General features: G+C 39.0%; 5 protein-coding genes across 11 annotated transcripts; 4 read left to right on the top strand and 1 right to left on the bottom strand.

Annotated features, from left to right (window-relative positions):
- The first annotated feature begins 7,772 nt into the window (after nt 1–7,772).
- LOC116195200 (cellulose synthase A catalytic subunit 8 [UDP-forming]) lies at nt 7,773–15,908 on the top strand. Of its 2 annotated transcripts, none has more exons than XR_004154598.1 (13): nt 7,773–7,950; nt 8,879–8,958; nt 9,056–9,107; nt 9,219–9,360; nt 9,779–10,045; nt 10,307–10,652; nt 11,043–11,180; nt 11,274–11,399; nt 11,796–12,008; nt 12,151–12,412; nt 12,747–12,946; nt 13,229–13,662; nt 14,012–14,112. XR_004154598.1 is itself a non-coding variant. In XM_031524199.1 (13 exons), exons 1-13 carry the CDS (start codon nt 7,773–7,775, stop codon nt 15,612–15,614), a joined length of 2,946 nt encoding a protein of 981 aa, XP_031380059.1. In that variant the 3' UTR covers nt 15,615–15,908. The 2 variants fall into 2 exon arrangements, 1 of the variants encoding a protein (XP_031380059.1); XM_031524199.1 differs by lacking the exon at nt 13,229–13,662 and adding an exon at nt 15,027–15,908 and having other exon boundaries at nt 14,012–14,365.
- On the top strand, nt 15,891–21,408 carry LOC116195214 (cellulose synthase A catalytic subunit 8 [UDP-forming]-like). Of its 6 annotated transcripts, none has more exons than XM_031524220.1 (14): nt 15,891–16,025; nt 16,266–16,473; nt 16,904–16,983; nt 17,110–17,161; nt 17,253–17,394; nt 17,544–17,810; nt 17,998–18,343; nt 18,415–18,552; nt 18,794–18,919; nt 19,019–19,222; nt 19,340–19,598; nt 19,678–19,877; nt 20,087–20,440; nt 20,671–21,261. In XM_031524220.1, the coding sequence occupies exons 2-14, from the start codon at nt 16,299–16,301 to the stop codon at nt 21,259–21,261; spliced, it is 2,934 nt and encodes a 977-aa protein (XP_031380080.1). In that variant the 5' UTR covers nt 15,891–16,025; nt 16,266–16,298. The 6 variants fall into 6 exon arrangements, with proteins under 6 accessions (XP_031380080.1, XP_031380071.1, XP_031380088.1 ...); XM_031524211.1 differs by having other exon boundaries at nt 15,951–16,091; XM_031524228.1 differs by having other exon boundaries at nt 15,953–16,091; nt 16,177–16,473; nt 20,671–21,408.
- Nucleotides 21,409–26,391: 4,983 nt separating this feature from the next.
- Nucleotides 26,392–30,496, top strand: LOC116187106 (imidazoleglycerol-phosphate dehydratase, chloroplastic-like). The gene is given in 11 exon segments (XM_031515707.1): nt 26,392–26,688; nt 27,070–27,199; nt 27,321–27,366; nt 27,457–27,561; nt 27,564–27,580; nt 28,264–28,368; nt 28,537–28,629; nt 29,253–29,327; nt 29,510–29,572; nt 29,680–29,789; nt 29,946–30,496. Coding segments are annotated over 10 exon segments (717 nt in total). The 5' UTR covers nt 26,392–26,688; nt 27,070–27,124; the 3' UTR covers nt 29,974–30,496.
- A 6,076-nt stretch (nt 30,497–36,572) lies between these two features.
- On the top strand, nt 36,573–37,975 carry LOC116209787 (SAP-like protein BP-73). Its single transcript, XM_031543482.1, has 3 exons — nt 36,573–36,861; nt 36,984–37,363; nt 37,455–37,975. The coding sequence occupies exons 1-3, from the start codon at nt 36,695–36,697 to the stop codon at nt 37,805–37,807; spliced, it is 900 nt and encodes a 299-aa protein (XP_031399342.1). The 5' UTR covers nt 36,573–36,694; the 3' UTR covers nt 37,808–37,975.
- A 2,112-nt stretch (nt 37,976–40,087) lies between these two features.
- LOC116209795 lies at nt 40,088–43,073 on the bottom strand. The gene is made up of 3 exons (XM_031543496.1): nt 42,731–43,073; nt 41,971–42,611; nt 40,088–40,670 (listed from the first exon to the last, which is right to left on the bottom strand). The coding sequence occupies exons 2-3, from the start codon at nt 42,537–42,539 to the stop codon at nt 40,451–40,453; spliced, it is 789 nt and encodes a 262-aa protein (XP_031399356.1). The 5' UTR covers nt 42,540–42,611; nt 42,731–43,073; the 3' UTR covers nt 40,088–40,450.
- Between the last annotated feature and the right edge of the window lie 28,078 nt (nt 43,074–71,151).

Raw genomic sequence — 71,151 nt, forward strand, 5'->3', positions numbered from 1 at the left:
CGGAGCGGAATATTGGCCCAATGCAAACCGATCGGGATCCATTTACTTTATTCAGTTGTACTTTGTAATTATTCGAGTGTACATTGCGAGGATCTTATTTGTACATCTATTCATTCATTTGTAAGGATCCCCGATCGGCAAGCAAGAAGTTTGAGTGTCGAACCGGTCAAGTTGGTCTATTAATACCTAGAGACGAGTAAGCCCGAATACTCGCGGTTTCGATGCACGCAGGGAGTTGACCGCCGTGGTTTGACGAACTGTAAACGTTATGATAATGAACCGATTCCTCGACGCACAAGCCTACTCATCTTTCGGGTTCTTGGCCCAACTTGATCAATTCATTGACTTTACGGTGTTAAAACAGGCGAGTCAAGTGCAACCCTAAATCACGTGGTAAATAAACAAAACGGCAAGCCTAGCAAACTAGAGTACCCAAAGGGCATGCGGGATATAGGCCCGCAAGTAATAGAACCCCCGAATTCGGAATTTCCGTTTCCGTATGACCATTGCCTTAGCATTTAGGTGTATCCCTTACCCCTAGACCTGGGCGACTCAACGGCTCTCGACCTATGGGTCGTAAACAGTAAGTGGCGACTCCTTCTCACGCGCGTCCGTCGTGCGTCCCCGGAAAGGTCAACACTTCCAAGCCGCGTTGCTTAGGCGCGCGCATGCGTGCCCCGACGAGATGAAATTTGGGTGCGCACAGTCATCGTTGAGCCAAAGATGGACATTGCGTGGCTCATTGTACTGACCGTTGATACCTCAACCGTGGGTCATTGTTAAGCCAAAGACGGACGTTGCATGGCTCATTGTACTGACCCTTTGATAGTTGATACCTCAACCATTGGTCATTGTTAAGCCAAAGACGGACGGTGCGTGGCTCATTGTACTGACCTTCGATCTCTTTACAAATCATGGGTCATCGTAGAGTCAAAGACGGACAATGCGTGGCTCATTGTTCTGACCCTTGATGCCTTCAACACTTTTCGAATTGAGCCCAGACATTGCGTGGCTCTATTCATTTTGAAAGTGAACCCATGCACTACGTGGTTCCCTTCACCCCCTTTCAAGTCGAGCCTAGACACCACACGACTCTTTTCATTTTTGAAGTGAGTCTAAATACTCCATGGCTCTCTTCGTTTTATCTTTGGAATTGAACCTAGGGATTGCATGGTTCATTGCACCGACCTTTGATCACCGTAAACTTGAAATGAGCATAATTCTCTCCACTCATCACATCTTCACTCGGACGAAATGCTAACACATTTTCACTCATTTCCCTAGGGAGTCACGAGCCAAGGATGCACTAGGAGGAACGTGAAGGAAGCTACATCCCGGGCCAATGTAGTCTCTTTTCGATCTTTGAGTCATCACTCTACGAGCATAGATTCAAAGAGGGATAGTTGTAGCCACCCCATTTTGGCCCGGGGGATGAAGAGGAAGTCACACAATCTGAAAGGAGGGGCAAGGGTAAAATGGTCAAAGTTGACCGTAAGGTCAACCCGGGGCCTATCGGGAGCCAAAGCAGAAAAGAACTCAAAAGCATAGAAATAGATCAAAGTGATATAAATAGAGCAAAAAAGGAGGAAAATTGACGAAAATTGACCCAATCAAACTTCGTCAATCAAGGTCACATAAGGGTCAACAATCAAACTTGGTCAAAATCGAAGTCAAACTTGGCCATTGGAAGACCCGATCATAGATTACAATTGACTGGTACAAGACTTATGGCATACACTGTTTCGACAATCGAAAACAAATCGAACTCGGTCAAGGGCGATCAAAGAGTCAAATAGAGAAGTCAAATCAGTTAAAGTCAAAATCGGTTAATTGTTAATCAAATGTCAACCTTATTGAGGCTAATCGGATGATTCACTCATCAGAATTCGGATTGACTTGAAATTTTTATGGTAGATAGGGCACATTGAGAGATCCACTTTGGTATTTTGCGATGCCCGTAACTTGTCTTGGATCCTAAGATACGACTTTTCACTCTGTACTTCGAGAATCGATGAAATTAGCGGCTTAACGAAAACAATTTGGGCCAAAACAATTTGGGAGTGGAGTCAAGACTTCATGAACTTGAAAAGACCCGATCCATCCCACGATGCTACAGTTGCCATTACTTCTTTCCTGCTACTTTGCAAGATCGAAACCCTAATCCAAACTCTCCTCTCCCAAAGAGTCTATCTATCGACATAAATGGTCAGAGAGCTATAATCAGATTACTGTATGTGAGAGAGAGAGAGAGTGAAAGAGAGGGGGAGGGGAGAGAGAGATTCGTAGAGATGATGGAGAGTGGGCAGAGAGACGAAGAATAAAGGGACCAAAGGAAAAAGAGACTTGTCTTCGTATTTTTAACGAGCGGGAGATTCATTTTCTCAAAATTTTAAATTGACGCCTAAATTCTGCCTATGACAAGGCAATTAATGTGTCGACCCCTGGATAATGTTTTTGCCGATGCACTTTTAAGTCGGGAAATGTTGATCTTTGTCGACCCAAAATTTTTTGTCAAGTGAACTTTCTTCTTCCCAACACACGTGGGGACATAGTTATACCCCTATGCTGGCTTACCTCTGTGTACTTCAGAACACCCCCTAGCCAGATGCACTTCCGGTGCATTACCATAGACTGAGTTTTTCTTGACACATATAATTTTGAAAGACATTTTTGGTGACCCTTAACCGACACATATTTGACGTGTCGGCACCAAAAGGGTTGGGAGAAACCATTTTTCTTGTACTGTTCAAACAAAATGATTGGCAATTATGGACGAAAATTAGGGACGACACAGTTTCGTTCTAAAGTTCGGATGGATTTGGGACGGATATCTCGTCTAGAGTGGGAATACCTGTCACCGACCACAACCACATCTATTGAGATTGTCAGCCTTTGAATCCTTTGATGACCTCGACTTACAGGTGTTGGGTGGCAAACATACCACCGGGCACCACCTCGAAGAATGAGGTTTCCGACGACCTCAAAGACCGCTTGCCAATCCTGGCCCACTCCTCTCTCGTTCTTTCACTTTCTCTTTACGTTCTTTGTTTGTTATTTTTGATTTTTTATTTATTAGAAACTAAAAAAAAAATGTTTGAGTAAGCCGGTGACAGAAAAGATAACAGTATGATATATTTGGCACCAAAATGAAACTTCGTTCTTTTTTGAGTAATAAGTAAAATCTAGAAACATATTTGAGATAATCGAAAACAATAGACTTTTTTACATAATTTTCTGTGTACCCTGATAACAGGAAGCCAATGAGCTCGGACTAATCCAATTCGAGTCGGGTTGACCCACTAAGGAATAAAGCTCTCTCAGTATGGATTTTTTTTATTTACAAAACTCGAATCTGAGACCTTATTTAAGGGGAATATGCGTCGAACCTCTTGGGCCAGCTCATATTAGCCTTCTTTTTTAAAATATTTTAATATGAGTATAGTTTACTCAATATACAAAACGAGAAGAACCGAAAAAGAAAAGAGAAATTAATCAAATATAGTGATTTCACATGTGATAGATGGTGCATCAAAATTTTGAGTTGTCCAATAATGATCTGAATTCAACAGCTGAGTAACTTTCCTTTTTAATTAATAAGTCAAAGATAGTGACATAGATTTTGCAATGGAACAAATAAAATTCAAAAGAAAAAAAAAGTACTGCATTAGTTTCTTTCGGTAGTGGGACTCCATTATTTTCTGTTAATGCATCTTTGTATATATGGTGGGCATTTTGTGATCTGGACAACTCTATTCTAGAAAGTATAACTCATGCCAATCATCGTATGAGATTAGGATGTTATGTTCAAATGTCTTTGAGCTGTGAGCGCAAAGACATCATAATTTCAGTGATATGCGAGTCATATTCATTTTTCTAACAATGTTGTAATTACTCTCCACATGCTTGTGTGATCGTTTCACATTTCTAGGTGAATTGGATCCTCGTCTCAACTGTTCAAGTGTGGCACATGCTATAGTGTTCATTGTTTTCAAATATTTACCGATATTATAGGCAATGTCGCGAGCATTTTGTATGTAATATTACCAACCATCTATGTTGATATCATTATATGTGCGTGAGCAATATGTATAATTAGATTGAAATTTAATGATACAAGAAATGAATTAGAAAAATACTCATTGCATCGTAATTCTTAATTTTTTACGCAAAGCTAATAGCTTGAAAACTTTAAAGAATTGAAAATTCAAAAAGGACGGGGAAACTAGATAGTGGTAAATTTTTGGCACAAATGCCATGGTTTTCTCTCTCTTGGATGAAAATATCAAAGGCATAAAATTATTTACACAACACCGCCCTTGATCATTAGCGCACTTACAATTTTACATAATGAAATTACCTCTAATCGTGCGGGTTATACTTCAATTATTATTAAATCTATTCTTCAAAAACCATTTTTCAGCACAAAAGAGAGATAATTAATCGGTCGAAACTATAGATAGGTATACAAAGGATTTCCATGGAGTTACAGGGAAAAAATGCTCATTTCAGTTGCTTTTTTTTTTCCACAGCGCAGTGGAGTTGAAACGTATAAAGTAAATGAATCTGTTTTTTTAACTAACATCATTTGGTTCAAGTGATTCAATACTTGTTCCCCTTAAATAAAGTATTAGATTTGAAACTTATGAATAGAAAAAATCTATGTTGGAAGAGCTTTATCTCTTACTAAGACGACTCAGCTGGAATTGAATTAGTTAAGGTTCAATGGGTTTCCGAATATCAACATGTACACAAAAAAAAGATAAATATTCTTTTCGCTACAAGAGATGTCATGGGTCTAGTACAATGAATTAGAAATTTTAATAAATAATAAAAGGGTACGGATAGTCCTCACAACGAGTATAGAGTCTAGAACTTCTTGGTTACAATGTGCCACTGGGGTGCACCCTCTTTAATAAGTAAACAAATGTTTGCTAACTTCCATAATAGTAGAGAAATATATAAATTGTATAATGAATAATAAAAGGAAAATAAATACTATCTCTTCAAAAAATACTATCGCTTCAAAATAATTCAATGATTCAATTATATATGTAATAAATTTCATTTTTTTCCTCTCCTCTATTATAAGGAGTAAGTTTAGGGCAAAAGATCAGCCTTCTAGTCCCGACAAAGTAAGAGAAGATCAGTCATTGTCATATTTCACAAGCGTCAGTAGGGAAAAGGAAATCGAAAACTTCCTATCTTCCAACTATCTTGGCCATTATGCATGGTATAATCTGCAAGATATATTGAAGTCTGTCATGTAAATTGTAAAGTATGTGGGTGGCACTTCGACCTAACTCAATCTGAATTAATGAGGACTTATTGAGGTTATGCATCTTAAGTGGTGCATCCCAGAAAAAAAAAAGTATCCACTGTCTATCTTCTATATTTTTCTAGAGATATTCTAACATTTTGTTCTTGTTTGGATGATAAAAGTTTATTTCTCTGAGCTCGTCAGGATCCCAAATGCCATGGGGCTTTTCAAGGTTAAGTCTACAGATAGGAGTTCATCTCATTTGTAAGTCTTCTGTATCTCTGAGGGTTTTTCTTAAAATGGTGAACATCGCTATACCATGGGAACCGTAGCAATTTTTTACTATACAATTTTTAGAGTGATGATATATGTGTCTTGGTGTTTTTATTTTTGACGTTCTCTATTGAGTTGAAGTGTCTACATATATACCCTTTTTCATATTTAGCGTCTCATATCATTTCCCGTATTAAGTGGCGTCAAAGCATGGTTCAGGTGCTACTCGTGGGCGGCTCGGGCAGCCTATGGAGGATGAACTGGAATAAGATGCATGCAGTTTCGAGATAGGAAAGAAGTTACTGAAAGAATGATAGGCTTCAACCACGCGTTGAGCTAGCTTTAGGAATTAAGCTTACTATGGACACGAACATGGAGCCAAATCTTTCCTCATCCAGAAGACACTGATCATTCATCGTCATGTCATTATGGTTCAAATATTAAATCAAGTAACCGACATGATTTCTACCATGATGTTGATCCTCACATCTTGACATAAATTTCCATCTTCAAATCCTGCAATGGCACGTGCAACAGTTCTACCAATATCGGCTTGAGGGGTGGTTTGCTTGTCTAGTGACGAGGTGGCCGATTCCTCTCTTCCCACGGAAGATCTTGATGAAAATACTTGTTCCTTGGGCTATCTACTCGCGAGGATCTGCTGGTTCATGCCAAACATATCACATGGAAGATATCTCAAAGTATGAAGTTCATCCGATATTTGACACATATCTGGAAGACAAGCAGGATGATGAGGCAAGAATATTTTTTGATAATCATGGGAAACTACCATAGCTGGATATGAAATGCGGCATTAGTAGACATTAAGGTTATGTTTGGTTTGCTGAAATAAGAATTCAGCTGTACGTAATTGTAAGGCCACGTTTCATACAAAGGAACGGAATAAAATAAAATGGAATGAACTTAACTTTCCATTCTCTTACACTCCATTTTTTTACTTTGTTGCATTTTTGAGAGCTTGAATGGTGTGAGATGATATATCTTTTTTTTCTTTTTATGGTTACCAGATAAGTCCGTAAACGTAGTACAATGAAATAGATGATATATTTTCTTTTAACTCGAAAGAATGAACATTCACTCAACAGAAAGATTAAGAAGATGATAGTGTAATTTTTAATGTTCAGAATTTTGTTTTTGCATGCAAGTATAACATGGGTCAGAGGTCTAACATTTTAATATATTCTATCATGGATTTATTATTAACAAAAAAAATTATATTTTCTCACCCGATACATTACATTTCTTTTTATTACATCCATTTCATTCCTTTGCATTAAATGTGACTTATTTATTTATTTATTTTTATATTACAAGAGATGTCCATAGATCTAGTACAAATATGACCTAATTACTTTGTTCGTTTTTCATGTGCAGTCATAATCGTTATTACAGTTGGGCTTGACATTTGTAACAGAGAAGGAATTGAAATTCTCCAACACCACCCTCACTCTCATATGTAATTCCAATCACTTTATTTATTTATTTATTTATTCATTCATTTGCAGTCGTAATTGTGATGGTGGATGGCTTGATATTGAGTTTCGAATCTGCAGCCTTTATAAGATTACAGTTCATAGTTGACCACTTGCATTAATCCTCAGGGATTATATACTTCCTGGATGCTCAAGGAAAATGGGAATAAAACATGCGTAGCTTTGCTTCCTTTCCAGAAGTAAGTTGGCCTTCATTTTAAGAGAGTGGTGATCATGGGTATCTTAATGCACTGTCTATAAAAGTATAAGGGTCAGAATAATACAACCAAAAGATGGAGGGGCAAATTGAAATTAAAGGAAATTAAACTGGAAGGCATTAGCTGGGTTGGTGAGTGAGTCTGAGTCACAGCCTGAGACGTTCTCAGCCCAACCGAAGCCTTTCTTTCCTTCTTCTTCCCGCAAAAACTCTCTCTCTCTCTCTGTCTCAGAGAAGAACCCTTCTGAATCAATCTTCAGACATTGCTTCTCTTGTTCTCCCTGACCAGCATCTCTGAGCTTAACGATGACACCAACATCCCACCCTCCGCAACCGCCCAACCACCGCCGTCCCCTTCCGCCCCCACCCTTCTGTCAGTTTCCGCCATTACAAAGGCTCCTTCCCCTTGACTGGCTCCCTCACTACCCGTCTCATATAGAGACCGCAAACCCACCTCACTGTTGGGTCCAAAGTCTCCGGGTGAGTGGGAAAGGAGAGAACTTTGAATCGGAGTCTCCGGTGATTGGGAGAGATGATGCAGTCTGGGGTGCCCATTTGCAATACCTGCGGGGAGCATGTGGGTTTTGGCGAGAATGGGGAGGTGTTTGTCGCCTGCCATGAGTGTAATTTCCCGATGTGCAAGGCTTGTATGGACTTCGAGCTCAAAGAGGGCAGGAAAGTCTGCCTCCGGTGTGGTTCTCCCTATGATGGTAAATGTTCTCTGTCGTTGTTCCTCTGTCTCTTGTTTGGTTAGTTGTGTCGGAAATTCTGTTTGCTTGCTGTTCATGATCTTGATACCTGTTCAATGCCAAGGATAATTTTGGTTTGAAGAAATGGAAGCGCTTCGAAACAAGATATCTGTCATAGCAAATTTCCATTCTTTTGTACTAAATGCAAGCCATGTGATATTGTGCACTCATTGTATAAATTTAAGCTTCCAGATAAGTTGGCAAGAGTTGATGCATTGTGTCGGATTCTCATTTTGAGTGATGGCGGCTACTTTTCCTCTCGTTATCTTGATTTTAATATGTTTGGAACTTGCGCATTATTTTAGCAGACACATGAATGTTGTGTCAAACTATAACTATAAATTACCAAGCTTAAGATTCTAGATTGGCGAGCGGTCTTTCAAATTTAGCGATTTTAATTTTTGTTGGTGTAGGTAAATGATGTTTTATACGACTTCATTCTACTAGTCTGACCATGCAGAGAAACTATATATGGTGAGAATAATGGAAACATGCTTGATATTTGGTGCAGCACTTTTAAGGGGTCTTAGTTATAATGATGTTGGTTGTTGGGTTAGCTTGAAGAATTTATTTTCTTTAAGATTCCTATGTTTATAAGACTAATTGTCAGTTTATATTGCCCCTTTCTCTTTCCTTTTCTTAGAGTCAGTGGAGTAAATGGCATGTCCATTTGAGGCTTTGCCTTACCCTAATTTCTGTTTTTTCTTTTAAAGATTAACTTGCATATTTGTATCCATTTCTTTTTAGGTTAAATGAATCCTTTTATAATTTTTTGAGATTTGACCAGCTAAGAGTCCTGTTGAATAGATTTTAGCAAAATGAGTGAGAATGATTCAAAATACGGGATATTTTGGTCTTATTCAAAACCTATATTGTGTTTGTTCCTCAGAGAGTTCGGTCGTTGATGTTGACACCAAGGCATCTGAGGCTAGATCTGCAATGGCATCTCACATGGAAGCTCCTCAGCAGGTATGCCCATCTATTTGTCTGTTTCCTCTTAATGAGCCATTTGTTAAGTACTGCTTATATATAATGACCAACTCGTGCTTGAATATGATTTTCATAGGATGTTGGCATCCATGCAAGGCATATCAGCTGCGTTTCTACCATTGATAGTGGTATGCAAAACAGGGATGATAAAATTTTGTTGACCAGACTTATTTAAATCTTTTTTTCATTTTTATTTGGTTATATGTATCTGAATTATGTCCTCTCGCTTTTTCTCAAAGAATACAATGATGAACATGGAAATCCAATTTGGAAGAATCGTGTGGAGAACTGGAAAGATAAAAAGAACAAGAAGAAAAAGCCGCCGGCTAAGGCTAAGGTTGAAACTCAGATTCCGCCAGAGCAACAGATGGAAGAGAAGCAGTAAGTTCAAAACAATTTTAAGTTGCTGAATACAGAAAAAGATATATAAATCAAAAGTCTGTGCCATGTTATTTTTCTGGTTGTATATTCTCGAAATAATAACATCATATGCGCTATGCCCTGTAGATTTTTTGTGGCATATTTCATTTTGGTCTTTGGAAACTGAGACAGCTTTTCCTGTTTCTCAATATTCTTTATAAATGGGAAAATAATCGAAAAATAAAATTTTGGATTACCATTTGACAGGGAAAAAACTTTTGTCATATAGATTTAACTGACTTATTTTTTTAAAAATTTTCCAATTGAAAAATGGAAAACCAGAAAATTTACCCAAGCTTTTCAGAATCAAATAACAGATCATGACATGCCTACATAGGATATGCTGAACGTCCCATTTTTCTTTCACTGTTCTTGGCAGATCTGCTGAAGCTGCAGAGGCTCTTTCAACTGTCATCCCAGTTCCAAAAAACAAGTTAGCACCATACAGAACTGTCATTATCATGCGGTTGATTATTTTGGTCCTTTTCTTCCACTATCGAGTGACGAATCCTGTTGATAGTGCCTATGGATTATGGCTTACTTCTATCATATGCGAAATTTGGTTTGCATTTTCATGGGTTTTGGATCAGTTCCCTAAGTGGTCTCCTATCAATCGAACCACTTATATCGACAGACTATCAGCAAGGTAAATATGCAGAACTGCAGAACTTGTATTTATATTTTGGTTAAAGTTGGCAAATCTAATAACTAACACCTCTACGCATTTTTGGACCTATTATATGAGGATATAGTAAATTAGGCTCATAATATACCTTGATCACTGTTATCTTTGGGTTGATTTGAGAAAATCCAATCTACTAATATGAAATGTAAATACTACCAGCATGCATGTCTCTTTCGAATGCTGCTGTTCCTGAGGAAGTAAAGCAACCATTTCTTCTAACAGGTATGAGAGAGAGGGGGAACCTTCGGAGCTTGCAGCTGTGGATTTTTTCGTGAGTACAGTCGATCCACTGAAAGAGCCACCATTAATCACGGCCAATACTGTTCTTTCGATTCTTGCGGTGGACTATCCTGTGGATAAAGTATCCTGTTATGTGTCTGATGATGGTGCTGCAATGCTTACTTTCGAATCTCTTGCTGAAACGGCCGATTTCGCAAGGAAATGGGTCCCTTTCTGCAAAAAATTCTCAATTGAGCCCCGAGCACCTGAGTTCTACTTCTCTCAGAGGATTGACTATCTGAAGGATAAGATTCAGCCTTCATTCGTGAAGGAACGGAGAGCAATGAAAGTGAGCATGCATTCTGACTTGCATCCAGATTTCACCTTTTTCTATTCTTCTGTTGCCAAAGATTTCACTTTTCTAACCCAGTGACTAGCAGATTTAGACACTTGAAAAGTACCTGATTTCTACAAGAAAACTTGTTTCTGAGAATGCTATGGACTGTTCCGCAATTTTCCGAGTAGTTATTGTTCCATTTATTTTTTTGAACTTAAAAGGTAAAAGGTTGTCGGTAAATAGATGAATGGTATAGTTTTCCACAACATAAGTATACAATTGTTTTGCTGAAATGGTGAATTTATTGGATAACATTGATATTTAGGGTTTATGGGGACTGGTAAATACTTGTGCAAATTGCTTGTTTGTGCATAACTCACTTATACATTAATTTGGCAACAGAGAGACTACGAAGAGTTCAAAGTGCGAATTAATGCTTTGGTGGCAAAAGCTCAAAAGACACCAGAAGAAGGTTGGACTATGCAGGATGGAACACCATGGCCTGGGAATAATACTCGTGATCATCCTGGGATGATCCAGGTGATGCTTGCTGTCGACTAAATAGATCTGTTTCTCAAATTTGACAAGTGGTTAGTGTGCTGAAGTTGCATATTTTGCCTTTGTCTTCCTCAGGTTTTCCTTGGAAGCACTGGAGCCCACGATATTGAGGGGAATGAACTTCCTCGACTTGTATATGTCTCCAGAGAAAAAAGGCCTGGGTACCAGCACCACAAGAAAGCTGGTGCTGAAAATGCTCTGGTATTGATCATTGTTCTTGAGACAACCATTTGGTTTTGGATAATGGGAAATAAAAATCTCATTTTTCTGAAATTTTCTCTTCTTGTAACACAAAGAACATTAAGGAGAAAATATCTATTGGATAGCAACTTCAGGAGGAGCAATGGATCATCCATGGAGTGCAATCCGACATGCATTACCCTTGATTGATCTCGTTTTTTTTTTGGGGAATGGGGTGGGGGGGTTGGGGAATGCGTACCCTTAATCTCATTGTTTTCAGGGTAAACAGAAAAATGGAATGATTTCCCCGGCTCACCAAAACCAAACAGAGATATACTGTCTGATGATAGAATACCGATACTCTTTTCTGGTAATTAATGACAAAATTACTCATACATGAATAATGCATTAATACAGGTGAGAGTCTCTGCAGTCCTGACAAATGCCCCCTACATCCTCAACCTTGATTGTGATCATTATGTTAACAATAGCAAGGCAATTCGTGAAGCTATGTGTTTCCTAATGGACCCAGTAGTGGGACGAGATGTGTGCTATGTGCAGTTCCCTCAGAGGTTTGATGGCATTGATCGCAGTGATCGATATGCCAACCGGAACACAGTTTTCTTCGATGTAAGTATTCAGGATTCGTAAAGGCCTGTTCTTTTCAAGACAGATCAAGTCAAATAGAACTATAGAGACAAATCTTGCCTTGCAAGAAATATCATATCATATCATATGTCGTATTGATTGGACACTTGCAATATCTATCCAGGTTAACATGAAAGGATTGGACGGAATTCAAGGGCCAGTTTATGTGGGTACTGGATGCATCTTTAATAGGCAAGCACTTTATGGGTATGGGCCCCCTTCAATGCCATCTTTACCAAAGGATTCCTCATCAAGCTCATGGTTCGGATGCTGTTCTTGTTGCTGCCCTACCAAGAAGAAGCCGGCGAAGGATCTAACAGAGGTTTACCGAGATGCCAAACGGGAAGATCTTAACTCCGCAATCTTCAACCTCCATGAAATTGAGAGTGAGTATATAAAAAATTGAAATCAACCTGTTGGCTTACCTGCAAGTTGTTTAGTCGCCCATCTTTTATAAAATTGTAAATTGGAGATGGGCCACTTTATGCATATCAAGCACAGTTTAATGCTTCTCACATGCAAGCCGAGCTTGATATATGCAGACATATAATTCAGAACAATGAGTGGACTTTAATCAGGGACACCGGCACTCAGTAAGAATGTAAAGTACCATGTCAGTTGACCAATTTTGTGAAGGAATAAGTTTACAGGTTGGTCCACTAATCAGTTGTAGTTTAGTAGCTTTCTTATCATATTGTTGTCTTTCTGATTCTGCTACAGATTATGATGAATATGAGAGGTCAATGCTCATCTCCCAGATGAGCTTCGAGAAGACATTTGGCATGTCTTCCGTATTTATTGAGTCAACACTGATGGAGAATGGAGGAGTTCCTGATTCTGCCAATCCATCTATGCTGATTAAGGAAGCGATTCATGTAATTAGTTGTGGATATGAAGAGAAGACTGCATGGGGTAAAGAGGTAAATTCCTGTGGTCTTGCACTTTGCTACTTATATCCCCAATAATGCTAAAAACTTGAATCTTTTATTAGTGAAATTTTATAGGCCAGAATCTTTGCTGGTAAAAAATCTTATAAAGTGACTCAGGACCCCGTTGCTGATAACTTATATGGTTGTTGATCAAAGTTTAGTTTCTTCCATTCCGTTTGCCCAGTTACCATTAAGGTTAAGGTCTAAGGAAAATCAGTCGCATGATTTGTTATTTTTTTTTTTGGATAAATGATGAAACTTCATTGATAACAGATGAATTTACATCAGAAACCAATACCATTTTCCTCTATACGGAGTAAAATAAAAAATACCCAAGAGCTACTCCCAAGTCAACTAGTTGCAGTATCAAAATGGTGAAACATATGCCTCGCAATGATAGAGTGTGCAATTTTGCATGAGAATCGAGGGAGAACAGACAACTTTGCTTTCACATCCGAGAAGATCCTTCGTATTATAATTGTTGGAGGCGAGACTTGATTCCGGTAGAGCCTGGCGTTCCTCTCCCTCCAGATGCAGTAAATGTAGTGAGTCCAGAGAAGTTTAAGACAAATAATATCCAGCTTCTTTCCACGGAGAGAGGAGACCCAGCAAAGTTCCGTATTCCAGTCGACATTGTGTTTGTTCATTCCAACACGGTCTAATAAACTTCTCCAAATCCCTTGGGTGATAGGGCATTCAAAAAAGAGGTGATTTCGGGTCTCCAATTCCAAACTACAGAATTCGCATTCGGGTGCAGTAATCGAGATTCTCCAACTCATAAGCCTATCTTTTGTACTCAATCTATTATGAATACAAAGCCAGCTAATGAAAGAGGATCGAGCTAATGATTTGTTATTGAAGTATATGTCTTGTTTCGAATCTTGCTAGCCACCTAGTCCTGTTGATTTGTTTTGTCTATTTCCATCACTTGCGATTTTAAGTTTTGAGCTTTATGTAGGTCAGTCCTTTAACAGTTTTGATCATGTTGGATTATTAAAAGGTAATGCTTTTCTATGCTGTTTTCATGATTCCTAACCCTGTAAATTCTCTGTTCAGATTGGTTGGATCTATGGGTCGGTGACTGAGGACATCTTAACAGGCTTCAAGATGCATTGCCGAGGGTGGAGATCAATCTATTGCATGCCTTTGAGGCCCGCTTTCAAGGGGTCTGCACCCATCAACTTGTCTGATAGATTGCATCAGGTTCTTCGGTGGGCTCTTGGGTCCGTGGAAATTTTCCTAAGTAGGCACTGTCCACTTTGGTACGGATTTGGTGGGGGGCGCCTTAAGTGGCTCCAGAGGTTGGCATACATTAACACCATTGTTTACCCCTTCACATCCCTGCCTCTCGTTGCCTACTGCACCATTCCTGCAATCTGCCTTCTCACTGGAAAATTTATAATTCCAACGGTAATAAATCTCTCCTTCTTTTGACCAATTTTATAGACATGGGTTAGAACCAGACAGATGCATTCAAAATATAAAGGAGAATAAATTAGAAATTATTGAATTTATATGATTATAATATTTGAAGAATTAGTAACTAACTAAGTATCTCTAAGTCAGCGTCTTTCTAATTTGCACTACATTTATACGGTTAAAGTTAACTTTGTATAGCAATAAATATTCATAGCCCCATTTGCTTCATGTTGTTTGTTTTTACTGTTTGGAAAATACTATTAAATGCAATTTGGTATATGTAAGAACCTACTTTTATATCTTCCATTTTCATTTCCTCGAAATTAATGGACAAGGCGGAAAATATATTTTGTGCTTTGATTTCTAAAGGAAAAAAAAAAAAAAACTTTTTGCATTAACATTCAGCATCTTCGGATTTCGGATTAGTCAATTCTGCTCTTAATTCATGCATCAGGGATACTCTTGCCTAGGCTAGTGGTAGAAGGATTGCTTCAAATAGTGGGACTTGCGCTAGTCTCGTAGACTGCTTGACATAATTGTAATAGATTCTGTCACTCCACGAATATTATCCCTGCATCTATCTACTTTGAGTCTTCTTGTAGAAACATAAATTTGAAATCACCTTCACATTATTGTTGCTCCATCTTTCCAGCTCTCAAACCTCGCGAGCATTTTATTTCTTGGGCTCTTTCTCTCCATCATCGTCACTAGTGTCCTCGAGCTACGATGGAGCGGTGTCAGCATTGAAGACTGGTGGCGAAATGAGCAGTTCTGGGTCATCGGAGGAGTGTCTGCTCACCTATTTGCAGTGTTCCAGGGCTTCCTGAAGATGCTTGCCGGCGTTGACACTAACTTCACTGTCACTGCCAAGGCTGCGGATGATGCAGAATTTGGTGAGCTATATGTGATCAAGTGGACAACCGTCTTAATCCCTCCTACGACCCTTCTCATTGTGAATCTTGTGGGAGTGGTTGCTGGATTCTCAGACGCGTTAAATAAAGGGTACGACGCTTGGGGTCCACTCTTTGGGAAGGTGTTCTTTGCTTTCTGGGTCATCCTCCACCTCTACCCCTTCTTGAAAGGTCTCATGGGAAGGCAGAACAGGACACCTACAATCGTTGTTCTTTGGTCAGTGTTACTTGCCTCTGTTTTCTCCCTTGTTTGGGTAAAGATCGACCCATTCGTGAGCAATGCTGAGAGTGGGGCAGCAACTCAGGGATGCATCTCTATAGATTGTTGAATGGAAAAGGCTTTGGCTTCTTCTTGTTACGTTTTGATGAGGCAAGTGGCGATGAAGTTTTGCGTACTTGTATTGGGGTGTTAGTGTTGCATTGTTCAGTACATGAACTGAAACTCTGTTAAGAGCAACTTATTAGCGTAGGAAATGGATATCTCATAAATTGAAGCAAATGATGTGTTTAGTTCTTATCGTTCATTTCTTGATTGCTGTATTTAATTAGCTTTGGTACGAATATCACATGTATGCACTAACAGTGTTATCATCGGTTCTTAAGTAGATCTGATGGACCCTATAGATCTGAGCACTTTTATTGTTCTTTGGAGGAAAGGATATAAAGGAAGAAAGCGATATTCATGTATAATATAAGAAGGCCGTGAATCAGATGCCAGAGTTGGGAAGTCGTAGTCGAAGGTGTACCCTTCCAACCCCCTTCTCTTCATCTTGCTGCAAAAATCGAACATCTTCTTTTTCGGAAAGGTACCAAGGACACACACTGTCACTGCTATAAAAATGACACCAGAATCTCACCCTCTCAACCACCTCAAATTTTTTAACTCTCCAGGGACCCACCACACACCCCACATACCATGGGACTACCTCTCTACATAAACCAGTATGAGCCCCCTATTTATTTACAAACATTTTGGGCAGAGATTGTGAGATACAGAAGCCAAGAATTGACAAATGATGGATCCAGTGGGACCTTCCTGCGGTGTCTGTGGTGAACTTGTCGGGCTAAATGATAAAGGAGGCGTGTTTGTGCCTTGTCCTGGGTGCAAATTCCTGATTTGTAATGCTTGCATGGATGCTGAGATTAAGGAAGGTCGGGAAATCTGCTTATGCTGTGGCCACCCCTATGGTTAGTACAAACTTCGACATTTTGCTCTCGGTTTTCTTGTCTTGGTTGTTTTGAGCCTGCTTGATAATGGTAATCTTTGTTGAGTACAGATCAGTTAATACTACTTTTTATTATACCTGTTTTTTCCCTATGTGGACTTCATAAACGGATAAGTTTCTTAAACATAGCTCACTCCAGGAATTATTTGGAACATTGACAAAATTTCATAAAGGAACGAAATTATTATTTAACATGATTGGTGTTCGGTTTAACTTAACCTGAGGAACTGCTAACCACACCGTAGCAGTTTTTCGGTATAAGAAATGGAGTATAATCTCCATATACATGCTGATCCAGAACCAATATCATTCAATTCCTTCCCATGGGATGTCTATAAATTATGTGTAATGATATAGTTTTATCCGAAACAATATCTGTTGATTCTTTTCAGGGAATCCTATGGCCAAAACCGACAACAGAACTCCTGAAAACCTTTCAACGCCGGCACCTTACATGGATAATCCTCGGCAGGTATACTCATTTATCTAAGTTTTTTCTACGGTCCGATAAGTTTATGATACTACCATCCACAGCTCATAACGTCACCAAGCAGTAAGCACGTTCAGCTGTTGACAGTCACAATTTTGCTACTTATAGGATGTCAGAAATGATGCTAGGCATGTAACGAACATGCCTACAGTGGATAACAGTAAGCTTCTGATGCAAAAAACATTTATTGACATCTCTTATTTTAGTTCTTCCATTTTTAACTTAATCGACCTCTTTAATATTTTCTTCAGAAGGCAAAGATGAAACAGAGAAAGCAATTTGGAAGAATCGATTGGAGAGCTGGAAGGATAAGAAGAACCCAAGGAAAACAGCTCCAGATGAGACTAAGACTGAATCTGAAACTCCATTGGAGCAAGAGATGGAAGAGAAGCAGTAAGCAATAGAAACTTGATGCAATTATTTCTTAATCCACAGTAATTTTCTTAATCCACAGTAATTGGTCATATTTATCTTATGGAGACACGTTTACCTAGATAATGGAAGCATGTACAGAAGTGTGATAACTGGAAAACATTTTGCAGATCTGAAGATGCTGCGGAGCTGCTCTCAACGGTTGTTCCATTACCTCCCGGCAAGATCAAACCCTACAGAGTCGTGATGATTCTGCGACTGATTATTTTGATCCCTTTCTTCTATTACCGATTGACGAATCCCGTTGATAATGCCTTTGGTTTGTGGCTCACTTCTGTAATATGTGAGATTTGGTTTGCGCTCTCTTGGATTTTGGATCAGTTTCCTAAGTGGTCTCCGGTTAATCGAACAACTTATATTGACAGGCTACAAACAAGGTAGAGTTCAGCGATATTGGAAATGCTAGATTTTTCATCATTTTTATGAATACTAAAAGCTAGAATATAGAACTGCCAATTTTTCATATGGACAGATGTTTTCTTTTTCTTGTCAAGAAAGAAAGGCCATATTATTAACTCTACATTAATGTGAACACCGTAATGTATAAGCCTTCGCCCATAACAGGTATGAAAGAGAGGGAGAACCATCGGAGCTTGCAGCTGTTGATTTCTTTGTTACTACAGCCGACCCATTCACAGAAGCACCTCTCATTACAGCCAATACCGTTCTTTCGATCCTTGCCGTGGACTATCCCGTGGATAAAGTCTCCTGCTATGTTTCCGATGATGGTGCCTCAATGCTCACGTTTGACTCTCTTGTTGAAACAGCCAACTTTGCTAGGAAGTGGATCCCCTTTTGCAAGAAGTTCTCTGTCGAGCCCCGAGCTCCTGAGTTCTACTTCTCCCATAAGGTGGACTATTTGAAGGACAAGATTCTCCCCTCCACTGTGAAGGAGCGAAGGGCGATGAAGGTGAGCGCTTTAATTCCATAAGTCCTTTACTAGTGATTGTTGATTGGACAATAACTTGAATTTGGTGGCAGAGAGAGTATGATGAATTCAAAGTGCGGATTAATGCTTTGGTGGCTAAAGCTCAGAAAACACCAGCAGAAGGTTGGACTATGAAGGATGGTACTCCCTGGCCAGGCAATAATTCGCGTAATCACACGGGAATGATTCAGGTAATTGCATCTTAGAATCACTAAATCTGCAAATGAACCCCGTTGAACCTGAAACTAACCACTTCATGCTGTTTCTCCAAGTGAACTAGCTCGACTTGATTTAATTGGCAGGCCTTCTTTTCCTTACTAAACTATTATGATGAATAGTCAAAACCATGACATCTCATTAAGGCATGAACCAATAACATCTTGTTAATTGCTTTGGCCTTTTAATGATAGGTGATTTCTTTCCCTGTTTCAGGTTTTCCTTGGGCATAGTGGAGCCCATGATGTTGAGGGAAATGAACTTCCTCGCCTCATTTACGTGGCAAGAGAGAAGAGGCCTGATTACCGAGATCACAAAAAAGCGGGAGCAGAAAATGCCTTGGTACTAATTACTCGTCATTTGTCAAGATTGCAGAAATAACAATTTTCTGCCTGATAAAAGTAAAGCCTAATTATATATAAACATTACATGTTAATGCAGGTAAGAGTGTCAGGTGTCCTCACAAATGCTCCTTACATACTCAACCTTGACTGTGATCACTACGTTAACAACAGCAAGGCAGTTCGTGAGGCAATGTGTTTTCTGATGGACCCACAAATGGGCAAAGATGTATGCTTCGTGCAATTTCCCCAAAGGTTTGTTGGCATTAACCGATATGCCAACCGGAACACAGTATTCTTTGATGTGAGTTCCAGAACTTGCACATAGTTTTCGATGAAATAGAATGTTCCTTTAACGTAGTAGACGTTAGGATGCCATTTTGAGTTGGATGGTATTCTAATTTGGCCTTCCTTTAACCAGGTTAACATGAAAGGATTGGACGGGATTCAAGGACCGGTATATGTGGGCACGGGTTGCGTCTTCAATAGGCAAGCACTTTATGGATATGGCCCCCCTGGCATGCCCCCTTTACCGAATTCTTCCCCCATGTCACTCTTGCGGGCTTTCCTTTGCTCTCGCTTTCGGACCAAGAAGCCCACCAAAGATCTCTCCGAGGTCCTCCGAGATGCAAAACGGGAAGATCTGAATGCTGCCATATTTAATCTACGGGATATCGAGAGTAAGTACGATCAAAGGACATTAAATAAATCCCATTTGAGCTCTTTTATATCTTATGTGAATCTTTTTCTCTCCCGTAGATTATGATGAGAATGAGAGATCAATGCTGATGTCAAAAAAGAGCTTAGAGAAGACCTTTGGATCATCTTCAGTGTTCATTGAGTCAACACTGATGGAAAATGGACGAGTGGCTGAATCTGCGAGCGCATATGCTTTAATCAGGGAAGCAATTCACGTCATCAGCTGCGGTTACGAAGACAAGACCGAGTGGGGTAGAGAGGTGAATTTCTTCTCCTCATGTGACGGGTAGTAACAGAACTGGTATTCTGAAATATCAGCAGGAAGTTACAGGAAAAAAGAAGATATTTTTAAATTTGGGCCATAAGGAAAGAAAAATTGACCACAACTTGAGAAACAATGTATATTATAGATCAATTCAATGGGAGAACTTCAACAATGAACCTCGATTAACACTAAGTTTCTCTACAGATTGGTTGGATCTACGGGTCGGTGACTGAAGATATCTTAACAGGATTCAAAATGCATTGCCGAGGATGGAGGTCAATCTACTATATGCCACCAGGGCCTGCATTTAAAGGATCAACGCCAAACAACTTGTCGGACAGACTGAACCAGGTCTTGAGGTGGGCGCTGGGGTCTGTGGAGATCTTCCTCAGCAAGCATTGTCCTCTGTGGTATGGGTTCAGTGCAGGCCGTCTACAATGGCTCCAGAGAGTGGCGTATGTCAACACCATTGTCTACCCGTTCACCTCAATACCTCTGGTTGCTTACTGCTCAATCCCTGCAATATGTCTTCTCACTGGAAAGTTCATCATTCCTTCGGTAATGCATCTCATCTCCCATTTCACTACTTGAAAAAGAAAAAAAAGAATATAAGGGAACACAACCTGTTTTTCCGAAAGCTATAACCTAGTAGGATGTTACATCGAGATATGTAATATCGGACCTCAATTTAACACCTCCAATGCCTGTAGGATTTGGACATTATTACGAGTCAAAACTAAAAGCCTGACAGTGTTTTATTTCATGACGCCATTCTTTTACTTCGCCAGCTCTCAAACCTTGCAAGCCTGGTTTTTCTTGGCCTCTTCCTCTCCATCATTGTGACAAGCGTGATGGAGATGTGGTGGAGCAGCGTGAACATCGTGGAATGGTGGCACAATGAGCAGTTTTGGGTGATCGGGGGCGTCTCAGCCCACCTCTTTGCAGTTTTCCAAGGACTTGTAAACATGTTGGGGGGCTTCAAAACCGACTTCAGAGTCACCGTCAAGGCCACAGAAGGAACGGAGCTAGGCGATGAGCACTACAGCTTCAAGTGGACCGCTATCTTAATTCCTCCTACAACCCTCCTTGTTGCAAATATCGTCGGCATTGTTGCAGGATTCTCTGACGCGATGAACAAGGGGTACGGAGCATGGGGTGTGCTCTTTGGGAAGGTGTTCTTTGCCGTTTGGGTGATCCTGCATCTCGTTCCGTTCCTCAAGGGCCTCACGGGAAGGCAAGGCAGGATCCCCACTATCATCATTCTGTGGTCGGTTCTTCTAGCTTCGGTTTTCTCGCTTATTTGGGTAAAGTTGGAGACGTTTGTGACCAGCGTTGAGCCTTCAACTATCGCTCCAACTTGCATCTCGATCGATTGCTGATTCTTTTGCCTTGTATTTTATGGTAATTGAAACAAATAATCTCTATTAAGAGCACAATGTGTTGTAGTGTCGAATGTCAGGACGAGTTTATTCATTTCTCTTGTTTGTGATCACCCATAATTATATAAAAGAATAGGGTTAATTTAATCTGCTAGCTAAGGATTATTTGATAAAACAATTTGAGCATAGCAGGGAAATTAGAACGGGTTTGATATAAACTTTTAATTCTCTAATGCCCCGTTTGGTAGACCGAAATGACCGGAATGAAATGATATGGAATGAATCACAGGAGAATTGTCATACATATGTTATGTTTGGTATGTTTTCTATGTTCATAGGAATGAAATTATAATGGAAAGTTAACATACCAAATTTACCACCACATTGACATCTGTGTTTTGTACGCATTCTCGAAGGCGGAGAGCTTCCCTGCAACGCCACACATATCCTCAAAGAAAAGAGATCATCCTCTCAAACTCAGCTCCAGAGCTCGTTTGGGAAGGTAGTGAGAGATTTTATAATCAATTTTCTTTATAATTGTAAGTAGATTTGGTGTTTGGTGAGTATTTTTAAAATCATAATTTGGATCAAAATTGTTGTTGCAAACGTAATTTTTTCAAGTAGGTTAATAGGTGCTTATAAAATATGTTTCTGCTTATTTTGTTTCAAGTATCGATAATTACATTTTTTACGTTCAGCAATTTTCAATTGTTATCCCCCTAATGTTTTTACTTATTCTAAAATAAGTACTTATTTTTCGACAATTATATTTCAGCACTTTTATTTTAGTAACAGTACTCCAAAACCAAGCCTCAATCTCAATTGTCTACAATCACTTCTTTCAATGTCGGTCGTGACTCAACTACGTTGATTGATTCAGCTTGTCGGCAGTAGAGCTCACCAGAACCCACGATCATGCTTGCCTTCTCCTTATGTATTTAGACTCAGTCTCTCAATTGAGGGAGTAGAACCAACAGGATTTCTGCTTGCTCGGTTGGAATCAGAAGATCGGGCTCGAGGCTGAGGTTATGATAATTGAGGAGTAGGTGATCCGACATCACAAGGATGACCAGAGCTTCCGCAATGCCCCAGAGTTCTGCATACCTCAACGCTCTCTCTCAGGAGATTGAGAAAAAGTTTTAGCGGCTTCGTATTATATTATGTACTCTTGTTTTTCGATTTCCTCCTTGGGATTTCTCCAATTCGAAGCCAAGCTAGTCAGAATTAGAGGTGCGCGGGTCCGGTTACTCAGTTTTTATCACAATACCCAGACTCTATCATGTATGGGACAAGTTCCAAGATTTTGGGACTAAACTCTACCTTGTTGGAACTTGGAATCGAAACCTACCCGAAATCTGAATTATACTACAAGTTTCGGATACTTATTGGAACTTGTAATTTTTTTTTTCACTTCAAGTACAATATATGAAATAAATAACTAAAATCGAAAAGATCTCATTCACAATCACGCAAAACAAATAAATGTCGATATAGATTAATAGGATCACATCCATCCACAAACAAAACGATTATGTAGCTCTTCTTAGGATTATATAATAGAAAAAATAAATACGCAACTAAAGATTGTGTAGCTATTTAGAAAAAAAATGATGATATAAGTTTTCCTTAGAATTTTGTAGATACTAAATCACACATAGAGAATTATGTAAATATAAAATAATTTTTTTAAAAAAATATAGGTCCCGAATACTGATTTCGTGAGGTGTATGTTGGAATCGAAACCGAAACTTATTTTCATCAGTTTGTTAAATTATTATTCGGATCTTACCATATTTTCAATTGGAGTCATCTGAACTCTATCCTAAAAATAAATTTCGATCGATTCTGGATATACCCGATATCTATGCATATTCCTATCAGAATTCTTGCCTAGTTGGTGTGGTGAGGTTCAGCGGCGTGGAGAGGATTTCTCCCGAGAAGAGGAGAGAGACGGGGTTAGGTTTAGGTAATTTTTGTAATTGGAGTGAAGAGATGAGGGTAAAATCGGTAATGAAAATTTTTAACTTAAAAAGTTCGGTGGAGGAGTGGCCATTCCCCTGCTAATTGGCTGGAATTGAAATTAGGAAAAGTGGCTGAATGCCCATTCCGAGAGAATGACCACTCCGGCCCAATTTTAAGAATTTGTTTGGTTTTGGAATTTTTTTTTTACTATACTTCACTTATTTTTAATTCAACAATACAATTATTATTTTTCTCTTTTTCTTCAATTTTTTAACCATTTAATTTAATTTTTAATATTAAATTCTCTTAACTATTCATTACTTTTTTTTTTACTTTTTCTCATAATTCAATAACACAATCATTACTTTTTTATTTTCTCCATCCACCTTATTATTATAACTCAATTAAATATATATATATATATACAAAATTGGAATGGAGTTGAGTTAAAACTCAACTCCATTTCTAAACAACCCATAAGTTACCAAACTGCGGAAACATAATTGACCTTTGAATGACGATTCGATTCCAGGCCGATTCCATCGTACCAAACGGGCTGTAGGTGCATTAGAGAATCAGAGTCCCTAATTCGAGAGGTTAAGTTATCCTATTTAATGGAAATGGAATTCAAAGCATCTGCAATGCTCTAAAAAAAAACCGACTTAATTGTTTTGACGTGATAATTAGATCGGGACACTTTTCTTCCCCCATGTAGAGAGAAGAGATACTGTCCCCCAACTCAGATTAGATGGTTGGGGGACAGTTTATGCACGGAGCGCGTCACATGCCAAATAAATATGTAAATAAAATTCTTAAAATAAAAAATCATGTGTAGCCCCCAAAATGGGCCTCCCTATTATGGGAGAAAGGGACAAGTTTTTCTTTAATCAATTTTGGGTGACGTGGCCCCATGTGGGCTCCCGAAATGGGAAATGAAACACTAAATGGACATCCCATTGCAAATGCTCTCAATTTCCCCTTTCCAAACAATTGGAATTTGGTTCCTTCCAATTCCATTTGTAGACCTATTTTTCACCAACCAAACGCCTCCTAAGTGTATTTCCTTTTCTATCAACTATACAAATTTTATTTATTTCATTAAGCTCTTAATTTCTTACGCATTTAGGCTTGGTTTGGAAGTGTTGGTGCTGAAATAAAAATACTGGAGTATAACTACTGAAAAATAAGTGCTGATTTTAGTATAAGTAAAAGTATTGGGAAGGTAACAATTAGAAAGTACTGAAATTAAAATTAATACTTAAAATAAAGAATAAGCTTAAACAGTTTTTATAAGCATCTATTAATCTACTAGAGAAAATTATGTTTTCAACCGCAGAAATTAGCCAAACCATCGTTTTGAAAGAATTCACCAAACACTGGTTCTACTTAAAATTCAATAAAATAAGCATTTACCCAACAGCTACCGCACTCCCAAACGAAACCTTAAACTAGTATCGTGTCCGTGCTTTGCGCGGGTTTGTTTTACATAAATTACTCGTCAATTAGTAAATTATTTTCAAAATTTAGCAATCTGAAGTAACTAACTCCTTAATAATGAAAAGAAATTATTACAATTTGTAATGCAAATGTTTTGAAATGACAATGTCACAACGAAATTTAAAAATTGAAACTAGGAACCAACCTCAAAGTATGAAATAGAGGACTTCAAAGGCACAAAATTCATAAAAAAAATTATATTCTTAATACTATATGTACTTTTAATTTCTTTAAAGACATTGCTAATCATAATAATACATGGCATTAGTAAAATTTGATAATCTTATAGCTATCATTTCATTTGGTGATATTTATTAAACCATTTTGATAAGACTAAAGTAGTAAAAGATTTCAAGGTATTATAAGCAAGAAGCTACCAAGTAATATATAAAACAAATCCGTGCAATGCACCGCATGGATATGTTTCAAATATGATTTAGTTGCTTGCTTGCTTGTAACCTCAAGTTGAAATGTTGGACTAATATAGTCTTATTGAAATGAGTTAATAAGTACCATTAAATAAACGGATAATTGTAAAGTTCTTGTGTTTTCAGAATTTGTATTGTCACGCATTTTTATGAAGTAGTACTGTCTAAGAAAAGGACAAATATATTAGGGGAAATACTACTATGTATCATAACGGTCTCTCATTTTTTTTAATTTTATCCAAACGTTGATTTTTTCCCTGAGATATTCTAACGTTACCATTTTTTGTTTCAAATCTAGCCTAACGATGCTATATTTGAAACCATAGTGATAATAATCCAATATCGACGTTGAGATAAAACTAAGAAAAAGTGTAAATATTGTGATACATAGTGGTAATAACCCAATATATTATCAATATCATGCTGGATTTTGAGCCATTGAAAGTTCTTGATCTTGTACTTTAAGATTTATTTTTTATTTGAAAATTTTCAATCCTACAGTGTAATTTATTGTAATTTCGTAATTCTTTAAACACTATTTTATTTATTATAAAATTTTATATTCCTTTTGTGTCATTAATTTTTTCTTTTTGTATATTTTAAAATTTTGTTATAATTAATAACCCAATATCGACGTTGAGATAAAATTAAGAAAAAATGTAAAGATTGGGATATATAGTGGTAATAACTCAATATATTATCAATATCTTGCTGGATTTTGAGCCATTGAAAGTTTTTGATCTTGTACTTTAAGATTTATTTTTTATTTGAAAATTTTTAATCCTACAATGTAATTTATTGTAATTTCGTAATTCTTTAAATGCTATTTTATTTATTATAAAATTTTATATTCCTTTTGTGTCATTAATTTTTCTTTTTGTATATTTTTAAATTTTGTTGTAATTTGGTATCAAGAAATTGACTCTATTCTTTTAAAATTAAATTGGCAGAGTAAATTCACTCTATTCTTATATATATTTATTTTAAAAAGTTTATCGTAATTTATTTTTGATTTCCTAATTACAATTATGAAAAATTATATCGTGCAACGCGGTACTTCGAGTTTTTTTTACCATATTAAATATATTATGAAATTTTCACCAGTTATATGATATTTTAAAATTTTTACTCACCACAACTCACAATGTTTTTTTCATCAAAAGATGGACCGAAAACTGACACCCCAAACAATTTAATAAAATAAAAAATTAAATTTTTGGACCATTTTCACAAAATAGAACACTTTGTTTGATGTCATTTTCACTTTGTATGAGACGCCGCTCATCACCCCTCTGCCTCTTACTCCTGCTCCGGCCTGCTCCTGCTCTTGCTCCGTCCTGCTCAGTCGCTATTTTTCAGTCTCCCTCTCTTTCTCATCTGGCCAGCGAGCTGCTGCTGCTGCTTCCTTCCCTCCCTGTTGACGTCGTCGAGCCCGATTGCTGCTGCTGCTTCTCTCTTCCACCCAGTGGAAATCGATTTGCCCCTGCTCGACCGGAGCTCTGCTGCCTGCTGCTGCTTTCCTCTCCCAGGTGGCCAGGCTGTCAGTTGCTGCTGTTCTCTCCACTTCACTGATTTCCCTCACTCTCTTTAATGCCGTGTAATTAGTCATTCGGGTTGTTGATTGGCCAGTAGTGTTTGTGGCTGTCGGTCAAGTCGATTATGAATAATAGATCATCTGATTGATTGCTGTTCATTTGCTGATTAGCTGATTGATATGATTGATATCATAGTGTGGCTGTTCAATTGCTGATTAGCTTATTGATATGAATGATATCATAGTGTGGACTGTGGCCGTTCACTTGCTGACTTACTCTCCGAACGCCGCATAATTTTTAATCTGCTGAGCTGATTTGTGTCTTAGTAAGAAGAAAATACGGGGCGATTATTGCGAATTAATCCCTGGGAACTCTATTGTTTTCAGTTCTCGGATTTAGTTATCGTTCGGCCTTTCTTCTCTTCTAAGTGCGGCACAGCAAATGGAGCTCTCAGTTCAATCTCGTGTTGTTGGGATTCCCCCAACCTACGTTCATCCCCCAAAACCCACCGCTAAGGTTTCTCTCAGAGCTCTCCTCCCCAAGGCCCTCTCCCCCAGTTGCTCCATTTACCGCTGCTCCTCTCAGAAAAAAAAGTTCCCACTATCAGAAACTGATCTCATGCTCCTCCTCCATTCAGAGCGACAGGTCCCTGGCGACAGCATCCCCTTCACTGGTCAGCTCCGGTAAGCCGAGAAGTCCTGTTGGGTGCTGACCATTTTGAATTGGATGTGGTGATGATTTTTGGGAGTTTAATGAATCCATATTCTCTGTAGACAGAATCGAAGAGGTGAAGAGGGTGGTAACCAAGGAGATAGACGTGGCCGTGAAGATCCATCTTGACGGCACTGGCATTGCTGATAGCAGCACTGGGATTCCTTTCTGGATCACATGTTAGATGTAAGTCTTAGAACAAGCTTGTAATTGCTTTGCAGCTGTTCATTATTAAGAAACTTAGCTTCTTTTTTTTTTTTTTTCCCCAATCAATACTAATAGTAGAATTACATGTTAAACTTACCTAGTATTGTATCTGACAGCGATTTTTGGTTAGTTTCCTGAAGAAAGTTTATTATTATTTTCTTTTTTCCCCCATCAATACTAATAGTAGAATTACATGTTAAACTTACCAAGTATTGTCTTTGACAGCGATTTTTGGCTAGTTTCCTGAAGAAAGTTTCTTGGTCCGGTTCAGCTTGTGGTTGGAAGGTCAAAATCCTAAATGAAGGCAAAACTTAATTGGGGCAGTTAAATTATCTTCTATTAGTTGTATTTTCATGGCATAGTTGTTTGCTGAGTTTGACTTGTTATCTGTTCTGTCTGACTTACATTGATGACTCACTTAGGATTGTGTTTGACAACGGTTTTTAAGGTTGTGATGGATGCATAGGGTTTTATTTCCTGAAGAACTAATTTTCTTGATTTGGCTTCAGCGCTTCATTGGAAGGTTAATATCGTAGTGGAAGGCAAAAAGTTCAGAGACTGGGGCTATTAGATTTTCTGCTACTTTTCATGGCATGGCCATTTTGTAAGTTCGAGTTGTTATTTCCCTTTGACTTACATTTACGCCTTTATGATCATATCAGCAACTTGCTTCGCATGGGTTGTTGGATGTGCATGTGAGGGCCATTGGCGACATTCACATAGATGATCACCATACAAATGAGAATGTTGCCCTTGCTATTGGAACAGTGAGTATCTTTGTTATCTGAGATATGAATTTTAGCCTCGGTGGGATGGGCTGAATGGTTATGCAAGCCAAATGGGTGTTTTGCTCTTTCCTATTTGTTTGAAATGATTTTGGTGCTTGATATGCTGTATTGTTGGTTGTCTAATATGCCTTTTTGCTTGATTGGCAGGCTTTATTGCAGGCACTTGGAGACAGGAAAGGAATAAACCGTTTCAGTGATTTCTCAGCTCCACTTGATGAAGCCCTTGTACATGTTGCACTGGCATGTTCTAGATCTTTCTGTACATTCAACTGTCCTAGCTTGTTACCTAAGTCATTCTTAGGATATAAGGCTTAAGTTAACAGAAAAAGAAGACAAGGCTTATAAGGAATGATATTTATCTTTATGCAACTGATGAAGATAAGCAAATGAACTGGTCATGCTTAATGGTGCGATCAGTAGTTTACACGAGAGGAGGGTTGGAGGAAAGTATTATGCTGAATATATATAGTAGCTATGGGTTCCCTTGGTTAAGAAGGTTATGGTTTAGACTACAGATATTTATGTCAAGGTGCTGTGGGAAGAGCAACTTTATGGGACTTTTAAAAGAAGTGAACTGTGATATTCTTATTCGTAGTTTTGCATAGAGATTGGTGTTGCTTAAATCATCATTGATGAAAAATAGACTAAGCGCTTGAACTTTTTGCCCTCAACTCTGTTATAGTATTTGGTGACCCGGGAAGAAACCTTCTTTTGCTTTCTCTTGTTTAAACCCATTTGTTTTTGGAAGTTCCAGATAGTTTTCTAATCTATATTACTTACAAAGTGAATATATATATATATATATATATATATATATATATATATATATATGTAGGAGATAATCTTCTGTTGATTTTCTTCAGGATTTGTCAGGGCGGCCGCATTTAAGTTTTGATATACAGATACCCACAGAGAGGGTAGGGACATATGACACTCGGGTATTTTTTCCCATTCATCTTCCTATAAAGAATTTGAGTCTTGAGGCCTCATAAAGTGGTGAAGAGTCCTCTCTAGATTGTATTTCATTCGACATATTTGTGTTGATTATTGAATATCAGATATCACATTGTTTTTGGTAATGAACATTACATATCTCTTACTAGAACTCTTATATTTGTAGTTGGTAGAGCATTTTTTTCAATCCCTAGTCAATACCTCGGGTATGACACTTCATGTAAGACAGGTAAATATTTATTAATTCTGGTTTTTAGCTTAATTTTTCAAAATCGTGGTTCAATCTGGATTCTTCTTGTACTCGGACAACGATAGTTCCACACCCATTAATTGCAGCTAGCTGGAAAAAAATCGCACCATATTATTGAGGCTACTTTTAAGGCTTTTGCTAGGGCTCTTTGGCAAGCCACCGAGTATGATCCAAGGCGTCTTGGGACAGTTCCCAGGTTTGTATCTCTTATCTTTTGCATTAGGATGATTCTAGAGCTCATATTTATAGTGTGTTCAAACGAATTTCTTGGTTGTTGAGCTAAATTCAAACCATCAACTGATCTAAAATTACTAGGCTCTGTCTCAAACACTTCGTGGTTCAATTTGTGCAGCTCGAAAGGGGTTCTATCACGATCTTGATGAGGAATGACTTGTATGAACACCAGAGTTTATGCCATGTTATTCTCCGACAGGCTTCATACATGGTATGTTGTCTCACCATTTACCTAGAGATACATTTTGCATCATCAGAAAGGTGACGCAACCAGAGGAAAACGGCGACTTTTGTTCGATATACATTACTGAGATGAGACTGGCTTTTATGTTCATGTGATTGCTGCATGATGGGGTGCCCTGCTCATGGTGCTATTAACATAAGTCAACAAGATCCTCGTTTAGCAAGTTTTATGGTTTAGCCCTGTATTAGAGTTTCTCCAGGAAGATGCCATCTTCCGTGTAATTTGCTCATGGTACTATTAACATAAGATAAGTCAACAAGATCCTCGTTTAGCAAGTTTTACGGTCTAGCCCTGTATTAGAGTTTCTCCAGCAAGACGCCTCCTGTGTGTAATTTGGGTATGAAGGAACTTCTTGTCCAGTACTTATGGTTCACATGTGCTGGAAATGCCTAATTATGAGAACTTTGTGCTCTGGACTTTTAATTCGTCTGTGTGTTTGCTCCATCAGATGGCTTTCAAGCTGTCTTTGCATATTCTTACTCGGTTTTATATATCACTAATCTTGTCTTTATGTTTGCTCCATCAGATGTCTCTCAAGCTGTCTTTGCATTCTTACTTGGGTTTATATATCACTAGTCTTGTGAGTTGTGAGCTGCGCATTTCACGGCAGTTGCGTCTTTGTATTTTCAGTAAAAATTAAGTAGTGAGACTTGTAAATTCTCCCAAGGAAGAATAACTATAAAGTGGATAAATTGATATCATACATGACATTTAATTAACGAAAGAGAGCATGCTCAGAAGATGAACAAACTGTGAGTGAACTATTCGTTAATCAAGGAAAAAAAACTGTAAATGAACCAATGGTACACTAACAAAAAGATATACATTTTTTTGCTGTATTAAAAAGATTTACAAATGTATATATATATATATATAGTAAGTAATTAAACCCGTGCATCGCACAGATTTTGTGAATAAAATTTTATAATAAGAAATTAAATATGTAAATAATAATTGATATGAACTTATAGTTTATATTAATATGTAAAAAGTTTATTTTTATAATATAAACTTTAATACGGTAGATCTTTTGATATATGATTTTGAATATATATTCAATCTATAAGCAAAGAATCTATTCAATAAATTCATATAAATCATTTCTATTAACAGTTTGATTTCTATGGAAATAATTTTAAAAAATCCTAAAAATCTCAAAATTTTTAGTTTTATTTGATGAAAGAAAAATAATTACAGAATATTCAAAATTTTAGTACATGCTTGTACTTTATATCTTTTCATATTACATAAGTGAGTTTTATGAATTTAAATAATTTTAGATAAGATGATCCAATCCCTTCGATGAAAGAAATACTTAATTAAGTTTTAGTAAGGTTAGCTTACTTCTAAAAATTTATGAATATTTATTTACTAATGAAATAGAAATCATTTTTTAATACTACTTTTAATTTTTTCGTGTCATACAGTACTATTAATCATAATAATAATTATTATACTTTTATTTCTTTATGTATAGCAATTAACCTATGAATTAATAAGCTAATTACTATTCTACTCCTATTTATGACTATGTAATCAAATTCATATATATGACCAGTCTACTCCCCGTGCGTTGCACGAATTTATTTCATTTTTTTTAATTTCGTGTTGTATTTTCCCATTTATCATTCTGAAGCATAATATTAGTTTTTTTTATGTTATTAGTTCAATCAATATTCTAACATGATCATCAAAGTTGTGTATAAAATACGAATATGAAGTTAATAAATTGAAAGCGTTCAATACAGTTTTATTTATACATTTTAATTTTCATATTATGTTATCTTGGTAAAATTTTTAAGATTTCATAATTCTAATCGTTCATTATCACTTACTTTTGGTTAAAAAGATATTGTACTTTTTTAATTAATATTTCATTATTTACAAATTATATTACTTTTATAATTTAAAAAATGGTACATTTCTTTTTTTCGATTGTATTAATTGAAATACATTTATTGCACTCGCAAGTCAATTTTTACTATATGTCTTTAGATATATATAATATATCATTCATAATAATAATTTTTATAATAATTTTTTAAGTTATTAATGTCACGTTACTTAGTAAGAAAGTAGTTTCTATCCTATGTATTGCACGCGTTTATTCAGAAATTACTTAATTACTTTTTTGCTTACAATAAATAAGTATAATTTTTACCTAAAATAGCACATGGTTTAACCGTTTTGTCAAATCTATCCTATGATTTTTTTTATCAAATCTATCCCGACATTATCTTTTCCGTCAACATCTAACGGTCGTACCGACATGGCAAGTGAAGGGATAGTGGGCCACACTTGCCACGTGGTGCCACGTCAGCACGGCCCTTAGATGTCGACGGAAAAAATAACGCCGGGATAGATTTGATATAAAAAGTAAATCATGTGATAGATTTGACAAAATAGTTAAATCATGGGTCATTTTAGGTAAATTCCCCTAAATAAGTTGAAATACTTCACTAATACAATCTTATTAAAATGAATTAACAGATGTCACAAACTAAAAGGATAATTATAAGATTTTCAAACTTTCAAAATTTATACTGCCATGCATTTTTATAAGTAGCACTATTTTCTAGGAAATTAAAAATATGTAATGGTATTAAACGATTAAATCTTTGGGAAAAATTTAGTCATCAAAAGTCCTTTGTTTTGAATTTTGAGGTGAATTTTTCACTTAAAGTTTTTCAATTCAAATTCATTATAATTTTTTAACATTTCTAATTCATGTGAAAATTATTTTGTGAACTCGATTTTACTAATTATTTGTAAGTATATGTCATACTAATTCTTTGCGGTTAATTTTTTCCTTCTGAATTTTTTAAATTCTAGTTTAATTTGGTGTCATCTTTTAAATTTTTTTTCCGGTTGCATCTTTTAATATTTTGATTACGAATGTCATGACTTCCATGAAGCGATTATTGTATATTTCTTCTTTTCTTTTTAGGTACTTTTATTTATTATCATCTTTCATGGTTAATTTTTATTTTAAATCCTTATCTTACCATTGTAATTTAGTTCATTCATTAAAAATCTAATTACCACCTGTCCTTAATTTTAGGAATTGATTCTCATAAAAAGATTTTCCTTGTTAAATTTAGTTCATTTGTTTCTTTTAATTATTAAGGGGTTTAGCTCCTTGTAATGACACATATAACTACATATGTTACACTCAAATACATATAAATATTTGTATTTACACTAGGTTTCTTTAAGTATTTTTTAATTTCTAAAATTGAAAATTAATTTTTCGTATTTTCATTGCATTAACTCAAGAGCATTCATTGCTCCTCAAGTGAATTTTACTTATATATAAATATAGACATAAAATGTTTTCTTTTTTAGGATAAATTTCGACGACACCTCATATAATTTGTAAAATGGCCAGCAATACCCCTCTTTCCAAAATTAGCGACGCAGCACCCCTCATTTCGCTGATTTCTACTTTTTTTTCCTTAAATCGGGTCAGATTTTGTTCCTTAAAAAAATCAAGTAACGAATCGATTTGTGCAGTTGCATGACAAGAGATCCGTGTTGCAAAGTAAATGTTCTATTGGCGTCACATCAGCGAAATGAGGGGTTGGTATGTCGCTATTTTTGAAAGGAATGATGTTGCTGACCATTTCACAAACTATACGGGTGTCGTCGAAATTTACCATTCTTTTTAAGTACTTTATTATTATTTCTTATGGTTGACTTTCATTCCATTTTTTTTTGTTACAATCGTAATTTAGGTGCTTTATTAAAAATCTAATTACCGCCTCTCTTTAATTTTCAGAATTGATTCTCATATAATCTTTTCCTTATTAAATTTAGTTCATTCTTTTCTTTCAATTCTTTTTAATTATTAACGGATTTAGCTGCATGTAAAGCCACATATAATTGCATTTGTTGCACTCAAGTACGTATAAATATTTGTATTTACAATAGGTTTTTTTTATATCTTTAAGTATTTTTTAATTTCTAAAGTCGAAAATTATATTTTCTATTTTCAATTGCATTAACTTAAGGGATTTTGCTACATGTCATGCCACATATGATTTGCCTTTGTTGCCATCTAACTTTTGCCGTTTTTCATCCAATCACTCCTTTTTCGTAGGAAAGAGTTGAATTTTCTTTTCTTTTTTTCCAAGAAAAAAAAGGAGTTGCATTTCTTTTTAACCACCTTGATGATTTTCTTGAGCATTATGAAATGACTACGCCTATAGTTGGCTATATTGAAAAGCACTTCGTTAATTAGCTGGAGTCTACATAAGGGAGGAACTTGAAGATCTAACTTTGAATGAAAAGTAATCCTATTGATGAGAGCTTCATCAGTCCTTAGGATAGCTTTCAACATACCAATTAAAGGGACTCCAAGAACCTGATTGGTAATTTACCTTTCTTGAAACCAGAAATATCCATAAGTGCTTGCTTTTGATAACTTGAAAGGCCAGAAAAATTAAACAATCTTTTTTTCCTTTAATCTGGATTGAATTTCTATCCGAAAACGTTAGAGAACTCCTCCAACACATCAAGAGAACTTGATGAGGCTCTAAAGAACTATTGAAGAAGACATTAACAAAGAAATGATTACAGGTCCCATTCTGTCTGCTGGTGGCGAGTACAAACTCTTTTCCCATTATAATCAGAGGTTCGAGGTTCATGGATAGCATTGGTTTTTTTTTTTTACCTTTTTTTTGCTTTAATTTTACCCAATTTCTCCTCACGGCTCACCTTTTCTTCTCTTCTCTTGTCTACCAAGGAATCAATATTATGCCGGGACTTCTGCTCATTTGGCTGGTCAGCATGGCTCCCCGTTGGCAAGAGAGACGATTGTGATAGAACAGTAGAGAGATGTGGGATTCCGCTCTTGGTCGCATTTCTTCGTCATTCTATAACATTATTATTCTTTTTATATATGAAGACTGAATTGCTTCTCACTTTGCTTCTCTTCGTTATTGATTCATTTAGTGAAGAGAAGCATAGTGATTATTAGGAAGCGAAGCTATTGATTCATTATTTATTAGAACGTGAAATAACTCTGCTATTGATTCGTTTGGTGAAGCGAAGCGCGGACTTTATTCCGCGTATAAATTATTAGGAAAACATAGATGGAAGATGTTGAGCTTCTTACACCTTGACTGATAATGAATTTCACCCAAGCAATAGCAGAATTAAGGATTTAGTATAGGACTCCATGGCAAGAACAAATACAGTGGCAAATCTAGGGCACTTATCAGTTGACAAATGGGTTCTCATTTTATTATTAGAAATAAAAAAAAATTTGATGAATGAAGTGTGACTTAAACAGTTGATCTCAAAGATTCCCTTGTTTAATGGCCGAAGCACTAACCAATTAGGCAACCAAGCCTGTTTGATGTTGTTCGTGCACAATTTAAGGATTTAGTATGCAAAAAAAAAAATAGTGTTTTCAGTTATATATAGTTTTATTAGCTATCATATTTTTCACAATAATATAAGTATTTATTTAATATTTTATTAAATCTGCGATTCAACCCATCGAACCCATGAATCCATGTCTTGACCGGTTCAAGCTCTGGTCCAGTTCTGATAACACAAATCTAGGACCCAGTATTAATGGGTGCAAATAACGGTGCTGTATGAATGTATGGAAAGTTAGGGACAAGCTCACACATTGGATAGGTGTATAAGAAAATTAATGAAATATAATTTATTTTTTGATTAATTACCTAAAAAACACAATTTTTTCATATTTTATTAATTTTAATACGAATTTTTTTATTGTCCTAAAAATGTTCAAATTACTATTAATATCAATTTTAACACGATGTCAATTTTTCATTGATTAAACGGAAATCACTAACGTGTACTATCGATGCCACGTGGATGATGATGATAGGTCGACTGGGAATCCGTAAATTTTTTAAATAAAAAATATTCTAGAAAATGAGAAAAAAATTAAAAATAAATGAAAATGGAACTAAAGGGGTGGTGGGCGTTTGGGGACTTCAATCTCAACCACCATCCCTCCGAATGGGGGTTGGGATTGAGACGTCATCCGCTGGAATTGAGAGAACCCAAAATTATGGGTTCTCCCAATTATATAGCCAAGAATATTCCACCCTCCTGTTCTACAGCAGGGTAGATTGGGGGCCCCTTGACAACTTCCCCCTAGGTGAGCTAGCCGGAGCCTCTCATCTCCACGGTGGAGAGAGAGGGGGTGGGGAGCAGATGGGCTCCGTCGGAGCCCCAATTCCCAAAAAAAAAAAATGGTGCTTTTAATTTTTTTTTTAAATGGCAAGTAAAGTTAAAAACGATGTCGTGTTTGGTCTTTTTATAGCCAACGTGACAATATGTCAAATGAGTAGATAACAGGCCACATCATCTTTTTCCGTTAGGGACCTGCTCAAAACAAGGATCAATTTGTGCTCATGTTTCAAACGGTGGGAGCAAATTGTATATGAAAAATCTTTCAGGGACCAAGTTATAGAGAAAAAATTTTCAGGGACCAAATTGTGAATTATTCTTATAAAAAGTTAAGGAGTGAGGAAAAGGGAAAACAGGTTTGTTTTCGGGTCTAAAACTGGACAGCTCGAAAACCTCATCAATGAGCTTCTGCGAATTGAGCTGAGACCCAATTCTCTCTCTGAGCCATATCCATGAATGACTTCCTCTCCACGCTTCAGTACCCATCACCACTACCACCAGTAGCAGCAGCAATGGATTCTCTCCTACTATCGCATCCTCGCTGCCGTACGGTTCCGAGTTTTCGGTGCATCAAACAAGCAGCCTCTGTGTCTTCGAAACCCTATCTTCCCTCTCAAAGGTGACGACTTTGCTCCAACCCCTCGCAGTAATCTTCGTTTCCGGGAAGCCCCATCTCGCATTTCGTTGTGTTGGCGGTGCAATTCTGCTTTTAAAACTGAGGAGATCAATTTCTTGATGCAGCTTGTTGAATTTGGCAGAGGTTGCTGTGCGTCCCTTAATCTTCGGCTGGAAGAAGCACTCACGGGCTCAGTTCGTAACTTCTTGCATAAACCCCATCAATGGAAGTAAGGGAGGTCGATCTTCTCCTCGGAAGATTTCCGCTTCGGGGAGAACGGCAAAGGGAGCCAAGATTAAGCAACAACAGGAATCATCGAAAGGCAAGCGGGACGACGCTGCTGATCAGGAAGAGATAATCTCTCTGTTCAGAAGAATACAGTCTTCGATTGCAAAGGGAGAGTCGGAGGATCCCAAGAAGAAGAGAAGTTCCAGTTCTCGCGGGGATAAGCCTGCAGCTGAGTCGGTTTTGGAGATTATCCGTAGTTCGAGGAAGCAAACAAGAGGTAATGCCTCCACAGGAAATTTTAATTCAGTTGAAATAATTCTGCCGAGAGTAAAACTTTTATGATGCCCTGAGTTGCCTGTTGTGATCAGACAAGGGTTCGTTGAAGGGAGGGAGTAAGCTGATACCCCGACAAAGAGGACTGCCCAGGAGAGAAAAGGGAGTCGAGGTTGAGGATATTCAGTCGATAGAAAACTTCAGATTAACTCGGCCGCCTTCAAACTTTGTGAAAAGGTCTCCGATCCCGTTTCCATCAGCTCCAAGGGGGAAGGACCGTTTGCTGATCAGTGAAGTATCACCGGCTGTGTCTGAGACGATTGCATCCCAGTTGGAGAAACTCGAAGAAATGAAACTTCCAGAGCTCAAGGAGCTAGCTAAGTCCCGAGGTGTTAAAGGGTATTCAAAATTGAAAAAAAAAGAGCTTGTGGAGCTTTTAAGGTCCTAAAACTACGGAAAATGCAGAGTGCGGCTGAAATTTGATTGCTTGTGCTGTTATCTTCTTGCCCATTGGTTGTTCTTTCCATTGTGGAACCAATAGCTGGATTCGGAATGTTATAATGTTCAGAGGTTGATCTTTGAGGGTTCAATCATTGCTTGATGTTTGCTGCCATAAGCTGTTGAGTCTGCTGCTTGCCATGAATGGTCAATCTGTTTCTCTGTTGATCCAGTTCAGTTCGGTTAACCGATGCATGAGAGGAAATCGGACACCAATAAAAAAGAAAAAAAAATAAGGTCAAGTACAAACTTTTATAATGCCTTGAGTTTCCTATTATAATCATTTGATCAGACAAGTGAAGGGAGTAGCCAATACCCCAAAGAAAAGGTCTGCCCAAGAGAGAAAAGGAGGTTGACGTCGAAAATATTCAGCCGACAGAAAACTTGATATCATTTCAGCCACCTTTGAAATTTTGTGAAGAGTCTCCAGTCCCATTCCCATCAGCTCCCAGGGGAAAGGACTGCTCGCTGACCAGTGACCAGTGGTCTGGTGAAGTATATCACAAGCTGTTCCTGAGACGATGGTATCCCAGTGGGAGAGACTCAAAGGGACAAAACTTCCCGAGCTCAAGGAGCTAGCTAAGTCCTGAGGTGTTAAAAGGTTATTCAAAACTGAAAAAGAAAGTACTCGTGGAGCTTTTAAGAACCTAAAACTACCGATGATGTATCGCGGAAAATGCAGAGTGCGGACTACAAGTTAATAGATTTGTGCTGTTATGTTCTTGGCCATTGGTCGTTCTATTCATTGTCTGCAGGAAAGTGAAAGCAAAAGAACCAGAAGCAGAATGTTTTAATGTTCATAGCTTGATCTTCTATCAATGCTCGAGTTTGCTGCCATAAGTGGTGGAAAACTGCTGCTTGCCAATGTATGGTCTGTTGAGATGGACTGTTGCCTCAGTCGAATGGAGGCAAAAAAAGAAGAGGGAAAAGTACAAAAACTTCCATTGTAATTTGGTGTTGGGACAAATTGCACAATGTGTTTTTGTTACGGACAATTAGCCCCCATGTGGTGTATTCCGTTAGATATAGGGGGTTACGACGTTATTTTTTTTTTCATTTTTAATCCTCAATCTTTAGTCTTTTAATCATTTTGGTTCTAAATCTTTTTTTAATCATTCATATCCTAAACTTTTCATTTTAGTCCTATAAAAAAATCAAAAGGGAAGGAGATTGGTGGCCCCGATCCCTCCACTGAGGTCGCTGGCGTCTTTCGTGGGTGTCGGCGACCTCAGTGGAGGGGTCGGGGCCGCCAAGGATGCCAGCGACCTCAGTGGAGGGATCGGGGTCGCCGATTGGCGGCCCTAACCCCGAATCGACTGGAGATCTCCCCAACCCCTCCACAGAGGTCGCCGGTGTCCTCCGTGGGTACCGGCGACCTCGGTGGAGGAATCAGCTACCCCGATCCCTCATTCCCTTTCAATTTTCTTTGTAGGATTAAAATGAAACAAAATAAAAAGTTGAGAGTATGAATGATAAAAGATTTAGAATTAAAATGATTAAAAGACTAAAGATTGGGATTGAAAATAAAAAAAAATAATGCCGTAACCCTTTATGTCTAACGGAGTACACCGCATGGGCTAATTGTTCCTAACAAAAACACATGGTGTAATTTGTCCTGACCTCAAACCATAATGAGAGTTTTTATACTTTTCCCAAAAGAAAAAATTTCCGTTGCCAAGACTTGAATCTACTAATATATTTGTAATGGCTTTCTGGAATTCCACACTCTCCAAACACCTACTGTCCCGTATCCTGCTCGATTTCTTGAATCCTGAAGAATTTATCAGTTTAGCGACCAGAAGTCCCGGAACTTGCCATTCTTCAATAACAGATATTTTTGAAAGATTGGATCCCCCTACACATATTGTTAGTTGAAATAGTTTTTGACAGCTTCTTAGCAGTTTGGAAAAGGATAGCATGTAGGCCCATCCCAATAACTGTCGAGGGAACAGCTTTGTTCCATTGTTCCATTGGTTGCCGTATTCGGTAAGAAAAACTTAGGCATAAGCAAGCGACCCACCACCTATAATTTCTTTTTCTTGATGAAAGACCACCTATAATTTTGATATTGCTTTAAAGAACTAATAGTACCAGAAGGCGCATCTGAAATCGCGGGTTTGTGGAGAACCTTTAAAGAGCAATGGAGTAACTCAGACACTGCAGCAAAATCATCTTGTTGCACTTGCAGAACAAATTCGCCACAAGTTTCACTCAGGAAAGCTGCAGTTAGTGGATACAAATAAGCACAACTATTCCACCGCGATCAACTATATATAGAATTCTTCTCAGATATCCCCAAAGTATACGTTATCAAAAAAAGAGAACACAAAAAACAGCCCCTACCTTTTCCCGTATAAGTGGAACAACAAAACCTTCCAGAGCTTCTATTATCACGGAATTGTAAATGACAGTATGAGCGCATGAAAGATTGGATCCCACTACTACACCAGAGACAGCACAAAATTCGCACCTCTATGCTGAGACATCAGAATACAAATAACCGAAGCATGGAATTACTCGGTACTATGGCATGGATCTTGGATTGTCAACAATGACTATATATTTCTGGTAACATGATATCTTTGCACGAACGCTAGAACATCTTAACACGGAAGAACCATGGAAGCACGAACGCTATCACAAGGCATGCCATCAGGAAGTTGCAGAAGGGCTGCCCCCTCCAGCAACCTCCTCGTTCCGGCGGGCCATTTATGTTGCTAGACATTGACAGCCTGTCATTCCACTTGTCTATGAACCTGTCGTCCCAAACTCCCGAGATGTTTCGGGCTGTCTCACTGCATATTTCACAGAGCCTGTAACAGAAAGCCAAAGAGAAGATGTCAGTGAGAATTCAATGATAGTAGCAGCCCAGTTTGTTTTAGTATCGAGGCATTTCCGAGGATAATGAATGTGCTACTAAGCTTATTGGCAGACATTTGGCATGATAATGTATCAACATGCCTTTTTCTTTTTCCTTCTTTTTTCTCTTCTTTTCCTTTTTTACTTTTCAATTGATCGACGTCTCTAGAAGTTCAAGCTAATAGGAAGATGCGCACGATGTTATTAATCCTGGTTTGACACTCTCATTTACATGCAAGCCGAGCTTGTCACTTGTTAGAAATACACAATTTGAAGCAGACACTATAAATGCAATGAACAAGAATAAAGTCTCACCACTGACCGCACCAAGAATCTAAACTAGAATACTCTCTAAATAAAATTTTGTTATAAAAGCTTAAGCTGGTGGAAATGTGCACACGAGATTTATTTGAACCAGAGTTTAACGCTACACTTTCGTGAAAAATTTGAAATCTGACTGTGGAGTAACTGATTTTCCATATAGGGGTGTGAAAAATACTCGGAGAAAATGGGCAGTCTTCAAAAAGATGCAAGTTTTCAGGACAGTAAGAGCGCGAAACAAGGATAAACCAAAACAAATTTAACAAAGAGATCATCAAAAGCTGGATGTATCACACAAGCCAAAATGTGGCTTGGCTCGTGAGAACAAGTGGAGCATGTAACCTTACAGACAGTTCGCCGGAAAAATATGCTTAAACCTTAGACTAATGAAGGCCATCAAATCAGAACATTTGAATGTAATCGAACCATTAAGAGGTTCATAAAGGCCGAGGAAGAAGAAATTCCAACAAACTTTTACTTTCATAATCAATGCTCATTTGCTGCAGGTACGAACTTCTCTGGATCAGCTAATCGTTTCTCAGAAGTGCTGACTGGATTTCTGGAGATATAAACCACCCGTTTTCATTCTTGTGACTGACTAGAAAAAGTATTATCACAATTATCATTCCAAAGTTCAGTTCAAGCACAACCCAGAACCGGAACCTTCCAGCAAAATTATTTTGATCTCTCCTCATTCCCTACAACACTACACTTCCGTGGGAAAATGTCAAACAATACAAATCTTTGACATCACTCTTCTGCAGAACTGGCTTTTAGATCAACTAAGAGCAAAGGACACTTGATAGAATAACAGACAAGCAATATCATGGCTCACAAGAGATGCATCACGGTTCACCCTTCGAATCAGAACAACTTCTTTTAAGGTACAATATAAAAATGTATAAGATATGAGTTAGATGGCTGAGAAATTACCTATTCCCTTTGAGCTTAAACCAAGCCTCGGCACAAAGAGTATGAGCAATCCCAAGCTCATCTTTACAACCGCAACCCAGCCGGATCAGCTCCAATGCAGCAGCATTGCCAATGCTCTCTTTCATATCAATATCAAGTGATTGCTCAGAACTCAAGTGACAGATCCTGCAAACTGTCTCCCCGTCACAGCCCTCAACAACAATTCTATTAGTCTCACTTCTCTTTATGGAGGTCATGCACGAATCATTTTCATTTACAGACACATTCTTATTCAAATCCGTCATAAAACTACGCTTCATACAATTATCAGGCACACATTCTTCAGCTGAATTGGTCGGACATCCACTTGTCCCTTGATCTACTTGCCTCAATGGATCATCATTCCTCAATTGATAAAATGTAACAACAATTTCCGGCTCCTCGGGGGCCACCTCAACAGGGGCCGATTCGTTATGATTGACTTCTGACTTAGTGATATGCGTACCGGAAGATGAAGTTTCTTCTAGGCTTATCTCAATCACCGTGTCAGTAAGATGCCTTGCATCCTTACTATTCCCTCTAGTTTCCATATTTTGGGGAGCAGATCGATCCTAAACATTACTAACATCCGTTGGCTGATTCTGCACTTCTTGAGCCATTATCTACAAATACGCAAGATTTGAACACCCGCTTCACCAAAAAATCCACCCCCAACAAAACAACAGTTTCATCAAATTCATTTCGGTTCTCGAAAATAATAAAACATCAAGAAAAATCAAACCTTCATCTCTTCTCCCCGAGGAGTCAACGAACCCATATCATGAACATCAGTTACTCTGTATCGAAAACAGCTGCATTGGCCCCCCCAACAACTCCCGAAAGGGAACCAGTGGCGACGAGGAAAAATAATAAAATAAAATAAAAAATAGAAAAGAGGATCTGGGTCTTGATGATTGGAAGCTGACTTGTCTGGTAAAGGATTAAAGGCGAAGACTTGATGGGAGAATCAAGATATGGAGATTGGAACAAGAAGAAGAAGAAAGGAGCCCAGCCGGGAATAGTAAGCAGAGAACGATTGAGTGGAAAGAGGAAACTGAATCAACAAGATTTAATAAATCTGGAGAGATAGGATGTCGTGGCAAGCAAATTATTGGGAAAATTTATTTTTATTTTATTTTATTTATCAGTAAATACAATAAATTATTGCAAAATAAAATGATGGTGGAGGACTCTCCGGGTGACATATTGAGCGGGTAATGAGAATGAGAGAGAGAGAGATTGGATGTCGTGGCAAGCAAGTTATTGGGAAAATTTAATCTAATTTTGTTTTATTTATCAGTAAATACAATAAATTATTGCGTAATAAGATGATGGTCGAGGACTTTCCGGGTGACATATTGAGCGGGTAATGAGAATGAGAGAGAGAGGAATTGATATTTCGAGGTAAGGGATAATTACCGATAAGCCCCTTGGAGATTGTAAATTGGATGACTGTGCCCATGAACTTTAGTTTTGCCAATTTAGCCCCTAAACTTCCTTCCATCATCGTACTGGGTCCCTCCTCTCTCACCATTTCCCATGATAAAGCAGAAACTTTACAAAACTATGTGTATGCTAAATTTTTAGTATATATCAATGGTTATCTCTGAATCTTTCAAATCAACTTCAGTTTAGTTATAGCATTTGAGAGTACAAAACTAAAAGGATCTCATAGTTCGAATAAAAAAATTTCGCCTAGCCTTTACAAGCGACATATAAGGCCAAGAGTAGCTTAAGTAACATAATACAGCCTCAAAAATCTTCGGATAGGACTCCAATGTTGTTATGATGTAAGGAGTTATGAAGCAAATTGATAAAGATTTGCAAAAGGTTAACATTATTATAAAGAAAGATTGCAACGCTTAATATAGGATTTTGTTCTCATATATGACTGGTAGTCTTGAGGGCAGAATGGTTGTTTGTTGCATTTAAAAGAAAGTTTAGGGAGTGAATTTTCAAATCCACATTTGTTGGGGGCGGTGTTGGGCAGGTGGCCCAAAGAAGTATTATTATCCATTTATTTATAAGTAATGTATGTGAGATAACAATAGCGGTGACTTTGTCTCTCTCGCTACACAATATTCGAACTCTCTTATACGACGAACATATTAGATGAACTGTACAACTAACTCAAGCACTGGACTTACCGATGTAGCACTACGAAAGGTTGAGTATCATTACAAAAGTCAGTATTCCTAAGGTCAAGTCAAAGAGTACACTTCTACCAAATATTTTGATACAAATGCACAGAGGAATTTGAAAATGAAATTTTAGAGTTACAAATCACATGAAAGTAAGTTTGGAATCACTATACCACCACCTTTAGTAGTGAAATATTATCCCATTGGGTGCAAAAGAAGTAACTCTTCAATTATCCCAACATTATTATTTTCTCAATTTTTAATTCTAACTGAGGCCATAGCTGTTTTAATGTGAAAATTAAAATTTTAAGGGAAGATTATACATTTAATCCTCTAAATTTGACTACTTCTCTGTTTTAGTCCTTTTCTTTTTCTTTTTATCATTTACATCTTATACCTTTGAATGCTCTTTTATTTCAATCCTTTTCATTTTTCTGGGTTTGATTTTGTCCAATACCATTGATTGGATGAAACCAGAAAAGTAAGCAAATGAATTGGATGAAAACAAACTAAGAAAAAGGAAAAAGACGGTAATAGAAAAAGTATCCAAAATTATAGTGTAAATGATAAAAAAATAGAAAAAAGGACTAAAATAATAAAAAGAATCAAACTTAGAGAACAAAATGTATAATTTTTTAAAAGTTTAATTAGGAATAATAAAGCTGGGCGAAATACTATTATTACAGCTTATAGACAGGCTAATAAAAAGAAAAGGAAAAAACAATTTGTAAAAACAAGACCGTTGTTATTTTACTTGTAACAAAAAAGAAAAAATTCACGAGGTCCCTCCCTCCCGTGATAATGTTTATGTGACGTGAAGGGGGGCCCGTCCAAGGAATTGTCGTATTTGCTTGTGTTTTTCCTCCTTTTTTTATAATGTTATTATTATAAAATCTAAGCCATATGAAATTAACGTTGTCCGTTTCGGTGAGTTCTTTGTTGCCTCGTTTTTATTATATTCGTACGGTTTGTTTCCTCCAGTGTCTCTTCGTGGAGTAGTTTAGTCGGCATAAAATTAAGACTGACCCCACGAAAGGGGATTTGATGTAATGATATCACTTGATTTTGGAATTGAGAGATTCTCAATTTCATTTTTATCAGTAAGACATATTATGTGTCCTTTTATTTTTTTTATTTCTTTTATTCCTTTCTATAATCATTGGCGTCCGACTAAAACAATGTAAAATAAAATTAAATAAAAACGACCCACCCAACAGTCTTATCCGATTTTAAAACGATTTTCCTATTGTTATCCTTTGGTCTCTCTTAATAGTCAATAATCACACTTAACTCTAAGCATTAATTCTCACGTAAATCAAGCAGAGACGTAGTGGTGGTCATGTAGACTATATTATAGACCATTCATAAATTCAATTATTATTATGAGGGTGGTTATTGCCATCCTTTCTGGCAAATATATATTCTTTCTATGAATAATATCATGGTATTAATAGCAAATTTAATTTACAACGGATAACCGACATGACCATCGGCGGACACAGACACTAGGCTGCCAATCACCGAATCGACCACTTGACTACCAACTAAGAAAATAAACACACCAACACAGATGATTGAATAATCATCCCTTATTAAACAAAGACGGAGAAACACCCACACATTCGATACAAATTCCTCAAATAGACAATCCAGTACTAACCAATCGAGAACTAACTCGATCGACAGGTCCTTGATACGGTCATCAAAAGGAACAGTGAGACAAACACTAGAGTGGCATTGAGCAACATCGACAAAATCTAATCAAGCAATCCCTAAAATTCACATCAACAATTCAATCCGTATATATGAAATACCAAGAGCCGGTAGATGTTAAGAGAAATGGAAAGGGGGAGGCCAACCCTTTCTAAAGAGTTTTGGTTTGAGAAGGATCCAACCTTCCTGCCCATGAACATCCCTAGATTTCGGGACCTCGTGAGTAGATTAATTTTCTAACCTTTATTTATTTTTTTTAACATTCTTGCCATTTATTTATAGGAAAAATTACATAAAAAAGAGTTTGCAGTAGCGGACGCTTTTACCTGATAAACAAAATGTTCCAGATTCGACGCCCAATAAGACTATTCGTACATCTTTATTAGCTATTAGGATTTTTATTTCATTATACTTGACTTATCAACCTTATTTGTAATTGGAAAAAAGAGCTTTCAAAATTTCCCTAAATAAATTTCCACTTTTAATTTGTGACTCAAAAAAAGTACAAGATATCATTTCAGATGCAAATCCACCCCTCCGTCACTATTCCGTTAACTTTGTGATTGTGACGTAGAATTTGATGACATTCCCTCAAACTCCGCCACTTCTATCTCATGAGAATAATGCAGCTGGTTAAACTGTCCAAAAAGAATTTATCACTTTTTTTTTAATTTGTGGATCTAAAAAGAGTGAAAAGTTAGATTCAACAAACACGTTGCGACCTGTCTTTGGCAAAATTGTCACTCACTAGTATTCAAGCCCGCGCAATGGATTCTGTTTTGGTCGTTTTTCCCGTAAATAAATAATTGAAATTTTTAACTATAATACATATTGCTTATCGTTTACATGTAGTATTATGTATTAAGTAATGTAATATTGATATGGAGTATATATTAGTATTTGTTTTTTTTTTGGGAAAATAGAATGTAATTTTTAATATGAACAGATATATGAAAATGAAATATGAAGTATACTATATAAAAATAGAATGTAATATTTTCATATGTACTATTTCATTTATTTAGATACAAAATATAGGGTCATTTTGCATTTAGTAGTAGCAGGAGTTACATTTTGGACATACAATCCGTGTGTCGTTTTTATCTACCACTTCGTTATAATGGTAATTTCAACACTCGTTTCCAATATTAGGGCACTTGATTGTTAGTGGCAGATTGTCAATCGAATATTATGGCAACATGGCCCTTCTATTAAAATGACAAAGATTGAGAGCATCTCTGTTGTTGTCGATAATGAGTAATGCGATCGAGTAGTTATATAGACATTGTAGGAATTTGGTTGATGCCGCTCCCTTAGGTAGAGAATTACTTCGATGCATTTCCTCCGACGAAAGAATAGATGTCTTCCATAAAGTATCATAGCGGATATGTTACCCGTGTTTGCTATCCATTTCAAGAACCTCATTCCGGAGTGATCCAACATAGGGAGCTGAGGCATTAGGTCGTTTAGGTTGAGTTGCCTCAGTATTGCGAGGTCATCCGACATTGTCCGGAATATTGTAGAGCTGCCAAATAGAGAATTTTAGAATTTAAATAAACTTTTTAATAACCTGAAACATTGTCATACTTCTTTCACACTTCCAAATGCAAGTTATCGATTTTCATATAGCAAAGAGAGTGGCCTAACTGAAATTAATCTTCTCCATGCTCGTGGAATCACTAGAGACGGAAACAAAAGCAAGTCCAGGAGCTGTTCAACCGAAGCAACAGACAATTGCTCGAATTTGAAGAAACATGGTTTGAGATATAATAGGGTACGTCTAATTCCCCTTCTTCCTTGGGATATCATAGACCCCATGTATTTCCTCCGGCCACTGTCTATGATTTCAATCATAAAACAAAGGATGTCCACACCATCTATAAAGAAAATGGATGTTTCACAGCCCATTCATTCAACTCTTTTCTTAGACACTTCAATTTGAAACTTGAAGTCACAAAAATCTAACCATCTCATTGCTTAGCAATGCTAGATTACAATATTCCATCAAGGAAATGACAGAAACAGAGCGTCATTATTCTTACCCAGGACCGATCAAATCAATAAATCGATGACACATACCCACACTGTTCTTGGAGGTGGAGGCGAGGCACATAGATTGAAAGAAATGGAAATGGAGGAGGTGAAGAACCCTGACGAGGGTAGCTCGTTGGCGCTGAGGCAAGATGGAGGGGTTGCACGGAGTAATTGAGAGTGATGGAGTCGTAGGAGGTGGCCGAAACGCCGAAGTTGCGGCAAGCAGTGGATGGTGTCGACAAAGCCGGAGTAATTGAGAGTGACGGAATTGTAGGAGGCGGCCGAAACGCCAAAGCTGGAGCAAGCTGCGGATGGCGTCGGCAAAGCCGCCGCTGGGGCAAGCAAGCAGATGGTTCAAACAGCGAAAAGGCCGAATCGTCAGAGAGAGACACCAAATGAAGATTTGTCCGAGATTACCTCTTTTTTTCTTTAATTAGTTAATGGGCAAAAAAGCTAAATAGAAGTTAATTAAGGGTTATTTAGCAAATACAAATGGAAAATGAGGAGTCGACTACTCAAATTAGGGGTGTAAACGAGCCAAGCCGAGCCCGAATATACAAGGTCAAGTTTGGGCTCGTCAAACTTTTACTAGGCTCAAGTTTGGGCGTGAGCTTGATCAAGCTTGAAAGTTCGAGTTTGAGCTCAGCTCGTCAGACAAATCAAAGGCTTAGGCTTGGCTCATGTAAGGCTTGGCCAATGGGCCAAATCCAGTACAAAAGTCGGGCTCAGGCTCAGGCTCGGGCTTAGGCTTGAGTTCGAGCTCGTTTAGGCTCAAAAGAAAAAAGACTATAAAATAAATCATAAAAAAAATAATACCATACAAGATATATAAGTCGAAAATACCGATTACAACTTGATAGTACTCAAATTCAAATCACAAAGCATAAAATAATAATAATAATAATAAATTAATTTAGGCTCGTGAGCTTCGTCAACCGAATACCACTGAGCTCAGCTCGGCTCGTTTAATTGGCGAGTTTGAGTCCGAGCCGAGCTTGAGTTTAATAAGAGCAAGCCGAATTTGAGCTTTCGTTGAGCCGAGCTCGAACCGTTCATGAATAGTCTTGGCTCATTTACATTCCTAACTCAAATGCATCGAAAACTTTGAAAATCCTGATGTGCCATATTAAGGTGAAACCCATCGAGCCACCTCATTGCATGAAATTTGGGAGTTTAGATTAAATACCTATAATAATAGATATCTATAACACTAATTACTTCTAATATATACCATCAAAATATAATTACTTCTAATATGTATTCACTTACATACTTATTCTCATTAAATAAATTCTCAGAGTCGAGTATTATTAATAGAAAAAACCTATGCTAGAAGAGTTTTGCCTCTTTATGAGTATACTTGGTTCGAATGGAATTAGACGGGGCTCTTTGACCTTTCAAATAATAAGACGTATATGAAAAGAAAGGCCATATATATGTACACCTGAAAAAAGTACCCCATCAAAATTATCTCTATGAAATATCTACTAGTTCCAAAGTATCGTGAAGCCACGATTACATAAAGCCGAATAACTAAATAAGCAAGAAGATAATTTATACTTCTTATGTGACGATATAAATAAATGGACGCATTCTTGGCCAACTGATCTCCATGCATATGAAGGAGTATTAAATGATTTTTTGTTTTTTTGGGTAAATTATTGTATTTTATAATACGTGGTACGGAAAAGTTAATGAGCTTCCTAAAAAGTAATAATAATATTATTATTATGACTAATAACCACATGCTTAATTGCCCAACTATCATTTTTTACGACTTTATGTTTCAAACAGCCTAATTTGGGCACCCCCAATTTTTTTTTGTCTATCACCACCTTACGCATGAAAATCTAATTGGGCTTGACTAATTCAGGTCTGAGGGAATTGAACATTAAGGAATAAAATTCTTTGAGTCGTGAATTTCTTCTACTTTCAAGACTCGAACCTGAGATATTGTATTTGGAGAAGATATGTCGAATTACCTGAATCAATTCACATTGGTATTAGCACACCCTTAACATTAAAAACATCTTAATTTATCTACCGAAAAAAAAAATCTTAATTTACCAAACAAAGGAAAAATGGATTAATCCTTTTGGCTAAAACATATTAATTTACCAACTTCTTCAATGGACTTCCAAACAGAGGAACCAAATTCTTCTTTATTTGGTAACAATGAACATTTAACAAGTTTAGTGGGAAACATAATTATTGAGACTTGAATGCAATTTCACGTTGCTTAATCACTGGGGGAATGATTTTTCAGCAAACATTAATTCAAGACATTGTGTCGTGATGAAAGACATGTACTATAGTAGCACACGTTTTTACTTGATAATTAAAATATTACATATTCTATACTTGTGATAGAACTATCGGCGCTCCTTTATTTAGTAAGTAAAATTTTTATATCCTTGTATTAGATCCATGTGAGTCCCTCGTGGCTAAAAATTGCGTCATCGTCTACAACAACCGAAAATCATATACAAGTTCCATAACCATCTATGAAATTATATGATTTTCACGATTAACCAGTTATACTTGGGAGAAATTCTTCAATATTTATCTTGTCACATGGAGTAAGTACCAATTAATTTGCACCAATGGATAAATGGTTGTCAAGCATGCGAGTAATGTGCTACAAACTTGCGAACTGTATCAATCCTATTTACTCTTCCTACTTACATTGTTGTGAGATAAGATTGGTTAAGATTGTTTTGCCACATCGCATGAGGTTATGATCTAAAGTATCGATTACAAATTGCAGGATACTATGCTAGTTTTGTTTTGTTTTTTTTTTCCTTTTGGTTACAAATGAGATCACAGGCCTAGAAGAAGAGAACATGGCAATGGAAATTAAACGAGCACGGAGAGTTTTAGTAATGAGAATTAAATTCAAAATCTATTGATTTCAAATCGAGGGAGGCGACAACCACTGTACCAGGTTCCCTTTCATCGGGTACAACTCTAGTTTTGATACCACGAAGTAGATAGACTAGTATATTTATGGCATTTATGAAAGGGAACTCTCCTATAAATTAAGCATAGAGAAAGGGATGGCTGCAGAGACTGCCAAGTTTTGGTTAGTCCAATTCATATGGGCTGTGCGGATATTATTGAATGGGGAGGGTAGACGTCACGATCAAGGAATTTCATTCTTCCCTCTCGCCATCCACGGGCTTGATAAGCATAGAAAGCCAATATATATACATATATATATATATATGTATGTATATATGTATAATATCCTATTGAAAATTATTTGCTCCTCATTAAAGAGAAGTAAGATCCTATTAAATATTAATTGTTATAAACGCGCCTTAATGTTCTCCCGATCTGGCGCGGAGGTCATGTGTTGAGTCCACATTAGCGTGCTTAGACTTGATGAGACATCAAGCCAACCAAAATTACGTATACCATAGACGAACTTACGTGGATATTGAGGTGTTCATATATGAGTCTTGAGTCAATACCATAAAATTTATTGTTAGAAAACATGCCCCAAAAATATATATATATATATATCAATTCGATCTTCTTCAACGGGAGTCTTCCATTCATTTAATAGGAAGCTTCCATGTAGGCGTTTGGAGTAAACCCCTAACTCGTAATTCATCGTCTCCGCGATTCTCCTTGTTGAATATATATATATATATATATATATATATATATTTTGGTGAAATATAGACTTTTATTTAATTCCAAATATACAGTGGTTTTTCATTTTCAAAGTTCTCAATAGATTTCTTTTGGGTAGAAATTGTATAGCATCTATAAATACGTAGAAAAAATATGAAAAATAAGAAGATTGAAGTCGTATTTCAGCAAACTTTTTTTCTTCATATCATGTTTCAGTTCCAATTTCCAAATATTTTCCAATCACTTGCATATTTTTATATTTGGTCGTAGAAGTATTCATTATTGTTAAAATATAAAAAGAGCACATCGTGTTAGTCTCCCTCACTCGAGCACGGAAAATGAGCCTGGCTCGAGGTCGGTTATTTCACTCAAGCACTGTAGATGAGCCCGACTTGAGGTCAGTTGTTGATGGCGATTTAAGGGCACGTGACAATATGTAGACAAGTGAAAAAGAAAAATTCACACGTTGCACGTGAGGGCGAGTGTTGAAATATGAAAAGAAAGGAGAAATCCCACATCGATCAAATAAGCAAATATAGGTGGGTTTATATGAGACTATGGCATCACCACTTACTAGCTTGAGCTTTTAAGTGAAAATGGTTTGAGCCTGTATAAGTCCAATGGAATTTCAATATGTTATCAGAGCTCAGGTTATGCGTATGTGTGCTAACACGCATGTGCGCACTCACACAACACTAGTCCCAATATGTCCGAATGCAGCTAAAAGAGCGCTTCGTGTTAGCCCCCCACAGCTCGAGCACGGACAACGTATAGGCATAAAAAGGCCACACGTTGCAGGTGAAGGCCAGTGTTGAGAATTATAAAAAATGAAAGAATAACTATGAGTTTATATGAGATTTATGTACTAACACTTATCAATTTGAACCTTTAAGTGGATATGGTTCAGGTTTATATAATCCCAATGGATTATCAATAATTATATACACCGTCAGTGAATGCTTTTCCATTAGCAATCAACTACTAATACATAATAATTATTACAACTGTTATCCATTACTATTATACTAGTTCAATAGCTGAGCATACACGAGCTCATTTCATTTATTTATTTAATATTGTATTCACCTATTAAGTATGCTAAAACACAATATCAGTTTTATATATTAGTAATTCATTTTAACATGATTGTCAAACTGGTGTAGAAAATACGAATATGAATCTAATAAAACTTTGGTCAAAAAACTGATTGTGTTTAATGCAGTTTTCTTCATATATTTTATTTTTTATATTAAATTTTATCTTGGTAAAATTTTAATTATTTCACAACCCTAATTGATTATTATTAATTGCTTTTCATAAAAAGATATTATATTTTCCAATAATTATGTCAATATTTTCTAAATTATATCTTTATAATTTTATAAATAGTATTTACGTTTCTACCTTTTCTATTGTATTAATTGAAATACATTTTTTTTTAATTCTTGCAAGTAAATTTTTCTATATGTATAGATAGATATAGAATATAATATTTATAATAATAATTTTAGAATAATTCTTATATTTATGAATGGCATGTTACTTAGTAACATAAGAGATTTCTATCCCAGCATTGCATAGGTTTATTTCAAGTGTTACTTAGTAACTTTGCTGTTTTGTTGTTTGTAGTAATCAAGTTAAAATATTTCACCAATATAATCTTATTAATACGAATTAATAGATGTCAACAATTGAAGAGCTAATATAAGTTCTCAAACTTTTAATATTTATACAGCTATGCATTTTTATATATAGCAATATTTTCTAAGAAATTAAAATAACACATATAGTTTAAAGGATTACAAATTTTTCCAAATATTTAATTATTAAAAGTCCTTTATTTCGTATTTTGAGGTTGATTTTTCACTTAATTAAGATTTTTCAATTCAAACATAAGTCGTAATTTCATAACATTTTCAGTACTTACATAAATAATTCTTTGAATTATGGTGGTTTGCCGCATAATTCATTAAGATTACATGCCAATCAAATGAAAAAATGCATTTAACATGAGAATTAGTGTTGAGAACTTTCGAAATGTTGAGCAACATAAGAATTATTTGTCAAAAATGAATAAGACACTTAAAATTACTTTTAACTGTCAACTAGATATTGTTTATTAATTTTAAAGACAAATATAGATTTTGTCAGGAACCGGGTTTTGGGCCCAATTAATCTTGGACCGTGCAGACTCGTGAAGCCCATGGAGGGCTGATGTTTGACTCGGCCTGAGCAGAGCATAATTGGGCAGCAAGCATGGTGCGGATATCTTTCCCGATTTGTCTAAGTTGAAGATAACGTAAATATATGGAGAATGCCACAGAATAAGGTAATAGATACTCTTGTGATCAACTATAAATATTGAGGTACGCTCAAAATTTACAATTCACATATTATTTGTTCTCGTGAGAATTCTAGTTGACTTGAGTATTGGAGAGGAAAATTGAGTCACTATCCTGATTTTCCCATTTTGCAAGTGGATGGCATGGGGATTGCCCAAAAGGTTTAAACTTTTGCCAGCTCTTGTTTGTGTTTCAGATTTGGAAGGTCGTGAAGATGGTTTTGACAAGGAGCCAAGTAAATTCGAAGGCAAACCCTGCAAAAAGCAAGGCCGATTAGCGCTCACACCACGCAGCCAACGATGCTTAGCCCTCCAGGGCTGCTCTTGGAGGACTGGGCAGTGTACTGCCTCCCTAGATTCTTGATCCTGATGAGCAGTTGATCAGTAGCCTTTTCGAGGCTTTTAGGGGAAAAGTTTGTGCCATGGTCAAGAGCCGCGAGGATGCTCTTGCTAAGATGGTGCTGGATGAGATGAATGGGTCAGAAGGGGACGTTTAGAATCGTTCTTATCAGCACCTCGTTTTGGCTCACCGACTCTAGAGAGGCAAGATCATCATTTCTGTCGTCTATCGGAGGGAAGTATTTTCATCTAATTGCTCGAGCATTCACGACTTCTAGAAATAGGGCATTTTCTCAATTTAACGCCAATTTACCTTTTTTTTTAGAAAAATACTCTACGGGTCGTTTTTGAATTTCACGTGCATCAACGTCAATATTCAAAATCCGGGACAAAAACTCGAGCCCGAAAAATATTTTATGGCACAACATTGATCAATGAATTTTTATAAATGCAATGGTGGTCTCCGATCATTTTTCTAGCATCCAATTGAAAAGACGAGAATTTTAATCTATATGCACGTCAAATTCAAAATTTTAAATTCGAAAAAAAAAATCACAAGAGAGGTCAGAGCACTTCTGACCGTTACCCCCATTTGACCGTTGCCCTTTGTCCTTTTTTTCTTTCTCTCTCTTTTTCTTCTTCTTCCCGTCGATTCTTCCTTTCTTTCTTTTTTTCTTTCTTTTCATCCCTTTTTCCTTTCCCTTTCTTTCCTCCTTTCCCTTCTCTGCTCTGAACTGAGCCAGCGATCTTCCCCTTTTCTTTCTTTCCTTTCTGCAACTCTGTCGCCTTCTTCCTGCTCGAGCCTACCAACTTTCCTCTTCTTCCTCTTTTCTTTTCTTTTCCTCTCCTATCTTCTCCTCGGGACCGAGCCTGCAAACCTCTTTTTCCTTTCCCCTACTCTCCTGTACCCCTCTCTTCTCCTCTGATCACTCGAACCTGCAGCCACCCTCCCCACCTGCAACCCCGAACGTCGAGCTCTTCTCTGACCGCTCGACCTTTTCCTTTTCTTCTTCCTCTGATCTGTCGGCTCCTCCTGCTGAAATGGACCAATCCCGTCCGTGTCCTAACCTCCCATTTGTTCTCTTCTTTCCTTCCTTTCCTCACGGCAACCCATGCGCACAGCTAGCCGAGTCCTCTGCAACACGCCACCATCAACTTCATTTCCAGGCTGCCATGCACAGCTACTGATCCTCTGCAACACGTCAATAAAAAAAAATAAAAAAATTTCGGGCTGCCATGCACAGCTACTCGACCCTCTGCTCTCTGGGGTTCTTGGAAGAAAAACCTGGCTCCTGGGAACTCTGACTCCGAGCTCACTCTCACCCTCAGTTATCGATCTCTCGCTCACTCTCGGCCCCAGTCCCGACTCTCTCACGGACGAACAGAGAACCCTCAGCTTCACCCGAACCCCACAGACTCCTCTACACACCCTCACACACCCTCAGCTCATCCTCACCACATAGAACCCTCGAACTCCTATTCTCCCTTCTCGGAACATCCCTCAGCTCACCCAGACATTCTCTCCCTCAGCTCTCAATCGCTCACGGAGGCACCAAACTTCCCCACCTCCTCTCCATACCTCAGCCGAACCACCTCCTCTCCCCCACACTCATGGTCCAGCAGCCAGACGCCTCACAACCTCGGGGCCGACTCCAGCTACGCTCAGGGAGCTCCTGCGGGTCGCATGCACCTGAGCCACGGCTCCAAAACCGCCAGACCACCTCTCCTCTCCTCTCGGTTTCATTTTGAGCTAATCGGGTCTGTTTGTGCTTTTCCGGGTCATTCAGGTTTCCGGCGCTCACGATCCACCTATTGTCGCCTTAGGGAGCTTCTTGGGAACCCATAGCGCCCTCGTCAGCTCGAGGAAGCAGTCCGGAGTCGTTCAAACCGCCCAGCTCCTTCTCCCGGTTGTTCTCTGTTCAGTCGGGCCTGCCAAAACCGAGTAGGCACCCGACCCGAACGGACTTGCTCCACTGACCCGACTTTCCTTTTTCTCCCGAAACTACGTAAATAGCCCGACTTAATGGCATGTTTAGGGATTCCTTTTCATGTATTAATGTTTGTTTGGATGGTGTTGATGAGAAATGAATGATTGTGACCGTGGAGATGAGCGGGTTTTGTCTTGAACCCGATTTTCTGAACTTTCCGATTTGTTTCATTTCAATCCTGGGGGCTTTTTTCTTTTTTTCAAATCAGTCCTGAACTTCCTGATGCGTTTCAAACAAGTCCTGGGCCATTTTAGCCTTTTCCGAGCAGTCCCTGAATTTTTCAGAATTTTTCAATGATTCCAGGGAACTTTACAATCTGTTTCAGTTTAGTCCCTGGAATGTTTTCCACTTTTCAGATCAGCCCCCAACTTCCAAATTAGCTTTAAACAAGTCCTGGGCCATTTTAGACTTTTCTGAGCAGTCCCTGAAATTTTCGGAATTTTTCAATCATCCCAAGAAACTTTTCGATTTGTTTCAGTTTAGTCCCTGGAACTTTAACTGAATTTCCAAATCAGCCCGGTTCTTTGAAATTGTTCCAATTCGGTCCTTGGACAAGTTTGTGAAATGTGTATTATGATCGTGAGTGATATATGATTACGTGTAACCCTACTTTGCCCGTTCGGCTTTAATCGGTTGATGAATTGTAGGTTAGGCGTATTAATTTCTAAATAATATGCATAGATTTGCGTATCGGTGACCGTCTCGAGCTCGCGAGGATCCAAGGGTATTTTGGCCATCATCGACCGAATATTCTTGGTCTTCGGGGACCCGTCTCGGTTTTCGTGTCACAAGTCAATTCACAAAACCATAGTATCCAAGGCATAGGACAATAATCATTAAAAGAATTTCACATACGGGAAAATGGACATGTAACCAGGCCTAAATACATCACTCGACTTTAAGCAAAAGGCGATAATTTAAGAACGGTTGATCTCGCCCTTTTTCAAACAATTTTCACAAAATTATCTAGGCATGTGGTTCGATGTAGCATGGATATCCGAGGAGAACTCGCATGTCTTGACTCAACGCTCGCCTGATTTTAGGCAACTTGGGTCGAGATATGGGGATTTTCTTCGAAGCACTTTCAGGCAGATCGACCGGTCTTTCAGCTCCTTCGAGGTTCACACATAACCTTGGAGGACCCAAGAGATTGGTTGGCACCGACTACAGGCCGAGGTGACCCGCATCGTGTAGTCTCGTTTTTCTCAAAATCGTTTACAATACAAGGGCAATATCATCTGCTTTTAACTTACTGACAACCCTAGAGCTAGGATAATTGAAACATCTCGGGCCGTGGGCAAAGACGGGCAACCTGTGTAGGTGCAGGTTCATCTGCAGAGAGCGCTTTACCCAACTGAAGTGTTTCCATTATCCCAGCGTAGCTCCCGGCACTTAGAACGGGTTTAATTGTAACAAAACGCAAAACTTGACTAATCATACACTTGGCATAATCAAACATGGGCAAATGGATAAAAGGGGATAGGTGTACGGACCCGAATGTGTTCTCTTATCGGGGTCCGCATGCGCGTTTTTGGATCGCGCGACTTGAGAGTGTCCACCTTCCCGGGTATGCGTGACGGACATGCGTGAGAAGGAGTCGCCACTTATCATTTTACGACCCGAAGGTCGAGGGCCGATAAGTTACCCGGGTCTAGGGGCATGAAACACCTAGTTTTGCTAAGGCATTGATCTGTGTGGAACCGGAAAGCCCGCACGCCCTTTCGGCACTCTGGTTTGCTAGGCTTGCTAATTTTATTTACCGTGTAAATTAGGTTACGCTCGGCGTACACATTTTGACATGGAAATTCGGTGAATTAAACGATGTCGGTTGAGAAGCCGAGAGAGAAGTAGACCCGTGTGTCGGGGACTCGATTCACAATCTTGCGTTATAGTTCGTCAAACGATGATGTTTGAATTCTTGCGTGAACCGGAACCACGAGATCTTGGGATTACTTTTGTCTAGGCAAGTATTGGACCGATTCAATTAGTTCGACTCCTGGACGGTTTGCTCACTGATTGAGATTTTTACAGAATAAATGTACAAAATGAAATCCTTACAATACTCTCAAAATACAACAAATTACAAATAGCAAATGGTCGAATCCTAGTTAGTTTGCTTTCGGTTATTATTCCGCTCCGACTCACGGTGAGTTCAAGAAAAAATTGAAAACTGAAATTCAACATGTGCTCTCAGTGAATAGGGCGTTGGACCCTGTGATCGATGGTTAGGGCGTTGAACCCTAAGTGCAATGCGTCCTATGGGTTGGGCTCGACTCGCATGGACAAACAAGAACAGAAAATTAACAAACAGCATGCAGATTGCAGACAATGTATTTGTTATTGCCGAGTTTACGTGGATTAACAAGTTATTAACCCAGGTGTATTTTTGCAAGCAAATGCAATATGCTAAACAAGCAATCGTCCAAAACATTTTGCATTCAACTTTGCTTTGAGAACTTGACAAATAAAGTCAAATCTCGTGTGTATGGATTACTTTTACAGTTGTTCTATATTGTGATACTGAAATTCCACTGAATTAGCCAAACTCGTATTTTGACTCTAGATTTGGAACCTAGAGTTCTGTCTAACCATTATCTAGTGTTTGGTTAGGTCGAGTGAGAGGTTAATCAGTGTTTTGCATGTTTTGTGACAGAGATAATTGTTTTAGTTACTTAGTTACCTGAGTCTATGCTAGGATGACAGAAACTCATTAGTGGATAAGAAAAAGCTTTGCAGATGAACCTGCACCTGAACAGGTAGCCCGTCCTTATCTTGATACTGTAGTGTTTCTGTCAAGCTAACCCTAGGGGTGTCGCTGAATTGTAAAAAAGACGATTATGCCTTTTATTTGAAAATTATTTTCAGAAAAGGGAAACATCGCAGTGCAGGTCACCTCGGCCTGTAGCCGGTATCGACTAATCCCCTAGATCGTCCAGGGTTATGCAAGAACCCCGAAAAAGCTAAAGAGCCGGTCGATCTAACCGGAAGTGATCTAGAAAGGTCTTTTGTATCCTAACCCGAGTTACCTGAAATAAGGTAAAAACTCAAGTTAAGTCACATAAGTTCTTTCTAGACGTCCGTGCTACATCGGAATGCGCGTTTCGGGTTTTGAAATATACAAGTTTTGAAAAGGGCATTAACATCATTTGACAACTTATCGACGCGAGTTATCAGTTAATTACCAATTCATGCAAACTTATCAGTGCCAAGTGGATTTAATCGTATGAGCGTCCCGATTAACCTGTTGGTGGATTTATAGCTTAAAATTAAATGTCGAATGCAGTAAATGTGCGGGTTACAAACAATCAGACAGATCATGGATTGATCCACTGAATGGAGTCTGAGTACCCGGAAAGCTTAATTTAATGAAAACAATTCATGACATGGCGACCAAGACAGGTCCAGGAAGGTCGAGGATAATTTGGTCAAAATGACCAAAATACCCTCGGAACCCAAATGGCCCCGAAAGAGTCACCGATACATGAATTCATGCATTTTGCTTTAAAAACTAGGGCCGGCAGTATTTGATACGACACGATAACACGACATGGATACGACACGAAGTTAAACGGGTTCGGGTTGGGGTTTTTTGATATTCGGTCTAAACGGGTTCGACCCGTTTAGACACGATTAATAAGCGTGTCTTAATGGGTTGAACCCATGTAACCCGATTATACACAATTAAACCTGTTTATTTAGACGTGTTTAATTGTGTTATTTAATCGCGTAACCCATTAACCCGTTTATTTAACTAAATTTAACAAAATACCCTTCGACTAATCCTAATTTTGAAATTTCGTCCTTCGATTGTCCTTGGCTTCCTGTAATCAGTATTCAGTAACCCTTCCTCCTTCAGTTCCGCCTCCACCCTGAGGCCCTGAGTCAAGCGTCCACCGTTCCATCGTCCACAGTCCTGAATCCTTCCGCCCTTCCGATCGACCTCGATCCCTGCTTGACCCTACGACCTCTGCCCCGCGACCGCGACCCACGACTCGAGCCCGCTCTTCGACCTCAAACGGAGCGACGTCAGCTCGGTCCTCGGTTCTCTGTCCGAGTGATAATCATCAACGGATCGAAGGGTTACAGGTACGGTACAAGCTCTTTCCTTCCCTCTCCATTCACAATCATCTCGCAGATTCCTATTTTGTGCAGTTGGGGACCATATTTTGAGTGTTTTTGGAACTGCTCTGATTGATCGTATCAATTTGGGGGAAACATTCTCTTCTCTGTGAGATTTCATTTATATTTCTTCACGTGTCTTATGTCCCCCAGTCAGTTTCTTGTGTAGATTTCCTTCCCCGTCAGGTGGCGGTCCGGTCGTCTAATGGCATAGACTGTTAAATGAAACGTGAATAATGTGTCCTGATGGGGTCTTCTGCAAATATGACCCGGTAAGCGATTGGGCCTTCTGTGTCCATCGCTTGAATATATTTGGTTATCCGCTTTGCATTTTTTGCCGTTAATCTTACAGATAGGGTCAGGGTCGATCCAAGTGAAGATCTATCCCTTAGCCTGAATTTGATTCTAATTAAGTGAATAATCTGCAGTCTGTCCCGTCATAGGAAAGGCGCTCATTTTCAGCTAGCTAAATTTTCACATATTGGGGGAAAATTCGAGACAATTATTCTTTTTCTTTTTTGTTTGATTCATTTGAATGATCTTAGTCATTCATCCTCTTATTTAATAAGATACAGAGCTCTACTGCTTCTTATTGATTTTTTCACTGCAAATAATGTGCGAAACTCCCAGACGTGACACTTATCCTTATGCGGGGTAATGGAACACTTTGCAGAGGCAGAATACTCCAGACACCAACTCAATGATAGCCAACGTGATCAAATGGCTGTGTGTTATTGTCCATACATATAGCGGTCACATGGACAAGTGGTATTTCCTGTAACATTCTAATATTCCTCCTGCACTTATCTTCCCCCTTCCCCACTCTTCCATCAAGATAGAGTACGCCTACTTTCATGTATCTTTAACTGAATATGAATACTTGATTGAGGAGGGTTTTTGGTTGAGGAAGACATGAGCAATTGATGAATGCCTACTTTGGAAGAGCAATGAGATGATGCTATTACAAGTTTTGTAATATATTTTTATAGACTTATATCTCACGATCTTTCTACTTCCTAGATTATGGTCCATTTCTACGAATATCCTTAAAGTAACTTTACTTGCTTCCTCATATTTGCATCACTCAGAATGAAATGAGCATGGTTAACCTTTTATAAATTTCTATTAGGAATAAACGGGTCGTAATTGTATTAACGTGTCGAATAAATGGATCATGTTAACGTGTCGAATAAATGGGTCGTGTTAACGTTTTCGGATAATCGGGTTGGTCGGATAAACGTGTCGTGTTAACGTGTCCGGATAACCTGATTGATTGGATAAACGGGTCGTGTTAACGTGTTCGGATAACCGGTTATAATCGTGTCATGTATGGACACGTGTACCTATTATGACACGTTTCGATAAATAGGTTTAAACGTGTCTAAACGGGTTGACACGGATATAAACGTGTCGTGTACGGTTTCCAAAACCTGACCCGTTTAATAAACGTGTCGTGTACGGGTTATGACTTCAATGACACGAACCCGTTTAGACACGACACGTATAAACACGACATGACACAAATTGCCACCCCTATTAAAAACAATGTTTTAAAGTGGTTAGCATGCGAGATTTGCGACAATATTGAAATTTTTCAATTTGCACAAAATTCGATAAATGGATTTCATCGAGGTAAAGAGACCGTTCTTAACCCGAATAAGGTCAAAGAACTCTCGGCTCTTTCTTCTTGGGAATAGCCGTGGGTTTCCTTGACCCATTTCGGGTTTCAAGCGGTCTCTTTAACCAAATTTCAACTATTTCTCGCATGCTCAAACGTTAAACATGGTAAATAACATGTATTTAACAAAGCCTGTATCACCATGAGCTTGAAAAACGCATTTAAACATACACACATGCAAAAACACGTTATTTATGGAATCAATAAAACAATACCGGTTCCATGAATGCGGGAAAACATAAAGATTCGGGAAACAACTCAAATAAGGGTAAGGAAACCGGTTTTGACTCGAAAAGGTCAAGAGTACCCTCGGTTACCTTTCCAAGAGGTTAATCCGAGAGGTATCTCGGCTTTTCCGGGTCGATATGGTTTCATCGACTTCGATTTAAATATTTCCCGACATGCTAGCATGTTAAACGATAATAAACATGCATGATATAACACTCAAATTGCATAAAAATTAAAACTTGGAATTGAAACATGCATAAAACCCCTTATAAACCCTATAAACACAACAAAAATGTAAAAGTTCTAGCTCTTCTAAGTCGGGAATGGTCATACCTAATCCCCGGATGCGAGATGAGACTGTAAAAAGTTGGGTTGGACCTTTGTTGGGTCGGGTTTAGACTTTTTTTGCTTGAACAAACCCGGATTACACAGACAGACCCGCCTGGGCAGTGTCTCGACCCGATTGGGCAATGTCTCGACCCGACTGGGCAAGGTCTCGACTCGACTGGGCAGTTTTCGGGTCAGACGTCACCACGGAATCTCCCGATGGAATTTTGAGGTAAGGTCAGTGGCTCCCGACTCCTAGGAGACCCCCGAAGGTGGCTGTGGTGGTCGTTTGGTTCCAGACCTATCGAGTTGATCTGTATAGCCCTGCAAAGATTATGGAAAACAGAGTACGTCTGGAAAACAAACCCGACTGGGCAGTTTTCGGGTCGGATGTCACCACGGTGTCTCCCGATGGAATTTTGAGGCAAGACCAGTGGCTCCCGACTCCTAACTGATCCCAGGAGGTGGTTGTGGTGATCGTTTTGCTCCAGACCTATCGGGTTGACCGGTATATCCCTGCAAAGATCACGAAAAATAGAGTACATCTAGAAAACAGATCCGAATGGGCAGTTTTCGGGTCGGACGTCACCATGGTGTCTCTCAATGGAATTTTGAGGCAAGGTCAACGGATCCTGACTCCTAACTGACCCCTGGAGGTGGCTAAAGTGGTAGTTTTACGAAAAGAGTCTCGGATCGACCCGATCTACAAGAAAACCGCAAGAACAGTCAGAAAATTCGACCCGACTGGGCAGTCGGGCTGTTTCTTCATGCCGGGTTAAAACCGACCGATTTTTCTTGGATTTCTTGACTCCTTGACACCCTAGGGTTGTGTGGGGAGGTGTTTGATGAGTTTTGGCAACTCAAATCGACCCAGAAAGGCTTGAAACCTTGGTTGGGAGTTTTGACCCGAGAAGGACCAAAACGGGCTTTGGTTCTGTGGTTGCTTGTTCCGATGGGTTGGAGGTTTCAAACTTAAAATCTAAGCTCGGAAATGGATAGAGGGGGTCGAAAACATGTGGGATATGAAGTTTGGTGAAGTTTGGATTTAAGCCGGGATGGTAAATACCATGATTCCGACATAAGTCTTTGGTGTTTGTTGCTTGGTTTTGCTGGAGTTGAGCCGAGCTGTGGTTTTGCTTAGGTTCTTGAGAGTATTTCAAGAGTGAGAAAGCTAGAGAGATAACATGAAGTGAGTTGAAGATGAGATGACTTAAAGGATATATATAGGTAAAGATTAAGTGCAATTAAGTGAGAAAAAACTTGATTAATGGCATGGATTAGGGGGGATCCGAATTTTTAATGAAGATGTGATGAAGACTTCTTGAAATGCATTAATGAAGAGGAGCCAAATGCATTGATGGTGAAGTGAAGTTGGAGTGTTGAAGCAAGATTGTAGGCTTGATATTTTTGAAGAAGGATAAGGGCAAGTTGCATGGAGAGGACGACAATGAGATGGGCGACATTCATGAGGGTTACGGCTGGTCATGGAGGAGCCGTGGACCCCACGGTCATTGATGGAAGTTCGGGACAAAGTTCGGGTCTCGATTGATCGCATGTTTGAGGTTCGTGCTCAAATGAATGTCGAATTGTCAATATGCGCGTAAAAGCGGTTCAAATGAGCCAGAAATCATCCCTTTTGCCCAAAAGAATATTCGTGTGGTTTTTGGGCTCGGAAGCCGATTTTGCCCATTTCAAGCAATCAGAGCAAAGTTAGCTGTTTCTGAATGCGCATCTCGTGTCTACATTCAGAATTGGTCGTTTTGACGTGCATTGTCAATCAGACTGAATAATCGACCCTTAAGCCAGTACTGCAAATGTGAAGCCGGAGACATTCTAGGAGTATGAAGCCGAATTTCTCAGAATGCTTTCTGAGTTGTTTGAATGATCCGGAGGTCGCTGCGATCTCTGTTCGTTGAGAATAGATTTCGAAAGATTGAAAAAGTGCATCTAAAACTCTAAAAGCATTGTTTTGAGGGCCTAGATGGATTGTGAGATTCCGTCTGAGGATTTCACATTGAGCGTTGGAATGAGCGGCACTGGATTGGCCAACCATCCAGCGTCAAGTTTCCATAAAAAGGACCTCCGGTTATGAATTTCCGTTGAAAACGGTAATGGTCTTTTCTTCCATTCGAGGGCCATTCAAGAAACTGAAAGGGATATTGCAGTCTGATTTGCCCAATTGCGTCTGTCCGCTGTAGTTTTTGGGGTAATGCTTGGCTAACTTGGATTACCGATGTTCTGTCAGAGTAGTCTCCCGATATGGTTTTCCATTAAGGGGTATGCTTGTTATGTCGTTCAGGAGTCATTCGAGGTGTCTGCGTGACTTCCGAAGAGCAATCTGAAGCAATGCACATGCTCTGCATAATTATTGGATGTGGCTGTGTCTGACATTTGGCATTAACTTTTCTCTGAGAAACCGGCATTTTTGGACTTCCACTGAAAAGTTGTCTGTATATAAAAAGTTGTCTTGTATAGAGCAGATGATCTGCAAAATGTGTTTGAAGACACTTTTCATATGTTTGGCACTGATGTAGATTTTTGGAGTCCAATATTGGGTATCTTTTTATAGTCGAGCGAACTATCGGAAAATAGGACCGTTCGTAGTGTATTTTGAAAATGTCGGTTTGGATGCCGTCTAGGCTCCCCGTTTGCTCTGTATGTTGCTGGATGATTCTGTATGTTCTTCCGTCATGTGCTTGAATCATCTGCCTATCTCTGTTGACTTGAGAAAGAATAACAATTTGCTGCTCTGTCGAGCTTTCTTCTGCATGGATACTCAAGTCGTAGTCTGGATTGCTGTTGATAGGCATCGCTTGAATTGGTGAGCCAAAATGAGGTACTGATAGCTTGCCCCTCTTTGACTGCGTAGTCGAGTAAAGGATGCAGCCAAAGACTTTCAGAAGCACCCTAGTTTGATCGCGGTGACCAGCATGGTCAACTCTACTGACCGTCTTCTTCCTTTTGCTTTGGATGTGTAGGGATGTTGTGCCTAACATGAAAATAAAAGAAGCAAGATGAGATGTGAATAAGCTTTGCAGTAAACAAGTAGTGTTCATATGTAAAGAAGGATGTTCAATTGATCGAAAATGCTTTGCTTAATTGAAAATGTGGTGTTTAATTAAAAGTGTGATGTTTAATTGAAAGTATGAAGTGGATTTTGAAAGTGCATGCATAAAATGTGTGCATTAAGTGAAGTGCTTTCATGATACGTCGAAATCATTAAAAAAAGGGTGTGAAATCCTGAAGGCAGTGGAGCGATTGCAAAACCCTGATTGCAGTGTTGTGAGTGCGAAACCCTGAGTGTGAAACCCGAATGCAGTGGAGCGGGTGTGAAACCCTGACTGCAGTGATGTAGGTGTGAAACCCTAGGTGTGAAACCCGAATGCAGTAGAGCGGGTGTGAAACCCTGACTACCGTGGTGTGGGTGCGAAACCCTGGGTGTGAAACCTGAATGCAATGGAGCGGGTGTGAAACCCTGACTGCAGTGGTGTGGGTGTGAAACCCTAACTATAGTGGAGCGGGTCTGAAACCCAGACTGCAGTGGAGCGGGTGTGAAACCCTAACTGTAGTGGTATGAGTGTGAAAAATGAATGTAGTGGAGCGGGTGTGAAACCCTGATTGTAGTGGTGGGGGTGTGAAACTCGAATGCAGTGGAGCGGGTGTGAAACCCTGACTGCAATGGTGTGGGTGTGAAACCCTGGGTGTGAAACCCGAATGCAGTGGAGTGGGTGTGAAACCCTGACTGCAGTGATGTGGGTGTGAAACCCAAATCCAGTGGAGCGGGTGTGAAACCTTGACTGCAGTGGTGTGTGTATGAAACCCGAAAGTAGTGGAGTGGGTGTGAAACCCTGATTGCAGTGGTGTGGGTGTGAAACCCGAATGCAGTAGAGTGCGTGTGAAACCCGAATGCAGTAGAGTGGGTGTGAAACCCTTACTGCAATGGTGTGGGTGTGAAACCCGAATGTAGTGGAGCGGGTGTGAAATCCTGACTGCAGTGGTGTAGGTGTGAAACACGAATGCAGTGGAGCGGGTGTGAAACCCTGACTGTAGTAGTGTGGGTGTGAAACCCTAGGTGTGAAACCCTGACTGCATTGGTGTGGGTGTGAAACCCAAATGTAGTGGAGCGGGTGTAAAACCCTAATTGCAGTGGTGTGGGTGTAAAATCCTAAGTGTGAAACCCTGATTGCAGTAGTGTAGGTGTGAAACCCGAATGGAGTGAAGCTGGTGTGAAATCCTGACTGCAGTGGTGTGGGTGTGAAACCCTGAGTGTGAAACCCTAATGCAGTGGAGCGGGTGTGAAACCCTGACTGCTGTGGTGTGGGTGTGAAACCCTGTGTGTAAAACCTGAATGCAGTGGAGCGGGTGTCAACCCTGACTGCAGTGGTGTAGGTGTGAAACCCGAATGCAGTGAAGCGGGTGTGAAACCCTGACTGCAGTGATGTGGGTGTGAAACCCGAATGCAGTGGAGCGGGTGTGAAACCCTGATTGCAGTGGTGTGGGTGTGAAACTTTGGGTGTGAAACCCAAATGCAGTTGAGCGGGTGTGAAACCCTGACTATAGTGGAGTAGGGCGGATGTTGCCCCGAGAATTCTGATTCGTCTGAGACCGACGTTGTTACTGGAGCGGTTGCACTTATTCGAATGCTGGCTTTGTTACTTGGGCGGTCTTGCTTTGACCCGAGGGAAGTTCGCCGAAAACCGGCGTCTTGTGCTGTAAGACTCAAGGTCTAGGGTGGAGCGCCTACGTATCCCAATTGGTCGGAAATCAGAGTTTGCCATAGTTCTTACTTGCTTGTGATATCTGTGATCTTGGCATTACTAGTAGATCATGTGAGAAATACTAATAAGTGATAGGCACAGGTGAGCACCAAAAAGAGCGTTGTTGTGATGCACAGATCTTCAGTTTCGGATCGCTTGAGCAACCCGTGAAAAATTTTGCTTTGATAGTGTAGATGGGTTCCGTTCTCGGAGGCCAAGATGCGAGGCCTCTAGAGGCTCCCGTTAGCTATGCAGGGGCATATCGAGACTTCCCTGACAATGCCCTAGCAGCTCTATCGGTTGTTTGACGCGCCTGTCAGCTTTGAACCCTTCTCAATAGGGTACTGCAGGGCGGCTTCATTTGTAACCCGCTTGGAGGATTTCTGTCCAGATTTGGTCAAACTTGGTCTGGCCAGTTCCAAAGCATTATGACTAGACTCCCGAAGAAGAATTTCTGGGATTTTGGCTCTGTGGTAGCCAATTAAAGGGTGGCTGTGACCCGTCTTGGAGTTGTGCAATGACAAAGAGAAAAGAGAAAGCTTGGGGAGCGCGTTGCCCCAGGCTAAAAGGATACACAAGTTCACGCCTGTAGTGAGATGTACCCCCCATCCTTTCTGTCTTGCTGTTGTGTTGGCTCTCCCAAACCGATTGGATGGCGTGCTTGGTTACCCACTGCGCTTGAGGAAGATTCCCTCTTGGACAGTTGAATAGTATTGGAGAGCCGATCGGGAATCGTGTTGGAATAGATAACATGGTCACTTCCCTTGGGGATCCTTTGTCCGCACGATGTGTGAGAGACTAGGGGGTCAATTTTATCTATCTCTCGTTTTGCTCTCCTTTTGTTACGGTTACCTATTTCGAGGCCGCACCTCTCAACCTAAAGGGGATGAACTCTCCTTTTACCACAACCGCCTCAAATGGTTTCCGGTCGTGCCTCTCTTTTGCCCTAGGTTTTGCCTAGGCTGCCCCAAAAGGGGTTTTCGACTTAGCGAGCTCGATTCTTTTATCTCTCGAGCTTGTAAAGGCAAAGGGTTCGAAGGATTCGACCCCCGAGTGTATTGTATTCTGTCTCCGTCGAGGAGTTGTGTCTGCTGCTCCCATTTTTGTCGGGGTTTGTTGATTTTTTTCAAATTGGTGTTGCCAGAGTTTTAAACCTTAGCGGTGCCTTCTTTTGTTTGCTGGCGGATTTTTCCCGCTTCTTTTTCTCTCTCTCTTCATTGGCGGGTTTTTCTCGCTTCTTTTCGCTTTGTTTTTTTCTTGTAGCTGGGGTCTATTTTGTACCCCGTGTCTTTGTTTGAAACTCCTCGACTTTGCATTGCCGAGGCCTCTTTGTGAACTTCGCCTCGCAGAGACTTGTTGCGTGTTGCTAGCCCCATTTTGTGAGGGCCGGCTTCTTGGAAGTTTGACTTTTGTGTACTTGGAAGTCGAACTTCGTGTTATTTGCCCTTGCAAGCTTTGCTCGTGAATTCCCCTATTGTCTAGAAAGAAAATACCAAATTGCCCCATGTGGAATAGGGAACCGAGGTTACCCCGGTAGGAATGTTGAACGGGGATGCCCCGATCTTCATTTGTTGAAGTGGCCCGTGGCAGGCGCCTTGTGCGATCGCTGTCCCCAATCATATCTTGCTATTTCCGCAGTACATGCCTCTTGGATGGTGCACGCTGCTGAAGCCGCTGAATGTTCGAGGAAGATGGTTGCATCGATGCTGGGCGATTCGCTCGATTGTCTGCGTTTTTAGCTTCGTAGGGGGGTACCTCATCGTCAAACAACTCCCTCGTTGAAGTATGAGGAAATGGTCCGAGACAAGTTCTCAGGGGGCGCGAACTCGTGCATCACTCTTCACCTGTGACTGACGTGTCCCTGTGAAGAATGACAAAGAAGATGGTGCATTAGGAGATTATACGGTAGAATATGCAGTAAGAAATATGGGGTGGACCCATGGGAAAATCCCTTTTTGCCCCGCCCGCAACCCATGGGATGTCGCTTGTGGATGACATTTATTTCTAGGAATCTGGTAATCACCACTCTGGAGTGGTTGGACCGTGACTGGGGTCACATAAGCATGTTTTCTCAGGTTGCGAGTAAGTATGCGCAGCCGTCCTAGGGAAGGCTCAAGGAGCCAAGTCCCCTGATGACAGGCAAGTCGAACAGGTCCGAAGGAACTAATAGGGCGTCGTTGGGACTGTCTTAATGTCCTTTTTGAAGGGCTTGTTCTAGTCGGGAGCCCTTTTGTGGGAATGCATTTGAATGAAAGCAATAGAGAGTTTAAAGAAAACTGCACGTGTTGCCCTAGTATTCAGTCGGTGACCACAACGGAGGTGGATGAGATCCATTCTTTGGTCGGAGGCATGATCGTGCTGGTATCTCCTGCGATCGAGAGTTGGGTCATGCTCTGTTTGTGGAGCTGTCACTTTCGGCCCTTATAGTGGAAGGATTAGATTCATCCTCGGAGTATCGTTTGGATGAAATTGAATCCAAGTCGATTTTGGACTTCAGATGAGCCTGAAAGCAGTGAATGCAGGGTGTCAAAACCTGGAAGCAGTAGATGTTGGGCCGGGGCCCGAAAGTAGTAAATACAGGGCGTCAAAAGCTGGAAGCAATAAATGTAGGGTCGAGGCCCAAAAGCAATAAATGCCGAGCCGAAGCCCGAAAGCAATAAATGCAGGGCCGAAGCCTGATGCGGGGCCGAAGCCTAATGTAGTAAATGTAGACCCGATAAGAAAGTGCAAGAAATGCAAAAGCAAAGGTCAATTCTTAGGAATAGTGCAGGGTGCTGCAAAGCGGTGACTCTAATTTGCTTGCGATCTTTGTGGAGAGAGGGTGAGAACTCAGTGTTGAAATCCCAAGGAGTTGGATGAGAGACGTTTGTTGTCTCAATTGTGGTCGTTCAGTATTCAGGCTGTCTTCTTGTTGTGGATTTCTTGCAATGGGAAAAGGAAACAATGAAGGAGCATGAACTGTTCAGGATTTCGATGCAAGAGTGTAGGGAAGTGAACTGTCCTGGTAGGCGTCGTGCGAGCACGCCAAGAGACATGCATTGATATGCTAAGCATGCGTGCATGAGTTGGTGCGAACATGTTTGGACATATGTGAGGCACGGTCGATCGCTGGTAGATGCGCGGGGTCACGCAGAGAGATGTGCGTCCGATCACGCGGTGACACTCTCTGTTAGGAAGAAGTTAGTGTTGGTTAGTCTCGCCTTGGAAAGTGTCGGCCCTCGGTCCACGGCTCGCCTTGCCATGGAGGAAGGGTAAAGGCCGCATGTGACCTGTCCGCGAAGGTTGGCACGACTCGCCTGTCGTGCGGGGTGGGTGACTGGGATGAACATCTTCTGGTCACAGCACGTCTCGCCATGGAGAGGTGAAGACCAAGGATGGTCTACCCTCGAAGGTTGGCACGACTCGCCTGTCGTGCAGAAATGCGTTGTAGCTGCAAGACAATAAATAAATGAAATATATGCGATGCGTGAGTTTTAAAAGCTAATGCTATAGTTCGCATTGATTCAAAGAGTTTAAAATACAATGCAATTTGGAAAATGAAGCCCTAAGTCGATCTTCCATCGCGCTCGGGGCGCAGGTGACCGTTGCCACGGAAAGCACCAATTCCAGGCGAAAGCCTAGTGGAGGTATCTATCCTAAGATGGGTGAGGACCTCCACGGGCTCTCTTCCTGGACCTCTCCAGAGTAGCGTTCGCACGTGCCAACTCCTGACCGCGTCTTTGTAACTCGGCGTGTGCTTAGGCGAGCTCCCTTTGAAGCTGGCGCTGATCGATGAGTTGCTCATCTTTCTCGGCGACCTCCCGACGAAGGCGGTTCCTCTTGGACCTAAGGCTAGTGAGTTCTGCTTGGATGGCCTTCT

This window comes from Punica granatum, chromosome 1 (genome assembly GCF_007655135.1).
Source record: "Punica granatum isolate Tunisia-2019 chromosome 1, ASM765513v2, whole genome shotgun sequence".
In the NCBI taxonomy this organism is placed as follows: domain Eukaryota; kingdom Viridiplantae; phylum Streptophyta; class Magnoliopsida; order Myrtales; family Lythraceae; genus Punica; species Punica granatum.

What these genes read in the sequence shown, in the direction of transcription:
- LOC116195200 (XM_031524199.1), top strand. Translation starts at nt 7,773, where the DNA reads ATGATGCAGTCTGGGGTGCCCATTTGCAATACCTGCGGGGAGCATGTG. An exon ending in GTGTGGTTCTCCCTATGATG is followed by an intron (nt 7,951 to 8,878) that starts GTAAATGTTCTC and finishes TTTGTTCCTCAG; the next exon opens with AGAGTTCGGTCGTTGATGTT. An exon ending in CTGGTGCTGAAAATGCTCTG is followed by an intron (nt 11,400 to 11,795) that starts GTATTGATCATT and finishes GCATTAATACAG; the next exon opens with GTGAGAGTCTCTGCAGTCCT.
- LOC116195214 (XM_031524220.1), top strand. Translation starts at nt 16,299, where the DNA reads ATGATGGATCCAGTGGGACCTTCCTGCGGTGTCTGTGGTGAACTTGTC. An exon ending in GGAACACAGTATTCTTTGAT is followed by an intron (nt 19,223 to 19,339) that starts GTGAGTTCCAGA and finishes TCCTTTAACCAG; the next exon opens with GTTAACATGAAAGGATTGGA. An exon ending in GAAAGTTCATCATTCCTTCG is followed by an intron (nt 20,441 to 20,670) that starts GTAATGCATCTC and finishes TTACTTCGCCAG; the next exon opens with CTCTCAAACCTTGCAAGCCT.
- LOC116209787 (XM_031543482.1), top strand. Translation starts at nt 36,695, where the DNA reads ATGAATGACTTCCTCTCCACGCTTCAGTACCCATCACCACTACCACCA. An exon ending in CCCTATCTTCCCTCTCAAAG is followed by an intron (nt 36,862 to 36,983) that starts GTGACGACTTTG and finishes TTCTTGATGCAG; the next exon opens with CTTGTTGAATTTGGCAGAGG. An exon ending in TTCGAGGAAGCAAACAAGAG is followed by an intron (nt 37,364 to 37,454) that starts GTAATGCCTCCA and finishes TGTTGTGATCAG; the next exon opens with ACAAGGGTTCGTTGAAGGGA.
- LOC116209795 (XM_031543496.1), bottom strand. Translation starts at nt 42,539, where the DNA reads ATGGAAACTAGAGGGAATAGTAAGGATGCAAGGCATCTTACTGACACG. An exon ending in TTTAAGCTCAAAGGGAATAG is followed by an intron (nt 40,671 to 41,970) that starts GTAATTTCTCAG and finishes TTTCTGTTACAG; the next exon opens with GCTCTGTGAAATATGCAGTG.